At 39.5% G+C, this 72,089-nt stretch overlaps 1 protein-coding gene and 1 long non-coding RNA gene across 2 annotated transcripts; both read right to left on the reverse strand.

Moving 5' to 3' along the window:
• Positions 1-4,686: 4,686 nt before the first annotated feature.
• On the reverse strand, positions 4,687-10,730 carry LOC121393767. Its single transcript, XR_005961327.1, has 3 exons — positions 7,660-10,730; positions 5,773-5,808; positions 4,687-5,012 (listed from the first exon to the last, which is right to left on the reverse strand). It is a non-coding gene; the product is annotated as an uncharacterized LOC121393767 (long non-coding RNA).
• Positions 10,731-29,604: 18,874 nt separating this feature from the next.
• Positions 29,605-33,947, reverse strand: LOC121393765. Its single transcript, XM_041563192.1, has 2 exons — positions 33,742-33,947; positions 29,605-33,146 (listed from the first exon to the last, which is right to left on the reverse strand). Exon 2 carries the CDS (start codon positions 32,873-32,875, stop codon positions 32,030-32,032), a length of 846 nt encoding a protein of 281 aa, XP_041419126.1. The 5' UTR covers positions 32,876-33,146; positions 33,742-33,947; the 3' UTR covers positions 29,605-32,029.
• Positions 33,948-72,089: the final 38,142 nt, after the last annotated feature.

The raw sequence follows: 72,089 nt of genomic DNA on the forward strand, positions 1-72,089 counted from the left end.
TGGTGGCAAATACACAAATCTAGAAATTGGATTTGTTTGTTTACTTTAAAGAGAGAACTACTAAACAGCTAAAATGATTATGGAGTTAACTAGCCTGATGGGGAAAAGAAATGCCGTTTAGAGCGAATTATATAATAGTGTGTGTGTGGGGAGGTTATAAGCTACACTGATTCATAACTCTGAGCTAATGTAGCCATCTTTATCCACTTCGCAATCAAATCCATGCCTTGGATTGGACACACACACATAATGTATTAGCAGGTGAGCCAGTGCATCAAATGCAATGGGCAGTAACCTTAGTTTGTCTTACGTATGCATTTGCATCTGCTGACACACTTGCACTAACTAGTCTCAGATTATTGAGAAATGTCCCATATGCTCAAACCCACTCACTTTTGCCTCTTCATTGACAGGCACAGTGTTGGCCTGGGGGCATACACACTGAGCAGATTTTGGAGTGAAAACATGCATTTGTGCTGACACAGTGCCCTCTCAATGCAGAGACATTAGCAGTTGGGTTGAGGCCAAGAAATGTTACGTGTGACACTAGCCTGAGATGGACACACATCTGCATTTAGAAGAAAAAAACTGCATTATTTGGAGGAGACATTCATTTGATTCCTTAGACAAGAGCTGTCCAACTGGCAGCCCTCGACCCCCCCCCATTGTGTGGCCCCCACATGAAAGTCAGCCTGCTGCGTCTGCTTGCCTTGTGTAAGATTTAAAAGATATCAGTAAAGAGATTAATTGGCCTCTGCATTGTTTATACCTCAAATTCAGATAGTAAATTTCAAACTTGTAATCTAACCTGCATTGTTCACACCCGTGACACCTCTATTGTTCACACCTCTATCATTCTATGGTTGAAAATACCAGAAAACTCCAGAAAACGTAACAGAAAAATACAGTCCCAATAACAATGGTGCCTACACAGGAAGACAAGTTGTGACAATATTCAGCAAGAGCACTAATACAGAATACTTTAGGCAGCACACAAAGAGATCTGGGTCAAGTCCTAACACACAAATCCAGAATTAGGTATACTAAGTAAAACACACACATGTTTTTTGGCAGGCACACACATACACAAGACATTAGAAGATTACATATCAGGAGTTTTCACTGAAAATAAACTTTAATACTATTAATTTATTTCATGTGCAGAAACTGCTCATCTTCCCCTCAGTTTAAAGGAATTGTTCAGTATAGAAAAAAAGACTGGGTAAATAGATAGGCTGTGCAAAATAAAAAAATGTTTCTAATATAGTTAGTTAGCCAAAAATGTTATGTATAAAGGCTGGAGTGACTGGATATCTAACATAATAGCCCAACACTACTTCCTGCTTTTCAGCTCTCTTAGTTTCCACTAATTGGTTACCAGGCAGTAACCAATCAGAGACTTGAGGGGGGGGCAAATGGGTCATAACTGTTGCTTTTGAATCTGAGCTGAATGCTGAGGATCAATTGTAGACTCACTGAACATTTATGTCCCATGTGTCCCCCCTTATAGTCGCCAAGTAACTCAGAGTTAGAAAGCTTTGGCTATTATGTTAGAAATCCAGTCACTCCAGCCTTTATAGATTACATTTTTGCCTAACTAACTATATTAGAAACATTTTTTATTTTGCACAGCCTATTTATTTATTCAGTTTTTATTTTTATACTGAACTGTTCCTTTAAGTCATGGTATAGCTGCACAGGGTTTGGATAGGCTACAGAGTGAATCCTTCTAATTTATCCAATCGTGTACAACTACACAGTGATTGGATATACTGCTAGGCACTCTAGCCTATCCACTCCATGTTTTACTGTAGCGGGACTTAAACAGTGAGATGGAATCTATAAACAGCAGGTTTGAAACAGCTGCAGTTCAGGTTTGAATCACCAGGCCTGGATTTCCCTCTTCGGCGACCCTAGGCTGCATTGTCTTAGTGCCGGCTTAACGCAGGTCCCCTGTGTTCCTCAGAATGCATCTGGGCAGCATGCCGCCCATGGAAATTTTCCGCCCTAGACCTCGCCACAAATCTGGGCCTGGGGGAGGGCAAGTGCTCTCCCTTGCCCCTATTTGTGGATGCCCATAACAGTGGCTTTTTCAGTACAACTGAGTGCTAGCAAATTCACTACCATTTGTAAACCCTTAAAGGTAATACAGTCGGGGCGTGGTCTGACACGGAGCGTGATGGCTGCATAGCTCTGAGGCTCCATGAAAACTTTCCCAGGACAGCCTTAACCGACACTGCAAACGATGGGGAAACTACACAAATCTAAACCGGACAAAGAGAAGACCCTGGGGAAAAAGTCACAGCAGCCTACCAGAGACATAGCGCCGCTGTTCCTGCAGAAAAAGTCAAGCCGCATGGAATCCAAGATGGCGGCCGCACGAGCTGCGTGTGAGGAAGAAGCAGATTCCAACAGAGAACTGTCTGAGGCAGAAAGCGATCTGGAAGAGGAGGTAGATATCCACTCTTATATTGCTAAATTACCCTCAAAGGCTGACATTAAAGAAATGCTGCAGGAGGTTACCATGGCAATCAGGGAGGAAATACATGATATTAAAAAAGATATGTTGTCTATTGCTGCACGCACTGACTGCCTGGAAACTAATGCTTCCAAAAGCCTTGATAGACAGCAGACCATATACAAGCATGTGAAACAGCACGATGCAGTTATTCAGGACCTCCAACGTCAGTTGGAAGATCAGGAAAATAGGAGTAGACGCAGTAATATAAGGGTGAGAGGAATCCCTGAATCTGTCCAAAACGAAGAGATAAAGGACACACTACTCCACATTTTCAACTCTATCCTGAAAAGAGACCCTGACACTGCCATCAAAATCGACCGAGCTCATAGAGTTCTTAAACCTAAAGCGGCCCCTTTAAACGCACCAAGGGACATATTGTGCTGTGCATGATTTCCCTCTAAAAGAAGAGATTTTGAACAAGGCTAGAGAAGTTAACCAGTTATCATACGAAGAATATAATATCAAACTCTTCCAGGATTTATCGAGAACTACACTCCTTAAGAGGAAATTGCTAAGACCAATCACTGATAAGCTACGTGAACACAACATCCAGTACAGGTGGGGATATCCCTTTTCTCTGACTGCCACGAAGGATGGGACGACTGCAATACTCAGAGGACCTATGGACACTGCTAATTTTTTGGCAAAATTACACTTGCCAACAATGGAATTGCCAGGTTGGTTGCCTGATAGAAATACAATTCTCGAGCTCTCCTTCGACCTCCAAGGGGAATGGTCGCACACCCCCAACTCAAAGAGAACGCCTATGAAACCCAGGACACCCAGGGACAGGACAAGATCTCCGCTGAATTGACACCCACTTTGCTATCGACGTTGCAAGGATGATAATGTTCGACGGGAACTTTTGGTGATGTGACTTGGTAAGCCAGAGATGTTTTTGCATTCTTTTTCAGGTCGAGACTTTATTCGCTATTCATGGAACTGTAACCTGAGATACCTGGTATTGCCATTCATCCCGCTCGTAACCAGAAATAAGGAGAGATCTGCACTTCTTCCACATTAAGTTAAGTTGTCAATGTCATTGTGTGAAGAAATTTTGAAAGTTATGAAAAAACAAAAAAAAAACAAAAAAAAAATAAAAAACCCCAATAGTTATTACATTGTTTACAGTTGACGACTGCTATTGCATCATTATGTGATATTCTGCTGTCTGCTTATGTTATTGCTATTATTGTGTATTTAGATGTTATCATCCATTCCCATCGCTGCTACATAGCTGGCTGTCCTGGGGTCAGTTTGATGGATGTTACTTAAGTGATATCAAGGCCCCTGACAGCTCCTCTCAGCTCCGCTCAACCACTCGCCCCCAACATGGTGGTTGCTTACACCCGAGCCGCAGCCCTTCCACCACAGCCCAGGGACTTTCCCCTGATAAGTCTATTGCGGCATATATTTACCACCAACACTTCCTTTCACCCCTTTCATGATGTGAGACACTTTTTTTCCCCCTACTTTACCCCCAGGTTTCCTACTCTCCCTTGGCAGGTTTACAATGAGTGTAAGCTACTATATACTAATGGGCTTCATTTCCAGAGTAATGATCATGGCTAAAGAATCTAACATGGATGGCATCATCTTTTCATTAAATGTGAATGGTATTAACGAACCAGTTAAAAGATCACAGGTCTTTCACCAATGTAGAAAACAAAATGCTATGATAGTAATGTTACAGGAGACCCATTTTAAAGAAAACCATGCACCTAAGTTGGTACTACATCATTACCCTCATATTTATGCGAGTAATAATCCCGATAAAAAAACTCTAGGAGTGATGACTTTAATACATAAGGATCTACCATTTAAACAGATGGAGACAATTACGGACAAAGAAGGACGATATGTCATAGTCAAAGGGAAGTTAGTTGATCAAATATGTACGATTGCTAACGTTTATGTACCCAATTCAGGACAAATAACATATTTGAAGCATTTCTTAAAAGTTTTGGAAAACTTCAAAGAAGGTCTTGTCATCCTAGGAGGTGATCTTAATGTAACTCTGAACCCACTTGTAGACTCATCCTCTCAGAAAACGAGTGTATCGTATAAAGCATTAAAATAACTAAAAAGGATGTTATCTGATTTGCAATTGATTGACATTTGGAGAATACTGAACCCACCAAAAAAAGACTACACACACTTTTCTAAAGTTCACTTAGTTTATTCGAGAATTGATTACATCTTTATATCTCATCATTGGTTGAGATTGTTCACGAAGGCTGACATCGGTCCTCTCTTAGTATCAGACCATTCTCCGGTATTGGACAAATTCTCTATCCCTAAAACGTTACGATCAGAATTTACATGGCGCCTTAATGAATTCTTATTACATACTGAAAAGAGAAGGGAACAGATACAGTCCTGGATAGAAAACATAATCCAAACCAACGATACACCAGACATTTCTCCAGTAACACTGTGGGAAACCGTTAAGTGTGTCCTGCGTGGTAAATTAATGTCTATGGGTAGTAACCTAAAGAAAGAAAAAGAAATATTAGACCTTTTAAAAGATATAGCAATTTTGGAACAATCTCACAAAGAGACTATTGCCCATAAAACACTTCTGGTTTTAGAAAGCAAACGGTTACAACTTAGATCACTTTTAAATCATAGGGTACAGAAGAGTTATATGAGGTCCAAACAAAAATACTATGAACTTGGGGATAAATGTAATAAGTTCTTTGCAAGGGCCATTAAAAAGATTCAACCACAAACACAGATCATGTCAATTAAAGACAAAGATGGTACCATTCATTATGATACTAAGAGAATAGCTGCGGCATTTCAGAGATACTATCAATCACTATACAAACTGAACACATCACCCCCAAAACCCGAAACTATGTTCAAAATGGAACAATTTCTGGAGGAGGCAGGCATACATAAACTTTCACAAGAAAATAGAGATTTCTTGGACGCCCCTTTTGAAAAAGCAGAAATACAGGACTGCATAGATTCCTTACCAACAGGAAAAAGCCCGGGCCCTGACGGCTATATTGCTCTATTTTACAAGACATTTAAAGATGTCATTACCCCACAACTCTGCGATTATTTTAATAGTATTTCTGATAATACGGATTTTCACCCTCAAGCACAGGAGGCACACATAACTATAATTCCTAAACCAAATAAAGACCCACAATTATGCCCGAGCTACAGGCCAATTTCTTTGATCAATATTGATATGAAAATATATGCCAAGATTCTAAGCAACAGAATTAAGAGATACTTACCTGAATTTATTCATACAGACCAGGCCGGATTCACTCCTAAAAGGGAAGGAAAAGACAATATTTTTAAGATCATATCCCTGATGAAATATGCACAAAAAAAGTGGTCTGCCAACTATTCTGCTCACCACGGATGCTGAAAAGGCATTCAATAGGGTCTCCTGGGTCTTTCTTAAAAAAACACTGTATGCTTTTGGGTTTGGCCCAGCAATAATAAATAGAATTCTGGCACTATATCAGAACCCCACCGCTAGGATAAGAGTTAATGGTACTTTATCCCCCAAGGTTACAATTTGCAATGGAACAAGACAAGGGTGTCCCTTATCGCCTCTACTTTTTATTTTGGTTATGGAAATTTTACTTTCTCACATTAGACGTGACACTGATATCTCAGGAATAATAGCGACTGGTGTAGAATACAAATGTATTGCATTCGCGGATGACCTGCTCTTATGCTTAACAAAGCCTTATACTTCTCTTCCTAAGGTAATAGCTCTCATGAAGGAATTTGGAGTTTATTCTAATTTTAAGGTCAATTACACAAAATCAGAGATTCTAAATGTAAACTTACCTCTTTCTAGGGTTCAGGAATTAAAATCTAGCTTCCCATTTAAATGGGCGGAGCCCTCCATTAAATACTTAAGGATACATTTAAGGGCAGATATGGAACAACTTTATCAGGATAACTACTTGCCACTTCTGACCTCTTTGCAGAAATTGTTAGTGAATTGGGAGAAACTTAAACTATCTTGGTCGGGTAGACTGCAAGCCATTAAGATGACCTTTACGCCCAAACTTTTATATCTTATCCAAGCTCTTCCGATTACAGTCCCTCAGGCATTCTTTAAATCTGTCAAATCTATGATCTCCAGATTTATTTGGAATGGGAAAAACCCTAGGCTAAAACATACTCTCCTCATATCTCCGAAAGAGAAAGGTGGTCTCGGCCTGCCCGATTCATATCTTTACTATATTTACTATATTGGAGAGAGGGAATACGAAATAAAGACTGGCGGATTTTAGAACAAGGGACAGTGGGTTATCCATTAATCAACAACCTATGGACTGATTTGGAATTTGTCCCGAAGGAGATTTTACAGCATCCATTAATAGGTGCTACACTTAGAGAATGGCACAAAAATAAATTTACTTACAATTTAACTACAGTATGTATCCTTATATATTACAGCCATTGACCTTCAATCCCCCCACCAAGCATGGAAAAAGGGGCTTTCCAAAGATGGGGACATTGGGGCTCAAAGGTGACCAAAATAAGTGACTTAATTAAAAATGGGAAAATCATTGCTTTGGCAGAGATACAAAAGAGATGGGGATGCCATCCCAGGGATATTTGGAGCTATAATCAGTTACATGTATTTATTCGTTCAATTACGCTTAGAGATTGGAAGAGATCTGAAATTTCCTGGGAGACGTTGGCGTCCTCATCAATAGAGATTACCAAACCTCTTTCCAAAACATATAAATTACTAATTGAAGCAAAAGGCACGAGCCCGAACCATCAACGACTAGGGAGTTAAACTTTGTATTTTCAGATAAAATGTCGACTGACATTTTTAAACTAATATACAAAACGAATAAGGCTGCCAAAACGAGAGAAGCAATTTATAAGTTGGTTACTCGATGGCACTATACGCCTATGAAGTTACGAAAAATGTACCCTAATAGTTCGGGATTATGTTGGAGGTGTGATCTTGCTGAAGGGAATCATACTCATGTGTGGATAACTTGTTCTATTTTACAATCATTTTGGAAAGAGGTATTAGAGACAGTCAATGCCGTAACACAATCTAACTTCTCGCAAGATAGACCAGAATCCATTTTATTTAATATACATCACGATAATAAAAATCTAATAAAAGACCCACTTACCTTGCACCTCATGCAATCAGCTAAAGCTTTAATACCCCGAAAATGGAAATCAATCGAAGCTCCGTCAATAGGAGAATGGTTACTGAAAGTTGAGGAAGTGAGACAAATGGAAGAGATTACCCTTCTCACTCACAACCAAAGCAAGGCATATTGGGAGACATGGTAACCATGGATTTATTTTTGTCAAAACAACTAATAGTAAATTCATAAGGCTGATTAGGGTCTTCACCCTCATTCTGTCCAGTCTCGGAAATCTTAACTTCTTAGGTGGGAATACAGTAATAATGTGACCTTAACAGTGACTTGGCCTTATAATACTACACCTATATGAGGTCTAGATATATACTGTAGAAGACATTGCATGTATGAAAAGTTCGAGTACAGTAATAACTTGCTGTTTACCTGCTACATTGTTATTTGAATTCTTTGCTGTGTATATTTTTACGAATATTATGGAAACCTGAACTTGTTGCCCCCTTCTACCCCCCCCTTTTTTTCTTTCTGTTCCCCCCTTTCTTGAAATTTACCTAAATAAAGGATTGTTAAAAAAAAAAAAGGTAATACAGTCCAAGCCCAATGATTCAATATACCAGTCACAAAGGTACCATGAAAATCACTGGGAAACGTTTAATTCTTCAGTTATACAAAAGGATCTGTGTATTGTAAAACCACTGGTTAAAGCAGTATTGTATGTTAATTGAGGGTAATGTATCCCTTCTTAAGGGTAAGGGCACACCTGGCGATTCGGGGAGATTTAGTCGCCTGGCGGCGACTAATCTCCCCAAATGCCTTCCCTGTGTCTTGCGCCAGCTATAATGAAAAGTCACCTGTGGCATGGCACACGCGGCCCTTCGTATTGCCTCACGAGGAAACTTCAGGCGACTTCGGAATACGAATCTCCCCAAATCGCCAGGTGTGCCCTTACCCTAACAGGTAAGGTCGCAGATAGCCTGCAGGAGATCAGCAATCTAGTTTAATTGCAGGAAAATGTCTTCTTCTGCCTTTTTCTTTGATTAAGCTGGATCACCCAATGAAAAACTATTCCATTCTTTGGAAATAAAAATGAAAAGTGAATAAGCTTTTTTGCAAAGAAAACCTAAAGGGCTACACTCGCTTTCGGAATTTTTTTGCCTAAAATAGTACTGTTTCCCCCAACTGGAATGTTGGTTTATTAGCGTGCACCTCAAGTGGGGGAAACAATTTGGCAATGAAAAAAAGTTCTTGTGTCGAAAGCCTCTCCTTGCACTTAAACCTTTTGGCGTAAAATGCCAATGTTTCCCACCAGTCTGTTCATATGCATCGCACACAGTTACACCTATTGACGAAGTAGAGAGAACTCGGGTTGCCATCTATTGCCCCTTCACAGTCTGGGCAGGGGATGGGGCCTGTTTTGTATAGTGTATAGACTGTGAATGAGACTGGTAAAAATATGCTGAAGATTTGAAATGATACCAATGATATTTACATTATTGGCACTGCAGAATGTTTCTGCTGCTGAAAGTGAAGATATTTTATTTAAATGACAGACCTTAATTCTTTCTAATCCCTAGCCCCTTACTATATTCTGGACCCACCTACTCTCTATTTGTACTATCAAATCATGCATAGAGAATACATAGTAAGTTGGCATTTGCAATCAGCATGGATCTTTGAACCAGCTGTTGCCATGACATTTATTGCCACTGGAATCTAATTAAGTGTATTTGAAAATCCTACTAAAACAACATCACCACTTTCAGTATCTCTAAATTCCCTCCTACTTTTAAAGTATCCAAGCACTGAACAGATGAAAAACATTCAGCGCTATGAATGTGGGTTGTTTTTATGTTGTGGAAACTTGTTCAGCATGGATCCTATAGCTTGAACCTGGCTTCAGCAGATACATGCAGCATTTAAAAATATATCAAAATGTGAACCTGGCTTGAGGTCTGATTGACTGATCTTTAGCCCCAACCACCAGCTGTGGATATAGTCATACTGTAGTCAGTACTGTATCTCCATATTGGATTAAGAGAATTGGGAAAAGACTGCATGCTTTCAGTAGTGCAAGCTGTGAGAAATCTTCAGGAAGACTGCCTTTTTTTTCTTTATCGTGCCCACTATTTTTATCATCAGACTCAGTTTTACAACCACTGCTGCATCTGCTAGGCAAGTGGTGTCCAAAAGGTTAATCCATCAGAACACAGTGGGGCTCATTTATATGCACTGGGCAAATTTGCACCTGAGCAGTAACCCATGACAACCAGTCAAAGGTTTGCTTTCATTGCTCAACCTGCAGGTGGCTGAAAAAGGCCAGTCACTGATTGGTTGCTGCCCGGTTGCAAATTTGTCCAGTGTTTATAAATGAGCCCCATTCAACTCTGGCCAGTAGACCACAACAGCAGACAATTGTTAACGTACAGATTAGGGGCAAGGGAGAGCCCCATCATTCTGATTATAAAAGCAGCTTAAAGGTGGCCATATACGTAGAGATCCGCTCGTTTGGCGATGTCGCCAAACGAGCGGATCTCTCCCCGATATGTCCACATTGAAGTAGGATGGCCCCGTCGGATGGCCCCACGCACGGGGCAATAAACTGCTGATTCAGTCTGTGAATGGAAATTGCTACAATGCACTGGGTCCTGTCTAGTTTTTTTATATCGCTTGAAAGTGCAAGACAGCAGGAGGGCTCTGTATGACGATAGGGATGGCTATGTGAGAAAGTGTTTCAGTGTTTCTCACATTGTTATACTTTTGAGATATGCTTAAAAGTGAAATACTCCTCATATATAGCACTCGCTGTTCCAATTTAGTTAAGAGTTAATCTCTTCTTGTCCTGTGTCAGATTGTCTCCGTAATCAAAATTTAATAGCAGAAGAGCAAGACCAAAATACTTTGGTTGCAGATAAGGTAATATAAACAAATATATAACAGTAATGTTTTTGGCCCTAATTGATGTTATGGTAGAGACTTTTAGGGGCCGATTCACTAAGCTCGAGTGAAGGATTCGAATGAAAAAAATTCGAATTTCTAAGTATTTTTTGGGTACTTCGACCATCGAATTGGTTAAATTCGTTCGAATTCGAACGAAATCGAACGAATCGAACGAAAAATCGTTCGACTATTCGACCATTCGATAGTCAAAGTACTTTCCCTTTAAAAAAAACTTCGACCCCCTACTTCGGCAGATAAAACCTACCGAAGTCAATGTTAGCCTATGGGGAAGGTCCCCATAGGTTTGCTAACTTTTTTTTGATCGAAGGATTTTCCTTCGATCGTTGGATTAAAATCCTTCGAATCGTTCGATTCGAAGGATTTAATCGTTCGATCGAACGAAAAATCCTCCGATCGATCGATCGCAGGATTAGCGCTAAATCCTTCGACTTCGATATTCGAAGTCGAAGGATTTCAATTCGAGAGTCGAATTTCGAAGTATTTTTAACTTCGAAATTCAACCCTTAATGAATTTGCCCCTTAAAGTAGTTGAGGTTTGGATGTTGACTGTGATAAGCCTTTAAAGCACTGGAGAAAAAAGGGTGAGAACCCATGCTCTGTAACAGCCTCAATGTGTACATTAACTGAAGCAAGCATTTTATATTTTTTTATTAAACAAAAAAATGCAAAATAGTTTAAAAAAAATGTGGTGAATACGTGAACCCATTATAATTCACTGTGTTATTTTTGTCCTTAACTTACTTTTTGGCTCGAAGCTGCATCCTCTTTATACTGTAGCCTTGAAACCTTGAAAAAAAAAAAAAACAACAGGAATATTTATTCCACTTAATTAAAGAGAGTAAAAATACAAAAGAACAGTGATAAAAACTCGTGAATTGTTTCTGGATTAAATCGGAGGTACAAATCTGCCAATGGTTTCGGCTGAGGTCCATATAGATGATAATGAAGCCATCACACATTCTAAACTGGGAAGAATCGTTTGTTGATTCTTCAAGAGCAGCTGCTGCATGAATGAAGCTACTGCTGCTATACCCCATTCCTGATGACTGTAATAATAACTTTATTACTAATTAGTGCTGACAGTGAATGCAAACGGGAATTTTCAGAGCCAAGGAAAATTGTGATCGGCCTAAGGTCACAAGCAGTAGCCATGGGAAGCAAGACAAATTTCCTCTGCTTCCCTGACGGAGACAGCGCGGCTATTTATCTTGATCATTGCTTCTTCATGATCTTAAATAATGGTATTGAAAGGTAATATTTTCTTTTCCAAAATATATCAATTTCAGGTCAGGCTCTGATCCAACAATACATACATCAACTATCCAGCTCAAATCGCCTAGTGATTTCTTTCTGGAATAGCTAGAGTGAGACAGATAAGATCGGCGATTTGTGTGCCTTATGGGACTCTATGCTAAGTAGCTTATTATGGTTTTAGAAAATATTACATAATTTCTACGACTTTTCTTCCTGATTAAAATATAGGTGTCTCAGATATACTGTGTTTGAATGTTGCTTCAAAAATATGAGCATTTCACAACATTTTTGTGAAACTGACATTATATGACAACCAGGAGGCACTTTGCTTTTAACTCTCTAACTAAGACTACATTATCAGATCAAATATTACTTCTCCAGTATACATGAATAAATTCGTATGAACATGCAAAGAATAGTCTGAATGCTTGCAGGACTTCTCTTTGCTGTTTCTTATCCATTGCATTAGTAATTGTCAAATCTTTTTGCGGTAGTTTCTAGGGAACAGTATTCACAATAGCACAGCACAGTGACAAAAGAACTGTGTTCTATGGAAGTATAATATGGCCACCAACCAGTGGAGAATAGAGGAATAGTTCCTTGTGTACTTTAATGATCGGATTTAAAGACAGCTGGGAAATACTATTTTACTTAGAAATCATAAAATCACTGCCTATGTCTAACCATGAAATAATTTTTTTGTAAAGAAGTTCCTTGTACTGAATATCTATTTCAGTTCATAAAATGGCTCCTAAGGTAACTTTCTGTCTGTCACTACTTCAGTTTAGACCACTGACCCACCTTGTAATTTCTTTGGCATATATTTACATTTCTTATCAGTAAAGATCAAGATATATACAGACACACATTCAATAGCTTTAACACCATCTTGAAAGAGCAAAGTGAATATGCCGGTATAGAACTTATGAACATTTATGTTTAAGAATTTTATGACTGTAAATGAGAATACAGGTATGGAATCTGTTACCTGGAAACCAGTTATCCAGAAAGCTCTGAACTATGGAAAGGCTGACTGCCACAGTCTTCATTTTATCCAAATAATCAAATTTTTCAAAATTATTCACCTTTTCTCTGTGATAATAAAACAGTACCATGTACTTGATCCAAACTAAGATATAATTAATCCTTATTGGAAGCAAAATTAGCCTATTGGGTTTATTTAATGTTTCCATGTTTTCTAGCAGACTTAAATGTATGAAGATTCAAATGACAGAATGATCCGTTATGCAGGTTCCATACCTGTAATATAGCCAGAGAGAAAGAGTAATGAAGTTAAACACCAACTATCAAGTGGAGAACTGAGGTCAGAATCCTATCCTATAAGAAACTATAATTTATTCATTCAAATATTCATCTCTTTAGTAGATAATTTAGCTGCTCTCTTTTAGGGGTTTCCATAATTTCCTCAGTCTGTTTGATGCATGCCATATAAGTCATCATTAAATCTTTAAAGCAGGTACAGAGTAAAACCCCTACTTTCACCCTGATTATGGTGTGTGTGTATATATATATATATATATATAGTAAGAAGATTAAGATGCAGGAAGCTTAAATGTAATGGAGCCCTGTACTTGATGCCTGCTTTGACTTGAAATGACTTGGGATGTGCCTACAGGCACCACATGTTGCAGCAAATGAATTGCAAGCACATGAAGGTCTCTGTAAGTGTGCACCCATATCATATTTACAACAAATTGCTTACACAGCTACAACTTACACCCAGCTGCATGTATTTCTTCTTATGTTATTTTGTGTTCAGCCAGACTCAAGTTTAATCGTTGAGCATGTGATTACCTGGTAACCTTGAGCCTCCCATTGAGCTACCTCAAAAATCTAATATTATCTAGTAGTTGCATATAATCAATTTTCTGCACTGAAGTGTTACTTCTTAATTTGGATAGCCTGAGGGTAGCATAATGTTGGACCTTGATTAGGATTTCAGCTGATGGGGAGGTCCAAAACTCTAAAGACTATATCTACTTTGGTAAGGACAAAAGAAAAGTGCCTTTGGCCTAAAAACATGTTGGATGGAGAAACCAGGATCCCAGAAGCAAGGAATTTCCCTGGCAAAGTCTGGTTGGTAGGCCTGTATCTCCCCTCAGAGGTGAAAGGCAGTTAGCTAAGCTTGCACGGGCAGTTCTGACACCTGTTATGGCTTAGTTACACTGGCATACATGTTATCTGTTCGGGTAACAGCTGTGAACTCAGGTTAGTCTCATGAACTATCTCAATGCAGAGGGCACTGGTGAGAAGTATGGTGAGCACCTGAGAATAAGTATGGATGAGAGAGATGGGACTAGAAGAGAGTCTATTATAACTGTTAGCTGTTTATGCCAGTTACTCAATATTAAAGATGTTTCCCATGTAAATTTTGTACACTCTCATGATCCTATAATTTTGTGGTTTTGTGCATCAATAGATTCCCACGTATATTTGAAGCAATAAGCTTTTTATGTGAACTGTGAAGCTAATATATTGCATCTTCTTGACAGGGGTCACCTATGGATATGAACCAAATATGACCACATATTCACTGTAGAGCTACAGTGCATCATTTATTTGTACTTAGGGTCAGAGAGCTTGCACTTAGCAGTTTATGAAGCTGATCTCTTGTTTCTATCCCATTTGTCTATGGTATGGGATGAGCAACAGGTGAAGGATTTAGCAGTCCATCAAATTTAAATATATTTAAGGCATGTTAAATATTGCATTTTATATTTGTTTAGAGAAGAACAATTTACAATTTTACCAACACACTAAGCAGTAAGTGATGAATGCACCCAACATTCATCAATGTCTGGCATTCCCTCAGACAATGATGAATGTTGGTTGTGATTATGTGTAGCCAGCATTCATCAATGTTTAGATGTCTGCTATGCAGGAGTTAAATAGCCCAATATGGGAACAACAAAGCTGCCTATCAACATCCATGCTCTTGGAGGCCACACGTATGGGCAGTGGCAGAACCAGGACATCCAAGATCATGGTTCAACCTATCTGATGTTTTCTTACTTCACTCTTTTCACTGATATTCTTTGGCTTTCGTCTAAAAACTATGCTCTATACTCTTTTGCCTTCTTTTGTCTGTGTTTTTTTTATTAGTCCTAACTCTTACCTACTCTCCTCCCTTACTTTTCTCTCCTTTTGTTTATATTTATCCTCTTCAACTTTTTTTTAATACCTCGTATTTCTTCTTCCTTTTCTTTTTACATGTCACTTTCCCCAGTTTTCAAAATTGCAAAAAAAAATTTACCCTAAGGGTATTTATTATTAATATATTAATTTATAATTAATGTATTAATATATTTATTATGTGGTGTAAAAAACAGCAGGATAATTCTCCACACATCGCCAGGCTTTGCTGTGTAAAAAACAGCATACATTTTTTTATGCTTACACTGGACTTACACTGGAAGCAATGAAAAATAACGGCGGTGTTTTCATGGGGTAAAATAAAACACACCTTGATTTATTATGGGGTGTAAAAAAAACAGAGGAATAATTTGCCAGGCATTGCTGTGTAAAAAACATTGTAAAAATGGTGTAATTTTTTAGGCACTTTTTCTTTTACCAACTTACTTACACAGGTCTGAAGCCGTGTACAATAACGGTGGAAAATCTGGCTTTCACATGGTATAAAAATCCCACACCTTGATAAGTTTTATTTTACACAGCTTTTAACACTGAATTTAGTTTTACAGAACATAATAAATAGATCCCCTTGATACATTTGCCATTTACACAGTTTTTCAGCGATTTTCATTTTACACTGCATAATAAATGAGCCTCTAAATCTTTTCCCTTCTGCTCCCCTTCACCATACTTTTTGTTCAAGTATGTTAAGCTTTACCCCTCTCCATATCATAAGCAAAACCAACCTCTAATGCATAACAATACAGTAACACTAAGGAGGATTTAAAATAGGAAATCACTACAAGTATGGTGTGGCTTTTGTTGCACAGAAACTGTAATAAAAGTAATTGGGTAAGAAGGAGAATATTTACTAATTAGTGAATACATGGAAGCATTTCTTCCTGCAAATCACCTTCTTACTGAAACCCAAGTCAATTAGAAACGCACATACCCCTGAATGACCAAACACTAGTTTGTACAGTCTGTGATTTAATGATATTAGGTGTCTAATTCTAATTATGAACACTGTTCTATAGTGTTTCTGAATTCTGAATAATAATACTCTCTATACATTTCTAATGAATAAACAAGGCTGTATAATGATGCTGAGAATCTATAAACTGATAGGGTCCCTGCTATTTTTTATGATAAAACATATTATTTAATATCTTATTAATTAATAATTCTTAATAATATCCATGTTTTCTAGCAGACTTAAGGTATGAAGATTCAAATTACAGAAATATCCATTAATCGGAAAAACCCAGGTCCAGAGCATTCTGGATAACAGGTTCCATACCATGCTGTTCTGTATAACAAGGCTGGATTAAAAAATAAAAAACATAAATGTCTTCATTTTATTCATACTCTTCATATCATCATATATTGTCACATGGACCTCTATCTATCTATCTATCTATCTATCTATCTATCTATCTATCTATCTATCTATCTATCTATCATCTATCATCTATCTATCCTAAGCCCATATGGTGACTCTTTAGTTTTTTTTCAAGACTTTTTACACTTGAAAAAACCCTGTGTTAGGGTGAAACATATAGTGCTTAAATATGTTTAAGCAGCTTACTTCTATGTCTTGTTTTTCTCATCGCCCTAACTGACCTTTAGGGGCAGATTTACTAAATGGCTAAGTGGCAAATTTTACTGAACCTTACCTCTTTTGCCAGATTTGACCTTGCCACCTCCGACCAGGAGAAGTGCTTAAAAGAAGCTAGATCTTCCTCAATCTTCTGTCACTTACATCATATCCTGTGTGGCGAAAATGCAATAGAGTTCAAAAAACGCTTGCGACTTTTCCTTTTTTAAGCGGGATTGCCTGCAAAAGTCCTAACAAACTTTTTTTGGGGTAACCGGTTTTCTCCAGACACTTCCTAACATATGTAACATTCATTTTACAGCGGGCACATGTGTAGGGCATTATTTAAATTTTTTTGTCTTTATTAAGGTTCCCTGGACATTTGTAATAAAAAAAGTGGTAACTTAAAGCCACCAATATTTAACATTTAACTCACATTTAACTCTAAATAAAACAAACTTTATAACGTGCATGTGTTCTTTACGTATAGTAATATAATTGCAATTGAACACACCCCACTGATTAAATTGCCAACACAGATATCTGATACCATAGGCCCCTTGCACACAGCACCCCATATGTAATAAATGCACTAAGTTTGCACATGACTGGAGCAATAACCCATGGCAACCAATAAGATGCGTTTAAACAGGTGACCAGTAAATGCTACCTGTGATTGGCTGCTTTGGGCTGCTTTGGGTTACTGCTGTTGGGTAAATTTAGTGACTTTTATTAAATACATGTGTTTTGTCTACCTCCTGATAAAATTCAGTTTTATCAATAGAGGAGAAATTTCCTGTTTCTTGAGATTGGGAGGAAAAGCAAGCACAGGGAGAACAAACTCCTTGGCTGGAGTTAAACCCAAGGCCACAACTCTGCAAGGCAACACTGCTAACCACTGCACTAATGGACTGCCTTGAAGAAGACGGCTTGAGCAGAGGAATACATGCCTGTATAATACAGCTCTTCATGGTTCCAAATCTATGAAGCTCATCCAAAGAGGCCCAAAGCAGTGGTGGAAAATGCAGCTAGAATGCCAATGAGTTCTGCCTTGGTTAATCCTGAGATCCAAGCAAAGAAAATCAAACCATAAGTGACACCTGGGGAGAATGCTTATTTGTTGTCTATAGTGGACGAGTGTTTTCTATACATCGGTAACCTGCTTTAGAGTTTGTGATAGAAATTGGAGAATAACCAAAATCACCTATATGTATATCTGCCAATGTAGAGACAAGTACAATCTTGTGAAACAACCCTGTGCCAATATGTTTTACATAAAATTATACAAAATGTAATTAAATGGAAATATATTTATGAATATGGTATATCTGGCCTTTAAGGATGCTGAGACTTCAAGTAGTACAAAATGTGATTGTATTGTACCCTGCTCATGATTTTCCATCCCTAACCTAATTTACTGTACTGTGATTTCCTCAAGCCTGCTGGGGCCCTGATCCCTAGTTTTCCTTACATGTTTCCTAACCGACCTTGCTTGCTTGTTCCTTTCTCTGGGCACAACCTGTCTCTGAATGATGTTTCCTGCAGCGCTTTAGCTACTCAGCCAGTATACACTAACCTGTGATCATATATGCAGGCAGATATGTATCTGTATAGAAACACTTCTCTTTCTGGATCTGGGATAATAATCTCCACTTTTCCTGCTGAGAAGACAAATTCCTTGCAGATAAACGTGATATAACAAAGCCAGAAGGCACACAAACAATTACATAGACTAACTGAGCATTTCAAAAGCTCTGCAGCAGAAATCAATACAAACACATTATCTGGTAACTTTACATATATAAATATATAAAATATGGAATACAGGCAATAATACTCATATTGCACCTGTTCTGTGCCTGGCATTGCACACATTATCCAGGACATTTCACCTGCAAAAATACAAATAACCTATAGTATACAGTACATGGAAATGCACTCCAACAGTACCAACAAGTCAGTCTCAGGGCATGGATCCCCATAAATCCTTTGAGAAATACTTTTCCATCTGAATAGTTTCTATAGAAGGGCAGGCAAGCTTTGATCAGTGGGTAAATACAGGTCAGCAACCCACTGTACATTTGGTTCAGTCACTGAATGGTATCCCCCATCATATCAAAATGTCATTGGCTACCAGAGCAAATAAAAATCCATATGGAAAAAACTGAAATGCCATTCTCAGTGGCGTAAAGGGGGCACCAAGTCACCCATTTTATGCCATTGGCCATTCTACAAATTTTATATAGAAACTAGATACAGGATTACTGGAAAATGAACCAGCTGAAGAATAAGGCCCTCATGATCAAAGCTATATTACAAGTTATTGTTTGGTGCAAGTTTTCCCTTCTGCTATTAATAAAGAGCCATTTAGTTTTGGGTACAAATTCCCATAGCAGTCAATACTATTTTAGAAATGAAAAGGATAAAATGAAAATATTTTTCCAGTGTATCTCCTTCAAAGACCTTGGCTATTGATCATGCAATAGAGATGGCAGAGCATTTGTTAGCCCTGTCATTGATCTTGCATGGTAAATTACTGTACACATATTTCTGTAGCCTGCTCTGGTAATGAAAATATTACTTGGTATTCTTGCACATCCCCTATACCTTGTCTGGATCTTCACAGCAGGAATGATATTTAATAGAGGGTTTTCAGTGAAAATGCAAGAGACAAGCAGCAGGGCCTGTAACAAAGGGCTCATCACTGCTCTTCATCAAGCTGCCGCTTACACCTAAATTCTATGGTTTTTGAGCTCACTCAGTTCAGAGTGTATTGAACACATTTAACACAGTATATTATTGAGAGAGTTTATGGCATTATGTTCCTACCTCTCTATGCTAAGCATTAACATCAGGTCCTCTTGCTTTGATGCTTATGTTGGTAACCAACAGGGGTTATCTGAAGACATTCCCCAATTTCTTTATAAAGGGTTGCATTTGGTGCCAAGTACAATTTCAGTTTAAAAAGGGTTAATTAATTAGTTGAAAAAACACTTCATATTCACAATGGGGATTCTTAGCAAAAAAAAAAAAAAAAAAAAAGCCCAGAGGAACTGCAAATGTGTTAATTGGACACTTGTATGTTGAGGCTGCTTTTTATTAACCCTGCTATAGTTGGATTACATTTTCTGTCTGTGCTGGAATTAAGCATGCACATTCTTTGTGAAGAAGACATCCTCCTATAACGGTAACCCCTTTGCATAAAAAATGGATGGCAGATGGTATCCCTGCTGGACCAGTCTGTCAGAACAAATTGTCAGATTTTGAAATTGGTGGATAGTGTTAGGGGAAGTAATACTGTAGCTCCTGTAAAAGGCATCATAAATGGAAAACATTATTTAAACCAATAATGGGGGTGGGGTGGGTCATAGAGGAACAGCAAAGCAAATGTTTAAATGTATAGCACAAATACTGTTAAAAAAACACCCAAGAATAATATCTGTTCTAAATCTGAGAAAAGACAAAAAAGGAGTTAGAGATGTTTTTTATTTCCCATCAAATTCTATTTTTTACGGTTCTGCTTGTGGGCATAATATGGTTTCAGATGAATAGCCTCCCATTGATCTCACAGAATATTGCCAGTATATATCATATTTAGCAGAGATACATAACAATAATGAACACTCCATCGCTGGAGATATTTGAATAAAGATGGTTTAGTGCACTCATCGGAAGGGAAATGTCACATTATATCACACACTCTGCTGTGGGCAAATAATTTATTCCATATTAATAGGCTTTTTCCCCTTTGGTTAATGGAAATAGAGCGTTAGTGAAAGGATGGGAACGGAGCTAAGATTGGCATGGCTTTTTAATTCCCACTTAGTAGTTAGGTTACCATGTGTCAATCTGTGCCATGGTTGAAAGTATGATTCAGTCTGCTTTGTGGGTGTGTTTGTAATACTAATAATGTCTTTATTATTTACCACAGTTCTGTAGCTAAGATGTAATTTTTTAAGTACAGCTTTTTTGTCTCATTAGCACATACAATGACAGAGCACTCATATAAAACTGGCTTAGCTGATGATAAGTACCTACAATTTTTCCTGTTTTAGGATTTTGTGATAACTTTGATTACATGGTTAATTTATAGTGTTGCCCTAGGCTGCCTGGTACCTCTGAGATCTACGGGTTTGCTGGGGCTAAACAGGCCAAGACAGATAGTATTCAGGGTTCAAGTAATTGGGTATTTGGATCTGCAGAGATCTAATGTTGATGAGTAAACCAAAGAAATTCAGTGAAGCCTGTCCTAGCTGCATTGTCACTGGCATTGATTTGCACCAGTGACGGAGGTCAAGTTGAAGTAGATCTCTGCAGATTAGCCTGGATTCAGCAGTATTTTTATAATCCCTTTATACTTTTTGCCAACTTTATACACCTGAAGGGCACAACTAGCCATCAGTTTCATTACCTGAAACAGGCATATTTCCAGAAAAACGTAAAGGGGTTGTTCACCTTTAAACTGACTTTTACTATGATGTAGAGAGTGATATTCTGAGACATTTGGCAGTTTCTGCAGTCTGGTTGCTAGGGTCCAAATTACCCCAGCAACCATGCAGTGATTTGAATGAAACACTAGAATATGAATAGGAGAGGCCTGAACAGAAAGATGAGAAGCCACACTTGTCCACATAGTAAATGGCCTGCTGATGGCTAGAGTCATGGGAGAGTTCACATCCTAATCCTTCTTGATGTCTCTGCTGCATGTAGGGTTGCCACCAGGCCTCTATTCTAGTAAAATACCTGCCAAGGCTATGGCTACAAATTTACCGGGTACAGTATGTCTGTAACAACTAATCCTCTGCACCCAGCCTGCCTACGATCCACCTTCTGCCTGCCTCACATTCCCTCTTCCAACTCCACCAGTTCCTCCTTTAGCTTGCCAGACCCACTAAGTTTTCTGCAGTGTAGCCTCTGCAACTCATGGCCCCACCCCTATTGCAGCACAGATCCACCCCCGACATCATGGACCCACCCCTCAGAGCCACGCCCCTGGTCTGGCCAGTAAAGAATGTTAATAAAAAGGTGGCAAACCTAGCTGCATGAGAGACTGTAGGCCATAACATACTGTACATTCTGACACTTAGAAATATGATCCAACTCCATGGCATTAGTTAGCATTTCTACTCAACTCTACCATTAAACTGGATTATATTGCTCCAGCTACCACATGATTCCTCATCTCAGAAACATTTCAAAAATAAAACATCTGGTTCCAGTGAAATGGAGATAAAGCTATGTAAGAACGCTTAATTGAAGTGTTCAAACAGCCCTTGATTGTTTCTGCTAAAAATATATTCTATATTTTTAGAAGAAATATATATATATATATATATATATATATATATATATATATATATATATATATATATATATATTTTCTATACACTGATTGTATAGATTACATTTTTAGTTGCAGTATCAACAAGAATTTCCACTTCCTTTGTTAAAAGCAATACTGCATTTATAATAGTTGGACCTTGAGTCAAGGTATTAATTACAAAGGGAAAATAAGAATTTCTCTCTGTATCTCTTTGTAGATTAAGTATAGCAAGAGCTCTCTAGAATCAAAGGCTAGTTTCTAGATAAAAAGCCCCAAAGATAAAAGCCCCAAAGATTTCTTCAGATCAATTTAAATCTATTTCTGTTGAGCACATTTTGATTTTCATTAAGTTTCTTAATAGTAAGGAATGGTTGACACTTATATAGAGTGTATATGATGTTCATCTGGTTCAGGGCACAGATGGCGGCTGTCACCTTCCAATAGAACAGATGGAAGCATGCATTCCTGCAGTTGCAACATTTGTACCCTTTTTCTTTATTACATCTTGACCGGAGTCTTTAAATCTGGAAACTATGATCTGAAAATCCTGGGAAAAAAAGGATCAGATAAAACATAATCAGAAGAAGAGAAAAAGAAATGGAAAATGTATCGATAGAGCATGAAGGAAAAGACGGCTGTTGAAAATGGAGGGTACAGAAAGGAAGAGGTGAAGGATCTACAGCAAAAGGTTGAGAGGAAAGGAAATAAAAAGGCAAAACTCAAGAATGGAAAAGGAAAAGCATATTATGATGTAAAGCAAAAACGTAGAAAAGGAACAAATAAGAAGAGAAAATCCTGCAAAAAGGGGAGTGAAAGACATATACAATACTATATATAGTACTTGGTGTGCTAATACACAATACCTCTCATTGTATATAATGTGTCTGTGTATCATTAATCACCATTTCTCTCTATGTAATATGCTTGGCTAGAAGTATATTACTGCATAATGTACTGCCTCCCACTGTATATATACTGTGATTGGGTTTTATTACACAATGCCTATAACGTGGTTTTGGTGTCAGTATTCAGTGAGCAAATGTATATAATATTTTTGGGGTGCCAATACCCACTGGCTCTCACTGTATAATGTGCTTGAATGTCAGTGTTTGCTGTCTCTGATAATATATAGTACATAGTGTGCTGGAGATGACATTGACTTTGTGTGTGTTTGGCAGTAAATGCAGCCAGAACATGCTACATGCCATTAGTTGGTTCCAACACACATGGATACTGTATGTCATGTCCTTTTTTACTTCCTGCTTGCCATATGTGTGTACTCAAGCATTCAGCATTTCATTCTCAGCTTTTAAATAAAGCAAAAAAACAACAAATCCTGAGTACATTAAAAAGAAAGTAATTAAAACTTATTTAGGCTAATTTATATAGGACATGATGATCAATAGCTTCCATGACAGTCCATTTTTTCCATTGTAGCACTCAGTGTTAGCACTGTAGTAACTGGTGCAGAGTTTTTTCCAAGTCTTTTAAACCAAGTGATCTGTTTGTGTATTTTTTGACAATTTACTCACCCCAAGCAAAAATATCTGCTGCCTATAGATTTAGTGGATTAACAAGTTTACTTTTCTCACTGGTAAACCATTTCTATATCTAGGTCATACCCTTTTTGGTTCTGTTCTCTGACCCTTCTCTTAAATAAAAGCTGTTCTCTTTTATGACCACACATCTTTACATTCTGGCTCTAGACTCCAAACTGGTTAGCTTAAAGTAACTAGCCTATGCTTGTCTCTTTTAGCTTCTGTTCTGGTTATGACTTGGTTTACCTATCCAGTATTTAACCTAGTTTAACTACAAGCTATGTCCTTGTCCACATCAGTAAAATCGCCCATGTTCACATCAACTTATTTTGGGAAAAACACTCAGCATTACAGCTTGGCAAAAATTACACGAGCCTGCAGCAGCTCCCTTGATAAATGAGTGCCAATGACTTTAAAAAATGTTCTTTTTTTCTATTACATTACATCTTCTAAGGAAGTAGAAGATATGAATCTCTTTTTTTCTTTATTGACTCAAGAGCAAGATATAAAAGAATCAAATTACTGTTTAATGAATTGCTGAATACGCCCAGTCATTTGAGTAGGAGTTTCTTTCAGAGCAATGGCTTTAAGACATATTTCACACAGACGTTTTATTACAGTCTTGAGGCATGGCACTCTAATAGTCATTACACAATACATTTTAAAGATAAGATTTGTTCTTTTTGCCCACCAAAACCAACAAAAAGCACAGGGTTTAGTCTAGCAGTAGCAGAAAACATAAGCAAGATGCATAGATTAATATATCTGCTATGGCTCGATACAATAGTTTCTGTTTCTAGAAAATTAGACTACAGACTATAGAATACACATTGTGGAGGTTCTGTCCTTAAAGTTGTATCAGTGACTGGTGGACCAGTCAATCACAAATTGGACTGGTCCACCAGGAAGTGGGAAAAGTCCTAGTGGGACCTAGGCTTGTTGTTGTCAGCATGGTTTTCCTCATTTGCACTTATACCTAAGCCCCTAATATGCCAAAGAAAATATTGTAAGAAATATATTAGAATAAACCTAGGACTCGGGTGATGGGGCAGGGAAGAGACCACAGTTATTGCCCCAGATAAGCAGGTGAATCTAGGGAAGCAGCTAATTATATAGAGCTGAATTTCCCAAGAGAATTTGCTGTTTCAGTACATGAGCAAGAGCTAATGCATTAGATGGGAATAGCTACTGTACTATATGTCAGTCCAAACAACCATATACACTGGGTTTTAAACAGCACAGGGAAAGAAAGGTTTAGCCTGTTTAATGCACACTGTCTGACTGTGCTACCCTGAATGTCTGAGTATATCTACTGCATTACCCTGTGCTCAAACACAGCATTTATTAGTCCAAATCTGTAGTTTTTATCTATGTATAAAATATTTTCCATAGACACCAGTAAAATGGCGCCTTCTAATTTGGAAGGCAAGTATTATTGAAAAATATTACTGTGCTGGCTATGTAAAGTCAGTAAAGTTTGTACAATGAAACTCTCAGTCATGGGAATACTCAGCAAGAACACTTTTAAGGCTTGCTAATGATTTGTGGGCCCTTCATATCAGGTTCTCTGAGGGGCCCCTGGTGTCCCAGTCTGACACTGTACAGTCATGCGGAAACATTTAGTTCTCCATTGTCAAACTTCAGAGAATCTAAAAGCAAACTGAAGCTGACACAAATTTGGCATGGTACAAACATATTTCAAAATCTTTTACTGCAATTTTATATAAAGAACTAAATGAAAAAAACTGAATGTACAAATGTTTGGATATATTTCCAGATTTAGTTACATTAAAAACTTGTTAAATGAGGTTGAATGAAAAAGAAAGTTTCTTTCCAGTTAATTAATTGCTACTTTTTTCAAAGTTGTTTATGCCAACAAAGTTGATGACTGTTAAGTAAAAGAAATAACATTGTAAAATGCTCTGGCCTACTTTGTTTTTTAGCTTGTTTTTATTATTATTTGTTTACCACTGTGCCACCCCAGCTTGGAATGCCTAGCCTAATGTAGTCATAATAAACCTGTATAATGAAATAACTTCTTGGAACAAAGTGTTAAGGAACAAAGAAAAGCAGTCTGAAATGTTCCACTATGATCATATACGGTTCATTTAGGGGAAGGCAAGATGAAGTATTTGCTTTAGAAATTATTTGGTCTCCTTTGAAACCTATGTAAGCTGCCAACAGCTCTATCCATTTTCTTACTCTACCTTTCCAAATGGTGTATGGAAGCTCCTCTAGTATAAATTCTTGCTCTTCTTTCTGTTCCATTAAGGTTATATCCTCTATATATTTTTCAAGCTTCAAGCTGCAAGGTCTGTACAAGGAACCAAAGTGTTTTCACAAATAATTGCAACATAGAGAGGATATAATCTGATCTTGCTATTTAGGGACAAGATTATGTATAACCTGAAAATGGCACCTCGGTTTTTTTTCTTTAAGTCTGCTAAAAATCATTTAAACATTAAATAAACCCAAAAGGATGGTGTTGCTACCAATATGGATGGTTGTTTAGTTACCATCAAGTATGTTGTACAAGGCAACAGATTTATCATTACAGAGAAAAACGTACACATATTAAAAAATGATGGTTACAATTAAGGTGGCCATACACGATACAATTATGATCTTTCCTGGAAAAGATCTTCAGTACACATTTGTATAGCTGAATTTTCAACGAAGCAGGTCAGATTCGCCCATCACTAGGTGCTATTTGTACATAAATAGAGTGGGCTATAGCTCATAAACCAACCCACCATGAATACGGTATATGGGTATGCAATTTATTAGCCAGAATGTTTGGGACCTAAGGCGTGATCAGTCTCCCTCCCATAAACAAACATACAAGTCGCCATGTGTAAAATACACTGTACTACTTTGGAGCTCACAAGCCCGGAACACACTTTCATTTCTTGATGTTACATTATGTGCATGTTACTTTGTTATAACATTTACAATCAGAAGGAGGTCAGGGGGGGAGCACCCATAGTTTCTGCTGGGGAGAAAGTCTGGGTCGGCGGGGCCAATGTCAGACTGGAAATCCCGAGCTAAGGGCCCACCGCCAGATATGAGCCCACTACTCCAGCATACACCAACCCGATGATTACTGCCGCAGATGATTACCACCATATTCCCATGCTCCACCACACTGCGCTCCACCCGGGGCAGGGCCCACCAGGTTTTTCCCTGGTATCCCACCAGTCCAGATCGACCCTGTACTTCCATGGTTCCCTCAGTGTGTAGCTCTTAAAGGGGATCTATCTTGAAAATGAAAATTTAATATAAGCTGAAATAAGAAACTTTATAAATATAATCAATTAAAAATTCTGTATAATTAATGAAATAATCAAGTTACTCTTCACTTTCCCCCTCTGAGCAACCTGTCTCTCTTCATTCTGTCTTCACGCAGTAGGTGGAGTCAGTTTTTGATTGATAGTTAGGTCTTGTACATCCTTTGGGGGGGGGGTTTGCACGCTTAACCTAGGAGCTCACTCTAAAATTAACTGGCTCTGATGGAAATCCTGTTTCCCTTTGTGCAGGGTGTTTGCCAGAGTCTGTTATTTTGTTACCTTTTGTTTGTGCTGGAGTTGGTTATTTGAGTTATTCTGCTTAGAAAGGGTGCACCCCTAAAAGACGCATTACACCTGTCAATCAAAATCGGAACTATACCTCAGCATGAAGAGAGCATTAAGAGAGACACGTTGTAGAGAGTAAGATACTGAAGCGTAACTTGATTATTTCTTAATCGGTACATGATTTGTAATTGATTGTATTTAGATCGTGTCTTATTTCAGTGAGATGAAGCTTATATTACATTTTAATTTTTGCAATAGATCCCCTTTAAGCTACAAAGGAATTGACACTAAAACCATTATTGACACTGCATATATATGCAAGTGGCAGCATTGACATAAAAAAGTGGCAAGCTTTTATGCAGGTATACACTATTACTCTCAAACGGTGGAGAAAGTATGAGCATAGTAGAAATGACATATGACCTATATAAAAGCATTGGTCCTGTAACATGATGCCTTCATATGGTCATGGAAGCATAAGCAGATTAAATGACTTTGAATATAAATGACTTATATATTTTACAGTGGGGCATACATCATTCCTATTTGTGAGTCTGTCTATGTATGCAACTCGTTTTAACTCCCTGCTATTCTATAATATTTTGCATAATATTGCTATGAGCACATGATGGGTTAAAGATTACTTTCTAGTATACTGCTTCCACATGATGTATTTTATTCCATCTTCTAATTGTTCTGATTCTTTTTATTAATTGTCACTTGATTCTGACTGAATCTTATATAGGAACCTGATCTCCCACTAATTGGGTGCTCTTGACACAGTTTGCATGGAGGTGGGTAATGTGATGGGCGTCAGGAAAAGCAGAGCAGAGTGGGGGCTGGGATTGAGAACTGTGTGACAATCTCATCCTCACAGACAGTTATTTTATATTGCAGGTTTCTATTTTATGCTATCTAATAATGTAACCTTTTCCTAATAAGGAGCCTTGTCATGCATGAAAAATCTCAGAATAAAGACAACTGGGAGCAAAGTAAATCAGAAAAAAACAAGCTATATTATATGCAGTGTTCATATTTTCAGATAATTTTTACAGTTATTTTGATACACTTAAATATTCAGTTAGAATGGTGCATACATAGAATCTGTTTCAACAACACATATACAGACATGTGAAATCACAGCACAGTAAACAGTTTATGCATTTCACTGAATTCATCAACAGGAAGTCAAGAGGGGTTCTAAAGGTGGAAGAACAACAATGGATTTGAACTTCTGATTATATGGCTGTTGGGGGGTGGTGCTTTGTGGAAAGACTACACTTCCCATCCCTGAGAATTGCATCTCACCTTTTTTCAGGGATATATAAATGGCTCTTGACTTCTATGGCTAATGTATGATTCAATCCATTAATTTGTATTGTTGTCAGACAAGTAGTGAACACAGGGGTCTATACTTAATTCTGATTGAAGTGATGCCATTTTCAATTGAGGTGTACCTTCCAGTATAACAGAGGTAAGCATAGGCCAAGGATACCCCTATCCCCTGGGGCATCTCTCATCCCCCTCAAGAATGACACAGAGACTTAATTGGTGCAAAATATGTGTGGAAGTCACTTTCTTTATTTATTACTTTTTGCTAAAAAGGACTAGGTACCCCCTGACCCGCAGCTGCGGCTCCTATCACCAACCTGGGCATTGTGCCCACACCGTAATAGACAACCATAGGGAGCAGGGATCATGGGGCCAAGCGCCCTCTGTGACCAATCAGTCGCCCATCCTCCTGCTCCCAACCGTGTGCATAACTGGCGCTAACCCCAGCCCCTTGCATGACTCAGACAAGACCGTGCAGTCAAAGTCTGCTCCACACTAGTGACTCTCCAAAGGGTAGGCCTGCACTGTAACCGTCTTTTCTCCTGGAGCCGCACTGCCGCCACCCAATGGAAAAGGGGGGAGGGGTACCACCTGTCCTTTTCCATGGCCCACCTATACCTCCTGTGACTTCCACCACTCCTGAATAAATGACCCGATGTTCCCTAAAAACAGATCCAAACCCTCACTTGACAGATGAACTCCATCTTCCCTAAAGAACTGGTGTTGCTTACTTCTTATGTTGTCGTGCCTTATGATACCTTTCCCAAAGGAACACATGAATTTATGCATGGCCCGGTTCACTTTCTTTCTAGCTTTCTCCACGCCTTTGGGTGAAATTGCCCCCCTCCAATTGCTCCTCTGTATAATGTCTGACCAAGCTAACCCCCCGACCTTCCTGTTTTCCAGCATCTCCGACAAGTCGGCCCTCATGTTCTCTATGAGTGCTGGAGTCTTTTTTGACGTGAGATCGTTTCCCCCTGTATGAATTATAACTAAATGCACGAAATTAACTCGATGGAGCGCGTTATAGAACCTACCTTTTAGCTGCTCCCATCTCATACCTCTCCAACCCTGCCATGCCAACTTCATGTGTTCCTTTGGTAACCCCAGCTGTTGCCCTGCTGCATGCTTTTTGGCCCAAAAAATAAATGAGTGCCCTATGACCAATATGTTGACAGCAGATCCACACCTTTCTGCGAAGTAAATACATATGCAGGGTTAGCTTCCATTTCTCATTTTTTCCACGGGCCGTATATACTTCCTATATGCCTCTGATTTCCATCTCCCCCTCTTTTTTATCTTCTCTATACACTCCCCCCTCATTGCTGCCTCTGTTGCTGCACCTATTCTGAAAGAATGTGAACTAAATTTCTTTGGGTCCCAACCATTGACTATTACTGCCTTCTTCAGCACCTGGCTAAACTGGAAAGCAGAAAGGGGGGATGAGTCTTTGTGCAGTAGTAGCAGCTGCCCACCCCCGGGCCGGACTGTCCTATAATTCACCAGTGCCTTGACCGTACATGTTATTTTACCTGTGGCCTCTATACCTATCCACCTCCCTTTCCCTTCCTGATCAGTTTTAGATCTACTAACATAGACCAATGCTTTCCCCTCTTGTATAACTACGTGCTTGTCCATTAAACCTTTCCCTGCTGCCTTTTTTGATGGGGGGACCAATTCACTTAACCGCAACGCCCCCCCAAATGCTAATGTGAATGCTGCCCTGAACAGCATATATTCAAATTGATCAAAACAGACCTTTTTTAATGCCCTTATGACCAGAGTCAGCCTGCTTTCCACTATTGGTTCTCTCTCATCTACTCTAGGGCCCTCCGCTCTTGCCCATCCTTTTATAACTTTCCTAATTACTGGGCTGCGTACTATCTCAGGTCTACCTTCTGCTACTGAAAAATGGGAAATCGCCGCTAGCGTGGCGCTGGCGCCTGCTTTTGATTTTCCCTCCCTATACATTAACGCCAGAAATGACAACAAATCCTTAGTGCTGCCCTCCCTCTTACCGCTTTCGCAGAATAGTTGCCATCTTTTCCATGCCTTTTTGTATGCGGCAAGAGTTCTCTCGGATACAGATTTCCCGTACAGCTCTTCTAAGAGAGGTTCACCAACTGCCATAAATTATCAGGGCAATTATGAGGTGTTTTTGCTGCGTTGGGTGCCAATTTAAAGAAAAGATCCCATTTTTCCCTTGACAATGCGTCTGCCAATGTGTTCTCTACACCTGGGATGTGCTGCGCTCTAAATGAGATGTTAAACCTCATGCAAATTAAAACTAACTGTCTCAATAGATTGATTACTGGGGCTGAATCCGATGATAAATTATTAACTGCACACACCACCCCCATATTGTCTGATATGAACCGAATTGCTTTATCCCTAAAATCTCCTGCCCATAGCTCCAGTGCTACTACTATGGGGAATAACTCTAGCAAAGTCAAATTCTTAGTTAAACCCAACTCACGCCATGCTTGCGGCCACCTGCCAGTACACCACTTTCCTGCAAAGTAAGCTCCATAACCAATGCTACCTGACGCATCTGTTAACAATTCCAATTCTCTGTTATTCCTTGTCTCAGATAACCATAACCTTATTCCGTTAAATTCTGTCAAAAAACTATCCCAAACACCCAAATCTGCTCTTAACTCCTTAGTTATCCTTATTTTGTGGAATGGTTTTTTAACCCCTGTCGTAGCCTTTTCCAACCTTCTCTTAAATATCCGACCCATTGGAATTATTCTACATGCAAAGTTCAGCAGCCCCAAAGTCTGTTGCATTTCTCTCAACGTTACTTTTTTAGTCCCCATTAAATTATGTATTGCCTGCTTGCTTTTTTCTACTTTATCCCTTGGCAACCTGCACCTCCTGGCTTTTGTATCTATCTCAATTCCCAAAAAGGTCAACTTTGTAGTTGGCTGCACTGTCTTTTCGTCCGCTACTGGGACACCTAACTCTTTTAGCATCTGTAAAAATATTAACAAGGTTTCCTGGCATTTCCCTGTTTGTTTGGGCCCTATGATTAAAAAATCATCTAGGTAGTGGGCTATGGCCGCATTCCCCGACCTTTGGCATATAAGCCAATGCAAAAAATGTGCTAAACATCTCAAAATATGAACATGAAATTGCACATCCCATAGGTAAGCATAAATCCACAAAAAATGCTCCCTGAAAATAACACCCGGTCAACTTAAAACTCTCTGGGTGTAAAGGTAAAAGCCTAAATGCAGACTCTATGTCCACCTTTGCTAACAATGCCCTGTCCCCTTGTCCCTTTACGATTTCTAAAGCTTCGTCGAAAGACTGGTACTGCACCTTGCACTGTTCTTTATCTAGTGCATCATTCACTGATGCCCCTACTGGATATGAAAGGTGCTGTATCATCCTGAATTTACCCTGCTCTTTTTTGGGCACTACGCCTAGTGGAGATACCACCAGGCCCTCTATGGGGAGGACTTCAAATGGCCCTGCCATCCTACCTGCTTTTACTTCTTTTTCAATTTTTTGTTTTAAAACATCCTCATGCTGGCCAGCTGATTTTAAATTTTTATAGATTTTACTAGGGGGGGGTGTTTGCGCTACTGGAATCTTAAAACCATCCAAAAAACCCTTTGCTAAAAATACTGCTGCCTCTTTATCTGGGTAACCAAGTAATGACTCACTTAGCTTGCCCATCTGCACTGGCGTTGCCGCTCTTTTGCTGAGCGCCTCGAAAGGGCTGCCTGTTTGCTTGGGTCTCCCTTTTCCTGTTACATTCACTTACAATATGAGAAGATCCACATGCAGAGCATGCATGCCTAAATTTGCATGCATACCCTCTATTACATCTCCTCTCGTTGTATGCGAAACACACGTTCCTTGGTTTGACCGTATAGCTCCCTTTGTTCACATTATGGCTTGTACTACTCTCTTTAGACACCAATCTTGTCCATAAATCTATGTCCTTCTGCCCAAAAGATAACATTTTACTATTTACAATCTTTTTCCTGAAAGCCTGGTCATAATCATACCATGAAGTACCCTTGTAAAACAGATATGTGTCAATTATTGTATCAATGTACTTTATGATATTCAAACTCTGCTCCGGCTTTTTAACTAGGTATACGCTTGAAAAAACCAAAAAACCTTTCAACCAATCAAATATCGATTTTCCCCTTCTCCCTTTTTCCTCCTGTTTCACCCCTTCTTCCTTTTCTTGAACTGCTTCCCTAGTTAAACTATAAATATCCACAAATTTACCCTCTTCTATAGACTTTCTCGCTTTCTTAGGTAAATGTGCTGCAGTCTCTGTAAGTGCGCATGCATATGTATCCCCAGCCCCAGCTAGGACCATTACCGGAGTGGTTTCTTTTGAATTTTTCTCTATACCCCCACCTTTCTCTTTGCCTTTCAGATACTTCTTAAGTATGGCCACCATTTTACCCCCTTCTGACTCACTATCTGAATCCTCTGAATCAGAATCCAAATCAATTGGTATGTCATGTTGCACATTCAACTCACCCATAGGTGCCTCCTTTGCAGCGATTGCCACGATTGGTCTCTGTGTGCTTGTATCCTCTTTCTGCACCCTTGTATTTGCTGGATAGGCTTCTTTTTCCTTCCTTGTTGATGGGCCTGCCTCCTCCTCTTGTCTTTGCGTTCTTTCTCTCCTCCACTGCAACCAGCTCTCCTCTTCCTCCCTGTTTCTAAAATGGAGACTCGGCACCCGATAACCATCCCAATATGGAAACTCCTGTCCCACTGCCCATCCAGGTATCCTCTGGTTATACCATTGCCTATGTGCAGGAAAAAACTCATAATTATTGTCATAACCTCCATACTCAGTATTACAACCATCCCCCTCCCACATGGCATTAAAACCGTTTCCGTTCCACTGTTGGCAGCCTCTATGACCCCATCCCCTCTGGGGGTTCCGTTGCTCAAAAACAGGTCTGTTGTTTCCCCTAAATCTGAAACTCCCCCCTCCCCTGGTCGCTGGGGCTTGGAAATGTTCAGCTCCCCATGCATGGCCATGTTCTGATCCTCTGCGTCCCTCCTCCTCAGGGTTGGGGGCAGCTTCCCTCCCCCAATCCTCTTCCCCTGGAAGCTCCTCTATGCTTGCTCTGCCACCCTGGAGGGAACAGGGGTCGTTGGTGCTGGATCTGCCCCCTGAGGGTATCTGTGGGGCCCTATTGACTATGCCCCTCGTGCCCCCCCCCGTCCCCTTGGTGGTGGCTGGTGCCTTATTGCTTATGGGGTGTAATGCATTGGTGGCCGTGGGAGACTCGTTGGTGGCATAGGGGGGGGGCATTGGTGGCCGTGGGAAAAACATTGGTGGCAGTGGGGACCCCCTCCGAGCCCCCCACCCGCCTCCCCCTTGAACCTCCAAACCTCTTCCTTGGATGCTCCTTGTTGTGCTGCTCCCCGATCCTCTGTGCGCCTCCAAACTTCTTTCTTTTTCGCACCGCCGGTCCAGCGCTGTTCGTCGATCCGGAAGTGACGTCATCTTGATCCGGTTCTCGTTCTCGCGATGCTTCCTCCTCTTCGCTGACGACGCCGTCAAAAATTAGTCTGCTGCTCCTGGCTTGGTTTCCTCCTTAAGCATCTGTCCCTTCTCTGCCCCAGCCCCCTTTACCTCCCCCAGCCCGCCCCCTTTTTTCCAGCCACCAGGTATCTCTCCCTTTGTTCCCTTTGTATGTGTCCAGGGGGAGGGAAAGGGGGGGCTGGGGTGGCAAACAGCCCCAGCTGCGTGACAAAGTACCTAAAGCCCTGGGGGAAGGGGTCCCTTGCCTAAGTCCCACTCTCCCCTATACAGGTTTCGTTCCCTCATAGCAACAAAATATTGGCAAAAAGTAGCAGTGTTTTTGAGACACATATATTCCCTTTATATTTCAAGTATTTTAGCACAAAATGCTGGTGGGCCCTGCTCAGTGATTCTTGAGAATATGGGATTGATGCCAATTTTGGGCTTAAGTAAAAGCTATTACACAAAATAGGCTCAGGTTGTTTTCAAACACAGCCATTCCTCTGACATGTAGCACAATATTTCTCACAAATGGCACTCTTAGTGCTCTCTGATAATAGAACTGTTTAGAGGAACTATTCAAAGCAATATCAGTAAGCTATGTTTATTTTAATGGCAGATTTCAATGAAGGAAAGGAAGTACAAGAAGTAACAGTGAGCGAGACATGATGAAAAGGAGAGGAGTGTGTGTGGAGGGAACAGTTAGGTGTGCGAGAGATATTTTCACAGTATAGAGAGTCTCCAACAGCTTTTAATTACCACTAGAAGCCGTGTGGCAGGGTGAATTAATGCAGTGAAACATCACGGTGCCAAGGGGCCAGGTAACGAAATATGTCAGATTAGGAACCTGGTTTATATATATGCATTTGTAATATAACTCTCAGTTGTGAATCACTGGGCGGAATGTGATGAACATTTAAACTTTCATCAGCACTAAAGGGACCATATCACCAGCAAGGCATTGGGAATATATGCTGTACATCTACATCAGAAGGAGGAACAGGCATAACCTGTAAAACATATTAAGCCAAACTAAAGGCTTGACATGTACCTGAGAAAAGGAGTAAACAATAGCTTAGTGTCCTGATAGAACAGGGTTAGAAGTAGACATATCTCTTACATCAATAACACTGTAGTATTTTATCAATCAATCATTTTGTGGCCCTAGGTACTTTAAAGGAGAATTAAACCTTAAAGTTAAAAAAAACCCTACCCTACATAAAGCCCCTCCCTCCAGCCTTGTTACCCCGAGCAAATGCCCCTCACGTTTTACTTATCCCTCGGTGCAGATTCAGGCATCAGAGTTCACAGGGCCACGGGTTTAAGCAGTGTGGTTCCTGCTGACTATAATATGAAGCATTTTGTGGCAATTGTAGATTACATATCACCATGCAGATACTAAACACATAGGGGCACATTTACCTAGGGTCAAATATCGAGGGTTAATGAACCCTCGATATTCGACCGTCGAAGAAAAATCCTTCGACTTCGAATATCGAATTTGATGGATTTACCGCTATTCCTACGATGGAACGATCGAAGGAATAATCGTTCGAAATTCTTCTAATCGAACAATTCAAAGGATTTTAATCCATCGATTGAAGGATATTCCTTTGATCAGAAAATTGTTAGGAAGCCTATGGGGACCTTCCCCATAGGCTAACATTGGCCTCGGTAGGTTTTAGGTGGCGAACTATGGGGTCGAAGAACTTTTTTAAAGAGACAGTACTTCGACTATCGAATGGTTGAATGATTTTTAGTTCGAATCGTTCGATTCAAAGTCGAAGGTCGTAGTCGAAGGTCGAAGTAGCCCATTTGATGGTCGAAGTAGCCATATTCGACCATTCGAAATTCAAACTATTTTTCCTCTATTGAGTGTTTGATCAATATTGGATTCCGGGAAATCATTCAGATAAGTTGGAGTTGTGGCATATAGAAAAAGGAATAGACAAACCTTTGAGTTGTGAGTATATAAAAAGGAGAAAAGGGGAATAAAATTATGGTGCCTTATGGAAAGTGAACCCAAAGATGGCATGTCTTGTGTCCCTTACAGAAATACATGTATATCTTACAGAAAGAGGGAGACACATTCAATTATCGTACAGAAAGATGGAGACATATCTGTGTGCTTTACAGTAAGAGAAGCGGAGAGAGTTGTTACATGCAAACCCCAGGTCTCAAGCATTCCAGATAATAGGCCCCGTATCTGTACGTAACAGAAAGAGGAGCGATCACTAACAGGGTTTATTGCATAAAATGATGGGAACAGCTTTGTTACCTATAAAGGAACAGATATGGGCATGTACAGGAGCTCAGTTTTCTGTTTTTTTAACAGCACCACACAATTTTGCCATAAAGGTATGAAATTTATTATAGAGAAACCTGTTATCCAGAAAGCACCGTATTACAGATAGTCCATTGAGACCATTTTAAAATAACTCATGCATTTAAAATTGATTTCCTTTTTCTCTGTGATAATAAAACAGTGTACTTCATACCAACTAAGATATAATTAATCCTCACTGGAGGCAAAAGAAAACGATTGGATTTAATTAATGTTTGAAAGATTTTTTAGTAGACATGATAAATTATGGAAAACATCCCTTATCCAGAACACCCCAGGTACTTATAATACATAGAGCAGCAGAATGAAAGAGAGTTGTTACTTAAGGAGATGTAAAGGCAAAAAAACAAAATCCCATTTTTACTATGTAGGGTAGGGTTTTTTTTATATATATTAAGGGTTTGTTTCTCCTTTAAGCTCCTAGGAGATATAGTACGGTTAGCCAATAACCTGATCTGGGTAATTTCCATAACTGACCTAAAGTCAGGACTCCTGAGTCATTATACATTATACATTATTATTCTTTTTGTATGTAGTGCTGACATTAATCGTATCAGTCTTTGCCCAGTAGAGCTTACAATCTAATGTCCTTTACACACAATATGGTCAGTTTTTTCAGAAGACTATTCACCAGCTAGTATGATTTTGGAGTGTGGAGAAAACCCATGCAGCCACAGGCCTTTTCTAAAGTGCAGAAAGGATTAATGATAAACCTAACAGCGGATGCAGTATATTCATAATATTCTAAGTCCCCTCCCAATAGCACTACATGGTAGAGTACTGCACTGGGGGAATATAAAGAATAGCTGCAGTTGAGAAATAGGTGTGTGGAGTACAGATAGACAGCACTGTAATTTGAACATGCAGAGAGAAAGATACAGTTTGGCACAGTGTATTGCTGTGAATAATTTAGCACTGGTATTTTGTCAATTTTGCCTGTAGACTCTAATAGAAATTTGGGAGATAACAGCCACAAATAACATTTTTAAAAGTAATGGAAACCATCTTTCCGCTTTGACGAATTACCCAAGTGAGAAATAGCTGTGCCTCTTTCCCAGACAAAGGGATACAGAACCGATATCTTATTATGCTTTGTCATCGTTGAATGCAAGGGTAATAGCAAAGTTTAGTCCCTAGTCAGACATCCATCTACCCTCTGACTGATCCTCAATGACGTTTCCGGTCTCCATTGTCGTTGATCAATACCCAATGAATATTATAATAATGTCTGTTTCCAAAGCCTGAGATTATTCAATAATCTACTGTAGGGTAAAGTACGTGGTAGCACACATGATTAGTGTCCACACTGTCTGCCTCAAGGCAGTTCTGAATGATTACTCCCATTATTACTATCATTATTACTATATGTAGTCCCACAGTACTAAAAAGGGTTTGTTGTCTCTCCAAGGAATTATGGTATGGGTAATAAATACTCCAGTGTGGCATTACATATATTTATTGTTGACAGAACAATACACTATAAATCATTAAAAACCAAAAAACTAAAAAAAAAAATTTTGATTGATTACAATAAAGGAAATACCCTCTCAATATCTTGCTACCTTATTTATGTGTATGACCTTGCCCATTATTGTGGGTTTGCAGTTACCTTCTGGCATTTCAGTCTTTTAAGTCGGTAGGGGGTATTCTGGGTGACAAATAATTTCCTACTCCTTGCCAGTTCCTTGAGGACAAATCATCTCTTACTGGATGGGTAATTTATCCTGACAAAAAAGAGGCACGCAGATTGAAGCTCTAGGTTATAGATATGTCAAACAAAATAAAATGCTGGTAGGATAGGGCAGATAAAAAGAATAAATAGAGAATTTGACCCTGCTTCTCTCATTTCCTTCACAGGACATATTGATATAAAATCAATGGTCAGTTATTATTTTGTGCATAAATAAACTTCAAAGTTTACTACATTTTGCTGATTGATTTCACAGTATACAAGTAGAGTGCTCTAATTATATATATATAGTCTCTTCTACTCTCTCAGAGGAAAGCATTGCTGAGCAAGTGCAAATAGCTTTCCAAAGAGCTACTCTAGAATGTTATGAAAAAATATATTGTAAATTTTGTCGGAAATTTTGCAACTTGCTGTGAGCAGGTATATTATTCCTCACATTGTCAATGCAATTGCATTATATATACCATACATATTAACCATTTGTGAAAGATATTAGGGGTCATTTGCTATGACCCCCAGACACTAGTGCCAAAGCATGAAGGGATGCAAAGTGAACTCCTTAGTGGTCATTCAATAAAACACTTGTCTGGGGTCCAGTCCATGGCAGTGAAGGGGGGGGGGATTTATGTGCCTTCCCACACCCATTCCTCATGAATACAGTGCTGCCAGTATTGTATTTATGGGGCACTCACATAGGCCACAGATTCAAGTACTGCTTGATAGCCCTGAGGTCGGATGGTTGGATAGACTTATTTGGCATGGGACAACCCATCTCCTTCTTCCTTATGTCCTGGTATTTCAAGACATTTTACCCAACATTATAAATTGTGTTGCGTTTAAACATCTTTCACAATTCCTCATTCATGGTGCATAGGTAAAGGCTCAGACTGGCAGTCTGTAAATTATGGCAAATGCCAGAAGGGCTGCTGTAAGTTGCCATAGACATTCACTATTTAGTGGACTGGTGGGCCTCTATTTACTTGAAATGTCAGGGTCTATTTTAAATCCCAGTTCAGACCTGCATAGGTATAGCCATTGTTTTCCATTTTAAAATGTATATTCCTCAGTAGTAGTCTTTCAGTCACAGACTTCCCCTATCCCACAACCAGATTCTCAATGCTCAGAGCTGAGTGTATGAGTAGTACTTCCACCGACCTAACTTGTTGCTTCTTCTATCACTTCTTCTATCCATTTAGGTGAATGCTTTGTCTTTTTATGCTTGGCCTTGTATTTGTATCCCTTTCCTCTATAAAGTGTCATGGGAAACAATGGTGCTATATAAATACAGTGTAATAATAGTAACAATGCTTTCCTGTTTGCTCTGAATTCTGGTGTAAAAGGTTGTATCTACGTGAGGACTCTATTATGAACCATTATTAAATAGCAGAAGGAATGCTATATTACCTTGCAGCCAAAGTGCAAGTTTGGTGGTGCGCACTATTACACTGGAATTCTGGGAACAAAACGCTGCACCATTGAGGGTAATGTTTCCAGTGATTTCCCCCAAAATCATGGGAGCCCTAATCCATCTCTATCTGTTCCACTCGAGGCATTTTAGTTGGGAAAAATGAAGTAAAATAGAAAAGTCGCATGCAAACGCTTAGCTTACATTTACCATGATTTGCTTAAGAGAGTAAATACCAGCACATCACTAAAAGAAAAAAAATACGATCTGTTAGATAACAAGCAGAATCAAGTAACTGATGCTAAAAAATGAATGCCTCGAGCTATGTGTAGGTGTGAGTGTGAGGCTCAGCATAATAAACAGCAAACGGCCATATATTTTTTATATACTGTAGAATCTAGTAACTCTTTACTGTCAAGCAGTTCTTCACTATTGGTAGAAGTCACAATTATTTATGAACAGCTCATTGGAAAAAATTTTCACAGGGCAATATATACAGCTCATTGGAAATACATTATGAAACAAAGTGTCGTTCTAGAAACACTGAAAGGTATACTTAAACAGATTGAAAAATATTATTTTGTACAGAACATGGGGCACATTTAGATTTAATTAATACAAAAGGGGGGTTGTGGGAGCACCCGCATTGCTAAGTAAAAATATATAGAAGTATAAGGGAAAGTGCTACTGGCATATCCAAATGGGTCAGTGCACATTCCCTGGGCCCCTGTCTAAGTAATTTAGTAGATATGCAAATGCATGTGTTAACAAAGACAGGGGTTTTTAGTTTCAAAGTTATGATCATAAAGTTGAAAAGCCACCATACCACATCAAGGTAAACCCCATATGGCGGTCCCTAACTTGTTAACCTACCAGTCATAGTATTGAGGATCCTGTGTCTCTCTTTATAATAGCATTAGTATAGTAGGTTAACAAGTTAGGGACCACCATATGGGGTTTACCTTAACGTGGTATGGTGGCTTTTCAACTTTATGATCATAACTTTGTAACTAAAAACCCCTGTCTTTGTTAACACATGCATTTGCATATCTACTGAATTACTTAGGGGCCCAGGGAATGTGCACTGACCCATTTGGATATGCCAGCAGCACTTCCCTTATACTTCTATATATTTTTACTTAGCAATGCGGGTGCTCCCACAACCCCCCTTTTGTATTTGCTCTTACAGCCTGGAGCTTTGGCTAAGCTTCTTGTGGCTTGTAGCACCCCCCATACCCACCCCAATTAATTAATAGTGGCCCTATGCTTTTAACTGCACCATATTTATAAATTTTTTTAAAAATGGGCGTTGGTTTGGGCAATCACTCTCTCTTAAAATCTGCAATTCAGCAGCGGGGGAGGATTTAGCCCTCAGACAGAAACCAAGGTTCAGCAGACTTTTACTTTTTACTATACTAATGCTATTATGCAGAGAGACACAGGATCCTCAATACTATGACTGGTAGGTTAACAAGTTAGGGACCGCCATATGGGGTTTACCTTGACGTGGTAAAGTTTTCAACTTTATGATCATAACTTTGTAACTAAAAACCCCTGTCTTTGTTAACAAATGCATTTGCATATCTACTGAATTACTTAGACAGGGGCCCAGGGAATGTGCACTGACCCATTTGGTTATGTCAGTAGCACTTCCCTTATACTTATATATATTTTTACTTAGCAATGCGGGTGCGCCCACAACCCCCCTTTTGTATTTGCACATTTAGGTTTCTTGTCATCTGACACAGAGGACACAATGCCTCCCCCACCTTCAGTGAGCATAAAGGGGCAATTCAGCTGTGCAGAGAGCAGAATTTTGTTCTATACTTTTTATTTTTACTTTTTTTTTGTTCTATATTTTTACATTAGAAAATGTAATTCATCCCTTGAAGTTAACAGGAGCAGCTTTTTTGGACCCCTGGAGAAGTGTCGTCTGAGTCAAGGTTCTCAGCAGCTAAAATGTAAAAGTGCAGCAGTAAAGCTTGAGAAGGAAAAGCAATTCACATAATTTCTGAAAAAGCTTTATTCACTTTTAGTAGTTGCACGGGTAGTGCATTTTTGGCACTGATCAGTTTCCTTCAGGAACTTTCTAATTTCATGGCAAAGATTCTAGACAATCAGTTAGAGCACTTACCTTACACGATAAAGGGTAGGATCCATTATCCTTTATCTAAAAGTCTGCTTAACATTTACTATACTAATGATAATGGAACACAGGGCTGTTTCAGGCTCCTTGAGTGCCTCGCTGTAAGGCTTGTCAGGCTATATTTGCCTGATTCTTTAGTTTCATTTTAAGTTTTTGGCTAATAATTGATATTGGCAGAAGCATCCACTTAATATATGGTTGCTGATAAAAAAAAAGAATATTACGCAAAATTAATGCATTTACTTAATTGTTCGTAGGATTTTTCTTCCAAACAAATTCAATCCCTGACTAATATAGGGTCATAAGGGTGTTGAATCAGTGATGTAAATAGTGGATGTAGGGTCTGTTTCTATGGACTGCAGGGTATACTTGAAGCAGGACTTACAGGCAGATTGGGGTGGAACAATTGGTTATTACAAATGAAAATATTTATAATACTGTCTATGTGTCAACCATACGCACATAGTTATTGTGCAATTCTTCATTTATCACTGATTTGCTTTCTCTCTGTAACTCAGTACCTTGCACTCAATACCTGCATAGCTAGCATAATTGAATGTTGATGCCAAATTAATTTGATTTAAATTGAAAATGCCTGATATATATCTGGTATTTTCAAATTAGCCTTAAGACATTAGGGGCACATTTACTAAGGGTCGAATATCGAGGATTAATAAACCCTCGAATTCGACCCTCGAGGTAAAAACCTATGAATTCGAATATCGAATTCGTAGAATTTACCGCAAATCCTATGATCGAATGATCGAAGGAAAAATCCTTCGATCGAACGAGAAAATCCTTCGAAACGAATGATTCTAAGGATTTTAATCAATCGATCGAAGGATTTTCCTTCGATCAAAAAACCTTAGAAAAGTGATGGGGAAGGTCCCCATAGGCTAACATTGCAGCTCGGTAGGTTTAAACTGGCGAAGTAAGTACGTTTTTTTTAAAGAGACAGTACTTCGGCTATCGAATAGTCGAATGATTTTTAGTTCGAATCATTCGAATCGAAGTCGAAGACGTAGTCGAAGGTCGTAGTAGCCTATTTGATGGTCGAAGTACCCGAAAAAAAAACTTCAACGTTTTTTTACTTCGAATCCTTCACTCGAGCTTAGTAAATGTGCCCCCACAAGTCATTTATGGATCTCTGGGGAGCAAGTACTACAGCACTAAGGGTGGTGGCAGACGAGGAGCTTAGTCACCCAGCGACAAATCTTCTCTACAGGGGGCGACAAATCTTCCCAAATGCCTTCCCGCCGGCAAATATACGAATCGTCGGCAGGATGGCATATGGATTGCTTTTGGATTTCCAACGTCGCCTCGCAAGGAAACTTCGGGCGACTTCGGAAATCCGGAGCGATTTGTATGGCATTCCGCTGGTGATTCATATTCTTTCTGGCAGGAAGGCATTTCAGGGAGATTAGTCGCCCGCAGTAGAGAAGATTTGTCGCTGGGCAACTCTTGCCTCACGTCATGTGACCAGTTACACCAATCTGTTTGTAAACAAGTCATTTTGTCTCACTACTTCTCCCACTCAGTCTAGGCAGATGTAAAGATGTTTAGTGTACATTTGTGTTCTGGCCATAACTGTCTTCATGAAAGTGATATTAATGTGTGTGTGTTCCCCCAGTGGACATACATACGTTCAAGGGACAGAGAAGTGGAATATGAAATCTTTCAAATCAATACTAGGTGCAGCACTAGTTGTATAAAATAATGGAGTAAGAATACAAACAGATAATTACCACTGTAGCACACCCTTGAGTGCAGCTGCGTGAATTACAGTGTGTGACCAGGATTATTTCCGCATCTAGTGTGCCTCTAACCTCTCTAACCTCTGTACCCGAACAACTCCCTGCATCTCCAGGTACCTTTCATGCTACTCTTGGCAAAGTGGAATCCAGTCACAAGGATTTCTTTGCAATAAACTTGTTAATTAACAATATAACAGTCCAATGAATTAAATGAGCTGTCCCTCTTTTAAGGCAAAGTGTACAAAACTGACAAATCTCTCCCAGAGATGAAGCAAGCAATAGGTATTAATTAGCACTCTCTTGAGGCAGTTCCTCCCTGAGGGCAAAACACTGTGCATAGGGATCCTCAGCCTGCGGTCTTGTATTTTGGCACCCTACCTGGTCCTCAACTCACCAACTGAAATCCCTGCACTAGTGGTTTACACACCACAGGGTCCTAACCCCACTATTCCTCCCTGTTTGAGCGGAAGCTGCTCACGATCTTCCCCAAACCTGCCTCTTGCTCCTAGAGCAACTATAACAAAACTAACTATCACTAGCTAATCCTATCTAAACCTTTATCAAACTGTAGCCCTGAGCCTGTAACAACCTTCTAGAGGTGAGGTCCCAGAAAAAACCCTGAGCACATGAGGTTATACCCCTTTATACTTTTAAATGCTGCCATCTACAGGGCAAACTTTGAAATAAACCCAACCTAGGGATTTGAAATAATATGGGCCCAGGAAAAGGGACATAGCTGCTTGGGTTATTAAAGGGATACTGTCATCTGAAAACATGTTTTTTTTTTCAAAACGCATCAGTTAATAGTGTGTAGCCCCATGTCAGATTTCAAAATTGAATATAAAAAAATCTGTTTGCACTTTTGAGAAATGGATTTCAGTGCAGAATTCTGCTGGAGCAGCACTATTAACTGATTCATTTTGAAAAAAATTTTTTTCCCATGACAGTATCCCTTTAAAGTATCACCTGGACCACTTTAGGAAGCCAAATACAAGGGAGACTGCCTGAGTAGACCATACCTAAATCTCAGGGTCCCTACACCACTTTAACACTAATATACACTGTGTAAAACCAAATATATTTCTAGGGCTGTGTATCGTAAATTCTTATTGAGCCTGAGCTTGAATTATGGGGCATGCTGTCTACACACTGCAAGAAAACTGTGTTCTGTAGTGCATATTGTGCATAACCCCTGAGAGCTCTGCCTCTTGTCCTTAGTGTTTGACAAAAGCTCTACCTATTGTACATGACACAGAAGAAAGCTTTGCGTATTACACTTATCACTGGTGAGGGCCTTGTACATGACACATGCCCCCATATGTAATAAAAGCCATTAAGTTTGCCCAGGGGCAGTAACCCATAGCAACCAATAAGATGTTTGCTTTTAAACAGGTGACCAGTAAATGCTACCTGCTGATTGGTTGCTATGGGTTATTGCTCTGAGGCAAATTTAGTGTCCTTTATTCCATATGGGGAATGGTCTTAAGGTGGCCATACACTGAGAGATCCGCTCGTTTGGCGATCTCTCCCTGATATGCCCACCTTGAGGTGGGCAATATCGGGCTGATCCGATCGTGGGTCCTAGGGCCCAACGATCGGATCCTAACGCATGGGAAATTGGGGTCGGATCTCGGGACTGCATCAACGAACAGATGTGGCCGCGATCCAACGGGATTTGTCGTCCCATCCGATCGAGATCTGGCCGACTTTCGGCCAGATCTCGATTGGTGAAGCCCGTCGGGGGGGCCCCATATACGGGCCAATAAGCTGCCGACACGGTCTGTCGGCAGCTTTTATCGGCCCTCTATGGCCACCTTTAGTTCAACATACTGTACTTGATATTAGCTAGTTGACACACATCTGAATATTGCACTTTGTATTAGCTTCAGTAGTAAATACTGAAATAGACAAATATATATAGACACATAAATAGGCACATACTGTATCTACATATTGTACTTAGCAAATGGAACTAGCTCTGTGTATGAAACTTTGCATCTGTAGGAAACTTTGTTCATCTGTAGGATTCCTCTTCAATGCAAGTCTTGTTAGGCAATGGATCCCTCTGCTGGCCAGAAGGTGACTCTCCAACCAGCCTTGTGGAACAGTATCAAATTATGGAGTGAGAGGCTTGGAACGCAACTGGAAAACACACCTCTGAACATTGCACCCTTAATACAGTTAGAACCTACAGGTATTTTCCCTTATTGTTGTCAAGTGTTCAGTGAAGAGCACACAAAATATGACAAAATGGTGGCTCAAGGAAAACCAGATATTTACTCATATGTACTTGCCAGTTTTTTTTATAGAACAAGCTGTAATTTATGATTTGGTTACTTTTTGAGGATTTCACATTCATTATCTGTGTTTAATTTTACTGTCACATGCTTTACGAGTCCAGTTAGCCGGTACAGAAAGCCATACTGGCAAGATGTTGTGTACACCTACTGATAACACAAAGTGTGCATAAAGACATCTTATGCTGACGGATTCCCTAGGTGTGCCTCCCTCATTCTGGAAATTAAAATTGAAACAAGGTCACAGCAGACAAAAATAGTTTGTGCAATCAGCAGCTGGTTAGGGAAAATTTTAGGAAGAGAATGGTGCCCATGGAAAATCTGTAACCCATCCCAGATAGGTAGCGCCACATAGGGGACATTAGGCAAAAAGGTAGTTCATTTAGCAAAACCATACTTTCATCAAATGTATATATTTGACTCAGTAGCATGTGTCCCAATATAGCCTCAAATATATATTTAAGCATAAAAACATATAGTAGAAGAACTCACCAAAGTAGAATCGTGGCCCAGGTGCTCCTGCCCCAGGCCGTCAGTTCAGGGGAGCCTAACATGTATAAAGATCTATTACTAAGTACCTCTTTCGATTTTGTTGGTTGTTGGTGTTGCTCTCAAAATGTCTGAATGGCTGGCACTGTATAGTCATACAAGGAGGGCTATGTTGCCTATGACTGTGAGCTTCATGGAGCAAGTGGATAGGACTTACCAAAGAAATGTGCTTTGATGTTGCCGATAACCTTTAATCCTATAGCTGTACGGGACAACTACAAATCACATTTTTCTTCTCTACCACAGGGAGAAATGAAATTGAGATGTGCGCTAATATTCTACTTGTCAACATCTGGTTTTGTATTTGGAAAAGAAACAGCATTTAAATTAATGCATTATAATCTGGCTGCACAGCATGTTGAATGTAATTGTCCCACTAGACTGAGAAGTTGGGCAGCACTGACCTATAAATTCTGGGTAACCAAGATGCAGATCAGTTGCAAGCTTGAGGGAAAGAAAGAGCAAAAGTGGTGCAGACATACAAATAGGATTGTGCCACTAAACTCATGACATGGCATTTTAACTTTCTATGAGCCAACAGAGAGATCTAAATCTGTGTTCAATTTGTATTTACTGAGAAGCATATTTGTTCTTACACCATTAGCTTAACAGGCAGCCTGTAAAGCTGTGTTTTCCCCAACCCTGCTGACTAGACAAATCGCATACATAAAGGTTGGGATTATTCTACACCATATTTTGTGACTCTGCAGTCTATTAGGAACACATCTTTTTTTCAGCTATAATGGGCAGCAACCTAGCATGTGTTCCTAATAGACTACAGAGTCACAAAATTTGGCGAGTTGAAACAAAAAGTTCATTCCCAGTCTGTGGAGTGGGCACAGAGGAAATACTGCAAATCTGTCAGTAACACTTTAAAGAGACAGCTTACTTTATGCATAGAACTTTGATCTTTATTTGCACTTAAACAAATGAGCTACAGCACTGTTTATCTTGGATATATCAATTCCCATGGACTACTTCAAACTTCAGTTGAATGTCTAACAAAAAATGGACATACCTCTATGGATACAAGTGTGCTACTATGAAATCCAGTTCAGGAATAAATGTCATTTTAAGACCAAAGAATTTAATTATTTGTACAGCAGATCACTAAACAGTGTTTCAGCAGATGCTCCGCAAGCACTTAGTGAGCTTTTGTAGGCATCTAGTCACTTGTGGAGCTGCACTTGTTGGTATAGGGCAGGGGTCCCCAACTTTTTCACCCGTGAGCAACATCCAGATGTAAAAAGAGTTGGGGAGCAACACAAGCATGAAAAATGTTCCTGGGTGGTGCCAAATAAGGGATGTGATTGGCTATTGGTAGCCCCTATGTGGCCTGGCAGCTACTCGGAGACCCATCAGATGAAGTCCACATCAAGTCCCATACGGTTTGGTGGAACTGAGTGTCCAGGTTTTATTAACTTGTGCATGGCCAGCTTTAGGGGACTAGTTAGGTTGCTAATGGGATGAGAGCCACCAATGTGCAACCAATCAGATTTCAGTGTACTAGTTTAAAAAACATAATCTTATATCTTTGTTTTTATATCAGTCAGACTGAGTTGAGCATTTCCTTTAACCGTTGTGTCACTTTTGTATTTATGAATGCCTGTTGTTGCATGCAAAATGTGCAATTAATAGGACAGGCATCATTTCTCCACCATTAAACTTCATTGCTTTTATATTCTACTTTAACAGGCATTAACTTGTTTTCTGAAGATCAGGGCTCCCTAATTAACTTGTTTGTTCTTGCCAAAATTGGTATAATTAACTCCCTAATGCTGTAAAGAACATTATCAAAACCTTAAGATACTGTAGTTAAAAAAAGGGGTCAGTAACTTATTGAAGTAAATGACCATGTACTGTATATAATTGGTCATTATTCTGATTACATGAGGTGCATGAACAAAAACTATTATTCTGCAGATTGCATTTACTTAGCAAGGTCTTAGTACTAATTAAATAAATTATGTTTGAAATAGCAATAATCCCAGAAAGAAGGTAAATATAGTTTTTGGGGTGACCGTGTATTTGTAAGATTCTGTTAGTGACCCTGTGGAGCAGCCCTGTAGTTATTTATTGTATAGAGCATTGACTCTTTACTGAGATTGTAGTGTTGGAATTTTATCGCTTAAAATAAGTGGTTATATGTAAAATCTGTGCTGCTACAATACTAAATCTATCCATGCAGGGTGAGAATGAAGGTTCTAGGCATATTAAATGAAGATCTAACCCTTCCCCTGCCAGTATGTATGTATGCACCCAAATGAGGTATGCGGCTGTCTATGCTATTACCATGGTCAGATGGTGACTGCTAATGACTGGAGTAGCTGTGTAAGAAAGCTGTGTAAGAATGTAGGCAGAGCAGGGCCTGACCGGCCAGTAGTGATGTGCGGGTTGGGTGAAACCCGACATGCACCCGACCAGGACCCGCCCTGCCACAACCCGCGGCCGCCAGCATCCGACTTACAGGTTCCTTTTATAGACCCGCCGATGACGTCACAAAAGGGGTAAACCCGCGGGTCCCGCGATGGCCCACACATCACTACCGGCCAGGCGCCCTAGGCAACCTGCCCGGTCATGTAGTTTACTTGGCGTGGGCGCATGTGTGAATACGCGCGAGCGCCAATAGACTAGGATGAGAATGCACAAGCTAATAGACACAAGCACAATAGGACAGAGAGGGGACCGGTCTCGGAGGTGGAGTAAGTACGTGCCTGGCACCCCTCCAGCTTTGTGCCCTAGGCACGTGCCTACTCTGCCTACTTCTAGTTCCGAAAAACCAAAATTTCATGAGAAGCATAAATCTTAATGTATCATTTGGATAAGCTTACTGCTTTCCCAGTTGGGTCCGGGTGCACATGCCCCAGACCTTCAGAAAATTGTATATAAAATATGATACTTTATTTTACATCCATTGCTCCCCATCCCCTTGTATGATGTAAAATAAAGTATCATATTTTATATACAATTTTTGGCTCTTGGAATCTACTTTCGTTGGATGTTCCGGACTGGTGCCTGCCTAATGCGGTTTGTTGTGAAGTACTCCTAGTTCCGGCCCAAAATGTAGGTGCAGAATATCACTCTAAAGTGAATCTTTCTTCATATGTGACAGCTATTCTGATAATTTCCTCCTGTTATCAGCTCATTGGCCATTTCTCTTCACCGGTTTTATATTTTGAAGGCCAAGTGAGCTTCATTAGTTAAAGTGCAAAAGAACACTCTGCAATGACTCTAGGTCACCCGAACAAAACGCTCACAATTTATCAGTCAACCCGGCAAAAGACCCACAGAGACCCCCCAAAGGGTCTTCAGTGTAGGTGACAGACTGGAGTAAAAATGTGTAAATGTCATGGTGATTGTCTGTCACTACCCTTTCTGTTCTCCAAACTGCAGGTTCTCACTCCTAAAACTATATAACTCTTAGCAACTCCCCGATATCCATTTATTCCTCATTCCCACTGGGTTTACAGACATTTGTAACTGTCATTGTGATTGTCACTGTCTGACTGTCACTCTCTGTCTTCTGAACTGCTGGTTCTGACTCCTTAAACAATTTAACTTTAAGTTATTTTCCAATGTCCATTCATTCCTCATTCATACAAGGTTTGTAGACATGTGTAGCTTTTGTCTATCCCATCTGTTCTCTGTACTGCTGGTTCTTACTACTGAATATTATATAACCCAGGGGTAGGCAACCCGCGGCTCCTCATCCTGCTTGCTGCGGGTCAGTCTTGCGGTTTTGCCTGACAAATCACTCTGCAAAGTGGCAGCATCCTGCGTGGATCCTATAGTTCTGCACAATTTAGTATCAACTGCAAAAATAGAAACAGTACATCTAAATGTTGTTCATGGATGAAAAAGGTTGGGGACTACTGCATTAGAATAAGAGGTGAAAGTAGTAGTGTGCTGAGAACTCCAGCAATCTGCAGTAGTGAGGTCGAGTGCATCTGTATATGGTTTCCATCCACAGAGCAAGAGGCAGTTCTGTGTTATTTACTTAGGATACTGCAAATTTACTAATCGTGAAAATTCACCAGGCGAAAATTCGCTCAGACAACGCTAATTCACTAACATGCGAAGTTGCGTCCAAGGCGACGAAAGATCACAAAGTTTCGCTAGCGTTAATTCGGCAAGCAGAGCAAAGTTGTGCTAGTGTTGGCTAATTTGCATATGGTGGAAAGTTGAAGTTGAATGGACGTATATGTTGCAGCAAATACATTACACTACACCATCCCAGGGAAGCTTAATGAAATAAAATAGTTGTTATATTGCCCTATACATGAGCCCAGTGTATAGTTTATGTGCCACATGTTAGGAAATGTAGGGGGGAAGCTGGTTACCCCAAAAAAAATTTATGCTCTTTTGCAGCCTATCACCCTGAAAAAAGGAAAAGACGCCAGCGTTAGAAACATTTTCAACTAAAGTTTGAGGAAGTCCTATCTACTCTATTGCACTTCGCCTGGTCTGAGGTGGCGACGGCAAATCTGGTGCAAGAGGTAATGTGCAGTAAAATCTGCATCTTAGTGAATTTGCACAGTTAAGTCCCTTTGCCAGAGTGCAACTTGTCTCTTTCGCTAGCGAAGTTACGATTGTGCCTGTTAGTAAATCGGTGAAGTACAGAAATGACGTCACGTTGGTGAATTTTGGACAGCGTTAGTCACTTCGCCCTTTAGTAAATTTGCCCCTTTGCTTTATAAAGCAAGATAGGCAATGCTGCATTGTTTTCAAAAATAGTCACAGGGCCATTATGTGAAAGACCAAACACAGGAAATTCATCATGGAGTTCAGAGGTCACATGGCAGCCTTTTCATAAAATTCATTCAAGTCATTGCTGATCCTGTTTATAACTGCTTGGCCAAACTCGCATGAAAAAAGAGACTTATTATGAAATGTAATTTATATGGAACAGCAAAAATGCTTTTGCTCTGCAGACTGACATTGTTTGCTATTTGTTAATTTCTCATGCATCTTTTCAAAGGCTTTTTTTTACATGAAAAAATGTGGGTGCTCAAAGTAGCCATGATCCATTCACAATATTACTGAGAAAACCACGCGCACACTCAGGCCCTTCGTGAGGTAATGCTGGTGCCCAGGACCTGAGGGAGACGGCACTCCCAATGGATCAAGGAAAGAGAGAAAGGTCTGGCACACAGAGCAGTTTAAACCGGGGTGCAACCCCTGGTGTGTTTATTGCATCAACAACGTTTCGGAGGGCGTTCACAATATTAGCAACACTGCCCCATACTGCATTTAGTTCACCCATCTACATTTCTACCTAGGAAGCCTCTACCATGCCCCTCTATGATGTTAGACATTAATGCAGGCCTGGTGTATATTTCTTGGCATGAAATAAAGTGTATCTATCAAAATCCTTAAAGGGGACCTATCGTTAAATTAATAATTGGCATAATGAATGATTGCATCAAGATATTCAATTCTCTAAATATAATGTATTAAAAATTGTATAAGGTTTTTAAAATATTTCAGTTGTTATAGTGGTCCCACTGGAAGCTGCTTCTTTCCTACCTGGCCTCTGGCTGGCTCTGTATCAAGGTTGTCAGGTCTGATTTTCAAAACCAGCCAAAATCAGCTACAAAACCAGCCCAAAACTAGCTAAGAGTCACTTCAAAAATAGCCCAAAAAGAGCACAATATGTGCAGAGGAAAACTTTTTTTTAAAAAAAAATAAATATATGTGAAAAAATACTCCTTTTTCAAATTTTCACTGATTTGCAAATGTTGTCATAAAGTAAAATGGGACAGATTTGCCCGTCACTAGGGGCGTAACTACAGAGGGGGGCCCAGGAGTCCCTAATAGATATACAATTTCAATAAATATTGGTAAAACAGGTCAACCTCTAGACCAGTGACCCCCAACCAGTAGTTCGCAAGCAACATGTTGCTCCCAACCCCTTGGATGTTGCTCCCAGTGGCCTCAAAGCAGGTGTTTTTTTTTATTCCAGGCTTGGAGGCAAGTTTTAGTTGCATAAAAATCAGGTGTACTACCAAAACCAAGCCCCTTGTAGGCTGCCAATCCATTAGGGGCTACCAATAGCCAATTATAGTCCATATTTGGCACCCCCAGGAATTTGTGCATGCTTACGTTGCTCTCCCAACTTTTTTTTAAAATTAAATTTGGCTTACGGGTAAAAAAAGGTTGGAGACCCTTGCTCTAGACATTTTAGTGGCCACAAGATTTTTGCCCCAAAATTGTCTGAAATTGAGAAAAGTCACCAGAAAATGCTTAAGAGGGATGAGAGACTGGGGTACAGAGCCCAACATCTATTAACTCCTGATTTCTACACAACTCAGTCCCATTGCATGCTGGGTATTGTAGTCTTACATTAAACTTGGCAGTCTGCAAAAATAAAAACGACATTACCCAACATGCATTGGGAGACACAGGCTTGGCACATTAGGGAAACAAATTTTAGCTGGTTTCCAAAGAACAAACTAGCCAAATGCCCAAAAAGGAGCCCACGTCCATGCCTTGGCTAGTTTGTACTTTCAAACCCCGCCTGGGCTTTAAATTAGTAGACCAATTTGGCTGGAAACCCACCAACCTGGCAACCCGGCTCTGCGTCAAATTCATTTGACTGACAGGTCTGCCCTCACTCTGATTGGCTGTGACTGCTCTCAGTCCTGAGGGGAAGCCACTAAGTTACTGATTTAGCCTTTCATTTTGTCTTTCTAGGTGGAGAGGGAGCGAGAGCAGGAGTCGTGTGTGTCGGTTCAGGGAACAGAGAAGGAAGCTTTTTGCTGTTACTTCACTGTAGATACTGGCTATGGAGAAACTGAGGGTCACAAAAGGAGAGAGCAGGAGATTTCTAAATGCAGAAAACAGATAATAAAGCCACTGAAAAGTTTACAACTGCTAATGATAACTGAGCAAAAATATAATATATAAAATCACTATCAAAACATACTTCATATAAGTGCCTTAAAGCTATTTTTGGGTGCAGAGAGTTATAGTTCTGTAGTAATAGACCAAAAGATGCTAAAAACAAAATTGTCCAAAGTCTCTGAAACTTCCCCTTTAATTTGACCCAAAAAACTTGTTCTCCTCGAGCGTAATAATCAACCAAACACTAGGGATGTAGCGAACTGCCGATTTGGTGTTCGCGAACGCCGTTCGCGAACACCGGCAAAAAATGCGAACGTTCGCGAACAGTTCGCGAACTTCGAACACCCGCTAAAATCGTTCGATTCGAACGATCGAAGGATTTTAATCGTTCGATCGAAGGTTTTTCATTCGAATCGAACGATCGAAGCCATTCGATCGAATGCTTTTCATTCGATCGAATGCTTACAATCGTTCGAACGAATGGAAATCGTTCGATTTTTAGCGGTCGAAGGAATTCGAATGGTCGAATGGTCCAACGATCGAACGCGAACTCAAAATGCGAACGTTCCCAAACGTTCGCGAACATTCGGCGGACGCGAACGGTCGAAGTTCGCGCGAGCTAGTTCGCGGGCGAACAGTTCGCTACATCCCTACCAAACACCAACAGACTGGGGGTCAGCGCTAAAAAGCTAGTGAAAATAAGAATATAGCAAATAGAGAGCTTATGGTGTAGTATTTTTTAGAATATTGTAGTTCGACATCTTCACCTAATTATGCACTATCCATTGGCACAATTTGATTTTCGTGATAGTTCCCCTTTAAGGCTACCAAAAAGCTTAAACACTATTGTAACCCAATAGGACTGTTTTGACATCAACATGGATTTGTGCTAGCTTAGTTAACTTTTTTTTTTAATTACAAAGTACATGGTCTTAAAGTGATAAAAGAGCAAATTAGTCAAGAATGAAGAATTTCCTCTACTGCGGTAAATGGCATTGCCATATCTCTGAACTTTCTGGAATGTGTATTTCCAGAGAATAGATCCCATACCTGTAAATGGAGGTTGCAGACTTATCTGGCCAAGTGCTGCAGAATATACAATGTTGCCAGATCTCTTGTACAACTCCTGTATAATATATCTGGAAACAGACTAAGCTTTGAAGGTTATCATCATCAGAAAATATTGCTGCTGTTGTGGGTCAAGATAATGGAAGGCCTGACAGAGGCATAGACTAACTAACATAGTCAGCGGATCCCCCCAATAAATACTGTATAAGGATTGGCATTATGTCAGAAATGCATTGCATGCCTTCCATAACCGGAGCCTTGCATCAGTGGGTAACTAATAACTGAAATTCTATGCAAATTAAATGACTGTGGATCTTATGGAAATGTAGTTACATTTTTCTCCCACTTAACACTGTACAATGTGCTGGCACTATAAAAATTAAAGATGATATGCATAAAATATTGACTAAAATGTGATGTTTAAGAGCCGCAAACAAAGCAATATCCACAAAACACAGTTGTCTGAAAGAACTGAAAGAACTTCATAGAGAAGGGAGTAGAGAACAAAGCAAGGTAGAGATATAACCTCAGGCATTTGTAAAGCATTCTTTCCATAGACAGATAAGAACCCCAAATGTTTGGGGAAGATACAACTTGCTGGCGTTCATTTATCAGCTATTATGTTCAAGCTAGGGAGGATTCCAGTGGATGATGTCAAGTTGCACACTTGATATGCAGTGCAGAATACAGAGCAAGGTGCAACTGTTGGAACTCTATTGTAGGAGTGATAATACTGTAGTTATTCATCTGGGTGCATCATTTGGCCAAGGTGCTAACTGCCAAAGAATTATGTTTTGAGGTGCAGTGAGTCAGTTCACTATGAAACTATTGCCATGGTCTATCTCAGGCCCGGACTGATAATCTGTCCGTTCGGGCATTTGCCCGAACGGCCGCTCTATCCTGTGATGAAATGGGCCGGGCGCTGCACTTATCTGATTTTAAAATTTAGGAGCAAGGAGCGCACAGTTCACATAGTTTTGAGTGCGCACGCTGAAGTTATTTTCAGAGGGAGGGGGAGAGAGAGCGAGTGAGGGAGTGAGGAGAAGTCAGCAGTGACGGCACTCCCCCCGGAACTTCGTGGGCTGGCTGGACAGTGCGTGTGCTGAATAAAGTTATTGGAGATGTCACGGCTCTCATCACAGCCACGTGACTCCTCTCCTTTGGAGAGAGAGATTGCCTGCCCCTGCGCTCTGCATCTTAAATCTGTCAGGTCAGTATGTGAGGTCCTGGGAAAAGCTACTGCACAGTAGGCATATAGGGGAGGTTAAAGCTATAGACATGGGAAGGAAGCTGATAAGAGGGGTCACTGAAACTGTTTACTGCTAAGAATGTTTGTGCTGCTCAGGTACCAGACACAATCTGGACTTGGGGGGGGGGGGTTAGGGAGTTCTAGTTTAGCAAGTGCTTTGTTTTTTAGTTTAACTTTACTATGTATTACAATTACTGCCTGCTTTAAGAACATTGTGTTACCCTAGGGTAAATTGTATCTGTAATGGAAATCTGTTGTTTTTGAAGTACAACACCCCAAAATCCTGACCAGGGCCGGAACTAGGGGTAGGCAGAAGAGGCACGTGCCTAGGGCGCAAAGGCAGAGGGGCGCCAGGCACTTACCTCTTTTGATGCCGTCCCTTAGTTCAGACCCATCTGTGGCTGCAGTTCCTGCTCAATGACGATTGTGCGCTCTTCCGCAGTCACTCGTTCTCTTCTGCGCATGTGCGAACAATTGGAAGCGCCGTAGTCGGCCAGGTTGCCTTGGGCACTGATCCTGACGTCCCGTCCCCATTATAAGTTCACTTCTTGCTATTTGTTTTATGGGGCCCTTTTGCCTCAGTGTTGGATGTTTAAAGCAGAAAGGTGAGTTCCACCTGTGCCAGCTACTTGATGAACTGAGTCATTCCTAGGGCAATAGCAGTAGAGCCAGTTATTAGGGCCTTATTGGGCCCAAATGTACAGCAGTTACACCCCTGGTGATGGTTAAATCTGTCCCATTTAGCTTCGTGGAAAAATATGCAAAATTTGAAAAGGCATATTTTCAAATATATTCATTTATTTTTTAGACTTTTTTTTTTTTACTGCACAGGTATTGTAGTTCATTTCTGTGTATTTCCTTTATTTTTAGAAATCAAAAGTGTTATCTATTTCATGTGCGGCCCCAGAAAAAAAATTCTTCTTCGAATGTGGCCCAGGGAAGCCAAAAGGTTGGACACCCCTGCAGTAAATTATAATTCATAATGTACCCCCTAATTTATAAAGATATGTATGCTTTTATATTGTCACATAACTTCTCTGTGACTTATAATATCTTTATAAATTACAGTAGGGGGTACATTATCCACTATATAATATATATATATGTATATTTATGAAATATGCGTGTGTGTAAGTAAAAGACCAGCACGCATTTATGTGTGGGCTGCTTTGATTTTTTTGCCAGGGCTGCTTTTTACTCCCAGTCCGGCCCTGGTCTATCTGATATTCTCAACTTCTTTGAGTGTTACCGACCCAAGCATGTGGTATATATAGAATTATTGATTCACTACATGAAAGTTTGAACAGCATTGCCCTGATGATCCAATACAGATGTGAATCGCCTCCAAGCCCATAGAGTTGGCCAGACCTATACTCTTCCCAGATGGGAAACCATCCAGAACAGCTTACTGATAATGCTAAAATACTGTGGGATATTACTAGAATTGTAGTAACGATGTGAGTGCACTCGCTGGCCTTCCTATGAACAATTGCCTGGTGCACAGCCCTCTAGGGAGACAGCACTCCCCGAAATTCACTGTAGAGAACCAAAAGGAGGAACCGGCACACAGGAGCATATGCAATAGGGGTTAAACCCATGGTGACGAAGGGGCCAGCTCCCGAAACGTTGTGCTTCACTGTGACGTCAATAAGCACGTAAGGGGTTAACCCCTATTGCATATGCTCCTGTGTGCCGGTTCCTCCTTTTGGTTCTCTACATATTACTAGAATTGCCATTACATTCTCATGGGTTAATGATTACCATATCTCCAATGTGCCCAAATCCCACTCCACTTCCAGCTAGCTAGACCCTTTTAACAAAATTTCAAGCCCCCCCATCCAGAACAAAGACATTATCAGAATCGACTGCCCCCCAATGGCAGTCCTGCTTCTAACTGTCCCTTTCATAAAGTGAACATGTAATGTTTTTCTTTTTAAAATAAATAATTCCTTTATAAAAATGCCCTCTCTCTTGCCTGCCATAAAAACCAGCCCTGGGGGTGTTTCCCTTGGAACCAATGCTGTGGGTTTCTGCACATCCTCATGTGAAACATTAACTTGAAAAGCAGTGTCACAATAGCACTACTTCTAATGGGGGAAACAAAATACATTTCTCAATCAGAAGATCGGGTAAAACATCAGAAATGTGTGGTCAGGATTATCAGAAATGTGTGGTCAGAAGGGGATTGTAAATTATAAAGGGAACCATAAAGGATTTTATTATCTCTACCAAACAGTCAAGATACCTAGCAGTCATCCTCCTAAGCGAAATGCTATATAACACACCCTCTCCAAGAAATTATTCTTATTGCTTGTTCTTCATCATTTCCAAGCCCTTTTTAAACTGCAGAATATTTTGGTGCTGGAATTCAGTTTTCACAATGCCTCTTCAAAATCATGCTGGTTTGTCTTTATCTAGCTCAGCAGAACCTATCAGAGCCCTCAATGCATATCAGATGAGGGAGAAAGGACTCAGACAATTGTTTTCCAGCAGGGCCGGGAACTAGGGGTAGGCTGAAGAAGCACATGCCTAGGGTGCAGCGATGTGGGGTGCTGGGCAAGTGTCTGTTCAAAGGTGCTCTGCCTACTCCTAGTCCAAATTCACTCCCCTCTTGCCTCTCTCCTCTTGTCATTCCTCTTGTCACTCTCCCCTTCCCCATCCCCTTTATTGCCTTCCCCCTCTCTCCCCTTCATTGCCCTCCCCTTTATTCCCCCCCTCCCTCTGCACACATAGGGCATTTCAGCATGTAAAATAATATGTGAAACACTAAATTGTAATTTTAAATTTTAACTTTTGTAAAATGTACTGACAAATTTATTTTTATTGAGATAATTGGCAAGAACTATAGGTAGCCCTGGAAGAGTAAGATAATAGCCTGGGAGATAATTTCCTCTTTATGAGGTCACCATACACTAAGCCCCACTATTGGCTCATGTATGGGGACCACTAAAAATCGCTGAGATATAATTTTCCTGTTGACACTGTAGGCCTCCTGTATGATCTGAACATTCTTTGTACAAATTCTTTGGAAAAACATTCTTTGGACGGATGAAACCAAGCTGAACCTCTACCAGAATGATGGTAAGAAAAAAGTATAGAGAAGGCAGGGAACAGCTCATGATCCAAAGCATACCACATCATCTATAAAAGATGGCGGAGGCAGTGTGATGGCTTGGGCGTGCATGGCTGCCAGTGGCAATGGGACACTAGTGTTTATCCATGATGTGACACAGGACAGAAGCAGTCAAATTAATTCTGACACTGTCTGCTCAAATCCAGCTAAATGCAGTCAAATTGATTGGGAGGCGTTTCATAATACAGATGGACAATGACCCAAAACATACAGCCAAAGCAACCCAGGAATTTATTAAAGCAAAGAAGTGGAATATTCTTGAATGGTCAAGTCAGTCATCTGATCTAAACCCAATTGAACATGCATTTCACTTGTTGAAGACTAAACATCATACAGAAAGGCCCACAAACAAACAGCAACTGAAAGCCACTGCAGTAAAGGCCTAACAAAGCATTAAAAAGGAGGGAACCCAGAATCTGGTGATGTCCATGCGTTCAAGACATCAGGCTGTCATTGCCAGCACAGGGTTTTCAACCAAGTATTAGAAATGAACATTTTATTTTCAGTTTTTTAATTTGTACAATTGCTTTTGAGCCCCTGAAATGAAGTGATTGTTTTTAAAAAAGGCCTTAGTTCCTCACATTTTTATGCAATCATTTTGTTCAACCCACTGAATTAAATCTGAAAGTCTGCATAAAAAAAAAACATAGAAAAAAATGTTTTTCTATATGAGCATGTAGCAGATTTGAAACAATGTATTTTTTTAAAAAAAAATTGTGACATTTGTTAAACATTGTATTGCACTTGATATTGATACATTTTGTACTGAATGTCGTTACTTTTATTGCACTGGACACTTTATACTTGTGGTTGTTTACTAATTACTGTTGAACACAGTTTTTTATTAATATAAATACAAGTAGCGCAAGAATGGACTGAAATATATTTTTATTCGTTTTTATATATTTTTACAAAACGAACACTGTAATTTTTTGTCACATTTTCAAAAAAAAATTTTCAAGGATTTTTTCCAAGAATTTTTTTGTAGTTTGGACTAATTTTTCTATTGGCCTATATTTATGCATTTGTACTTATTGTCATTAATTGAATGTAACACCTTTCACTAATTAGCTTAATTGCTATGCTTTTAAATTCCCTTGTGCATTAATATCCGGTATGCTTGAGAAAGGGGTCACGCCCCGAAACGTTGCATCCGCAATAAACGAGCAAGGTTATACCTGCTAGTAGTACCCATGTTGTGCCGGTGTGTTCTGTGTCCACATTGCTTCTGAGGTTGCCCAATAAGTCAACCATGATACACACCTGGGCTTTGTTCACACAGATATGAAATAAGCTAATAAAATCACCATAGCAAAGGGGATAAAGGCAAGTCTAGCAATAATTAAATGTATGGACCTATGTAATTTCTCTTATTCTTTAAGGAACAGGAGTGATATTTGAGTATAAAGGAGCACAAGGAACCCAAAGGGGTAGAGGGAGCAGAGCCCACAACTTTCTGTAATCAATACATTGTGAACAGGAAACTACCGTTAGCCACTGTAATAAAGGGTTGGTTCACCTACTGTATAAGTTAACTAGTATTCTATAGAATATTCAATTCTAAGAAACTTTTCAATTTGTCCTCATTATTTTTTTTTATATAGTTTTTTAATTATTTGCCTTCTTCTTCTGAATCTTGTCAGCCCTCAAATGGGGGTCACTGACCCCATATAAAAATAAATGCTCTGTAAGGCTACAGATTCACGGTTATTGCTACTTTTTATTACTCATCTTTCTATTCAGGACCTCTCCTATTCATATTCCAGTCTCTTATTCAAATCAATGCATGGTTGCTAGGGTAATTTGGACCCTAGCAACCAGATTGCTGAAATTGTAAACAAGAGAGCTGTTGAAAAGCTGTTAAAAAAGCTAAATAACTCAGAAACCACAAATATTAAAAAATGAAAACCTATTGCATCATCTACATAATACTGAAAGTTCATTTATTTGTGAATAACCCCTTTAAAAAAACACAGTAAAGACCAATGGAATAGAATGAAGTAAAGGCAAAGGGTGTCATGTAAAGCTTCCAAGATGCAGAAAATGTCCAGAAATTAACATATAGATAAAAAGGGAATCATGAAAAAGTAGATCATATTCATAAAATACAATTACGGCTAATAGCTTAGGTTAGTCAGAAAGGTGGCGGTTTGTTATACAAATACAACACTTTATTAACAGTGGAATTTGTTCTTTCCTTGATCACTGCAAATAGTGGCAATCCAGTTTTTTAATCAGGTTCATGGTTTTTACCCTAAACCCAATTATTAAAAAATGTAGCTTCTATTACTAGAGGGCAGGACATTTCCTGTGAACGCTTGGATGTAGCTGCTTCTCCCAGATTCTTCTCTGCTTATACGATCACATCAGGGCCATTAATAAATGGATAGGGCATTTGCCCACGGCCAGGGCTGCCATTAGAAATCACGGGGCCCCGTACAACAAAATTTTTGGGGCCCCCTGGGCCCCGCCCACACTGACGACCAAGCTCCGCCCCATATCCCGCCCACATCGCAGTTAAAAGACCACACAGACATCAGCGCTAAAAAAGTAACCCCCCCCCACACAAGTTGTAAAAAGCTATTGATGGTCAGGGCCCCCTTATAAAAAAAATTGGGGCCCCAAAAAAAAAAAATTTAAATTTTTTTTAAAAAAAAACATTGGTGGCAGGGGCCCCCTGTTAAAAAAAACTTGGGGCCCCAACAAAAAAAAATGTAAAAAAAACTAAAAAATAAACAAACATTGGTGGCAGGGGCCCCCTTCTAAGTTAAAAACAAATTGGGGCCCCAAAAAAAAATTTGAAAAAAAATTAATTTTTTTTTGAAAAAAAAAAAAAACATTGGCGGCAGGGGCCCCCTTATAAGTTAAAAACAAATTGGGGCCCCAAAAAAAAATTTGAAAAAAAATTAATTTTTTTTTGAAAAAAAAAAAACATTGGCGGCAGGGGCCCCCTTATAAGTTAAAAACAAATTGGGGCCCCAAAAAAAAATTTGGAGAAAAAAAAATTTTTTTGAAAAAAAAAAAAATGGTGGCAGGGGCCCCCTTACAAGTTAAAAACAAATTGGGGCCCCAAAAAAAATTTAAAAAAAAAAAAATTTTTTTTTGAAAAAAAAAAAAACTGGTGGCAGGGGCCCCCTTACAAGTTAAAAAAATTTGGGGCCACCAAAAAGAAAATTAATTTTTTTTTTAAAAAAAAAAACCCCAAAAAAAACAATGGTGGCAAGGGGCCCCTTACGAGTTAAAAAAAAAATTGGGGCCCCAAAAACAAAAGTTTTGAAAAAAAGATTGGTGGCAGGGGCCTATAGAATATTAAAATAATACATTGGTGGCCAGGGGATTAAAAAAAAAAAAAAACACAAACTGGTGTTCAGTAGAATTGAACTCATGGCTTCAGTACTTCAACTTCGCCTCCTTTCGTGACTTCGGGTCTTTTCACCGCTTCAGGACTTCGGCTTCGGCTGTTTTCGTGACTTCGGGTCTTTGCGCTGCTTCAGGACTTCGGCTTCGGCTGTTTTCGTGACTTCGGGTCTTTTCGGCGCTTCGTGACTTCGGGACTTCGGCTTTTTCCGTGACTTCGGGTCTTTTCGTCGCATCGGCTTCGGCTTTTCGGCACTTCCGCATTCGGCACTGAAGAGGCAAGACGTACGGCTCGGGCGCTCGTAAGGGGGGCCCGGATCTTCAAAAAAATGCAGCGCTGCCGGGCCCCCCTTCATGCCCGGGCCCGGTACGCTTGTCCCCCCTGTCCCCCCCTGATGGCGGCCCTGCCCACGGCCTATCAGGACAGAAGGCCTACAGTGAGAGCTTTGGCTGCCATAAGTTTTGATTGAAGCATCCAGTGTTGGACTGAGACACCAGGGGTCTACCCTAAAACCTTAGACCAGAGACCCACTCTCAGTACTGTTATTCTTCCTCTCCTCATTCAACCTCTATTCTCCTAGTCTCTTTTATTTACATACTATAATCTATTATTCCATCTATATATATAATAATATATATATATATACACCCTAGGCACTGATGCTACTGCACCTCCATTTTGTGGAAGTTCCACATATGTGACATCACTGTTGTAACGCATGACGGGACACCTCGCAGGAATTGCTGGCTGGCCTACTCACCTTCCCAGTTCCACCACTAGATTTATGCAGGTAATCTCTGGTGGCATGATGTCATGTGATGTCATCACTTGGTCTCCAAAAATAACAGGCCTGTCCCCAAAGGTCACAATGTCACATTGTCATTGTTCCATGTCCTGATGTCATTCTACACCTTTGTCTGGAATATGCAATAGTTAAAGGTGAATATGTTGATGAAATAAAGCTGTTTTTAATCCTCATCGCTGTCTGGAAGTCAGCGGAGTACGGGTTCATTTTGGAAGATTAACTATTAAAGGTGCCCTTAATCCCAGTCCTACCATTAGAATTCTTGGGACCCTGTACAATTATTTGCCTGGGGTCCACCCATGAACACAAGCATGTAATCAGGCCTGGAATAAGATTCAAATTAGGAGCTGGCATTTCAGGTACACAGAGACCCAAACAGGCCACACAGCAGCCCAAACAGCCTCCCACCAGCCCAATATACAGTGACTGTCTATGGCAACATACAGCAGCCCCTCTGGCATTTGCCAGAACCCACAGATTGCCAGTCTGGGCCTGCATGTAATACTAACAACTGTTTAGCCATTCTCCTTCTCTAAAAGTCAGCTAGCAATTATATAGATTTTGCTAGGACAAAAGGTTGAATTTGATGGACACTGCTGTGATTCAAATTTACCAATAATTTCTCTGAAAAGCAGGAATGTAACTGTAAAGGGAACAGACATTGCAACTGCTGCTCAGTAAATAGATCCCAATCTGAGCCATTTATGTTACTCTGTTATAAGTAATTTATATAAACAATATAGTAATATAGGTATGGGATTTGTTATCTAGAATGTTCGGGACCTGGGCTTGTCTGAATAAGGAATCTTTAGTATCTTTATCCCTTGTCTACTAGAAAATCATGTAAACATTAAATAAACCCAATAGGCTAGTTTTGATTTCTATAAGTATTATTTATATCTTAGTTTGGATCAACTACAAGCTACTGTTTTATTATTACAAAGAAAAGGAAAATCAATTTTACAAATTTGGATTATTTCATTATAATGGAGTCTATGGGAGATGGCCTTTCAGTAATTCTGAGCTTTCTAGATAACAGGGCTGCGGATAACGGATCCCATACCTGTAATAACAACATAATGTGCTAATAAGATACTTCACTGGGCCAGTACAATGGAATGTATCTTACATTTAAATCATTTGGGGTCAGAAGAGCTTTCACTAAATTTAATCCTTAATCATCAGCCCTTGTCATGCTTCTCTGCATTGTCATTGCTTTATATGCAAAAGATTTACTGTTTTCAGATGTCACATAAGTTTACACATAAGTTACCCGTCATGCTCCTGTTTGAGTTAAAATTTGGCAAGCCCCTGGCAATAGTCCTGTTTGTACCCCCTGATAGTGGCCCTGCCTAATCTTATCCTATATCCTTAAACCAATGGAAGAATACGTCCCTCCTACAGGGCACAGGTTGCCCCTACGTCACTTCCTGTCAAAGAGAAAAATATTAACTATCACTAAATAAATATATATATATATATATATATATATATATATATATATATATATATATATATATATAACAAACAAGGGAAAGTTGTGCTCACCACTATTTTTTAAAACCATTAGGCGGGGGTGCAATGAGGGTGTGACCACAAAATACATATAGTCAAATACAAGATTCCTCTGCACTCAACCCATTATCATATATTTAAGACAGAGACATTTTGTGCATACTGCTACTAAAAAATGCCTTACCCTTTAAACAACACAGGGATTGTTTGTCCATATATTGCAATATATTTAAGCTGGCCAACTACGTCAAAGTCATCCCATATCTGGCCAGTCCTACGCTTAATTTTCATCTGATTCATTAAGAATTCAATTGCTTAATTATACATTTTACAAAGGGACTAAGTTTTACCTGCAACTTACTAGCTGCTTTCAAAGTAAAACTCCCAAACTTGGCTGCCCTTTTATTAGACACCAGTGGGATCACCTGACTATAGCTGGGAGGGGTGGGAGCTACAACATGGAGCTGGTCACTGCTCCTGTATAACTAAGGAGCAGAGGACCTCTTGTAGTTAACTATATGTATTTTGTGGTCACACCCTCATTGCACCCACGCGTAATGGTTTTAAAAAATAGTGGTGAGCACAACTTTCCCTTGTTTGTTATAGTTATACAGGAGCAGTGACCAGCTCCATGTTGTAGCTCCCACCCCTCCCAGCTATAGTCAGGTGATCCCACTGGTGTCTAATAAAAGGCCAGCCAATTTTTGATAGTTTTACTTTGAAAGCAGCTAGTAAGTTGCAGGTAAAACTTAGTCCCTTTGTAAAATGTATAATTAAGCAATTGAATTCTTAATGAATCAGATGAAAATTAAGCGTAGGACTGGCCAGATATGGGATGACTTTGACGTAGTTGGCCAGCTTAAATATATTGCAATATATGGACAAACAATCCCTATGTTGTTTAAAGGGTAAGGCATTTTTTAGTAGCAGTATGCACAAAATGTCTCTGTCTTAAATATATTGATAATGGGTTGAGTGCAGAGGACCTCTTGTAGTTGACTATATATATATATATATATATATATATATATATATATATATATATATATATATATACAGAACCACAGTGTGCCGTGCTTTACAAGGTTTAAAAACAAACAGGGGGATTTCAGTTCATACAGTAGTTTCGATGAGATACCTGTTCAAATGAGCTTACAATGTATATCAATCTATACTCACACTCTTAACCCCCCTAATTGGTACAAGATGGCTTCAACCAGAAACCACTGCAGGTACAGGTATAACTGTGTCTGCAGTAACTGTTCAGCTGTGCCCCTGCGTTGCTGCAATGGTATCTTCCAGCATGAGCCCAATGTGATGATGTCATGCATGTGCCCAACTGTCTTTTGATGGGACTGCTTGTGAGAGAGGAGTGTTGGTGAGAGACTCGCAAGTTTTTTGGCTATCAAAGCGGATACAGAGCGTGGAATTTTGGAGAGATATTTGTACCTGAGCCCTCTAGGAGTGGAAGAGAAGGAGACAGAGGTGCATTAAAGTCAAATAAGAAGAAAGGATCGTCGCCAAGAGAAGATGGAGAAGAGACAGCGAGGTAAAGGGACATCCCTCTGGGAAAAGCAGTTAAACTGTCGCTGTTGTGTTGCCACAATTTGCTTTTTGGGGATTTTTATATTTATTATTTGTTGTTTTGCTGAGATATGGATTCGTTTGGCTGATATTTTGTACATGGAGCCAAATGATATTATCTTGCAAGGATCTCCCTCATCTTTTAGGCACAAATATATCCATGTTACTGACAATGTTACAGTATGCAGCAAATAATGATTTTTCATTGAATACTCTCTTATCTTTAAGAAATGGAGATTTTTAATGGAAGATCATTTTTTAAGTAGGACAAATATTTATTGTATTTACCATAAGCTTGTCTATGTAATTGTGATACATTCTGTATATTGTGTTCAAGACAGAGATTGGGGTTTTATTTCTTCGTGTATTTTAATATAGAGATTATTTATGAACATAGATGGTACATTGCTCAAGTGCAGTTGCCAAAATAACCTCTCAGCAATTTGGTTTGACCAGTCTGCTATAAGAAGAAAGCATTAATAGGGTGTCTGCAATAAAAAGGGGCCTTTGCTGTATTTTTAGCTTTCTTGTGATAAGTCTGGGTAGTGGACTCAAACCCAAATTTACTGAATTTGGTCTCTCTGGGGTAGTGTGCTTAAAGGAATTGTTCAGTATAAAAATAAAAACTGGCTAAATAGATTGGCAGTACAAAATAAAAAATGTATCTAACAGTTAATTAGCCAAAAATGTAATGTATAAAGGATGGAGTGACTGGATGTCCAATAATAGCTACAACACTACTTCCTGCTTTGCAGCTCTATGGAAATAATTTGTAAATCTTTTCCATGTCATTGAAAAAGATAATATTCAGTTCACAGTATGACCCCCAAATTAGAGTATATTCTGAAAAAAATCCTGCTATTGGAGAATTAGCCTCATTTCCATGCATAGTAAACTTGCACCCATGGAATTGGTCACTGCAGATTCTACACTGTGCTTTGTGCCAGATTAAAAACATCAAGCCTTTTTCATTATCTTCCAGTCTGTTTTTAATACCACTGCCTGGTTTATTTTATAATTGGGCCATAGTAACCAGATAAGATAACTTGAGAGATGCAGAACAACAGGTTAACTCAACAGCAACAAAGAATAGACCAGGGATCCACAACCTATTAAACCTGATGTAAAAGGAGTTGAGGAGCAATGGTAGCATGAGAAATGTTATTGGGGTGGGGTGTTGTGATTGGTTATTTGGTAGCCCCTATGTGGACTGTCAACCTACAGTATATGAGGCTATGTTTGGCAACACATGTGGTTTTTATGCAACAAAAACGTGCCTCCAAGTCAGTAATTCAAAAATATGCACTTGGAGTTGGAGAGCGACATATTGCTCACAAGCCACTGGTTGGAGATCACTGGAATAGACAAACTGCAAACTGATTCACAATCACACTGCCTATGTCATACTATGCGTGAACTTGAACTTAAAAAGGGTATAATTGTATAATAAATATAAGGAACATTTTTAATATCAGATAATATAAGTATAAGTGCCAGTCTATAAAATATAAATTATTTAAACATATATATATGCTGTATATAAAAAAAGTTCATGAGTCCCTTGCTTTTAAAGATACTTCTGCCATTTACAGTGCAATTCAATTGATGCTGTGTTTGCACATGGACAGTGAATATAACTTTTCATTGCAAACAGGATTTATGGGGTGATGATTATGAAGGACAGTCACTCATACATGCACTTTTATTTCCCACAGGAGCTAGAATAAGCCCACTGGATGTCCACAACTACGACTTCCATTCCATTCTTGGGCAAGGAGGATTCGGCAAAGTGAGTGACTGATTTCTGAATACAAATACTTTATTATTTTAATATACTGGGAATGATATGCTCTGTGCTTTTATAGAGATATTTTTCAACTAAATTGTGCAGAACTATAGGTTCCATGCAGGATGCTGCCACTTTGCAGAGTGATATTGTCTAAATTGGGAGCCTGGGCAGCAAACTGGAAAATGAGGTTCAATGTTGATAAATGCAAGGTTATGCAAAAATAATATAAATGCAAGTTATACACTAAATGGCAGTGTGTTGGGAGTTTCCTTAATATGAGAAGGATCTTGGGTTTTTTTTTTTTAGATAACAAGTTGTCTAATTCTGGGCAGTGTCATTCTGTGGCCACTAAAGCAAATAAAGTTCTGTCTTGCATAAAAAAGGGCATTAACTCAAGGGATAAAAACATAATTATGCCTCTGTATATGTCCCTGGTGAGGCCTCATCTGGAGTATGCAGTGCAGTTTTGGACTCCAGTCCTTAAGAGGGATATAAATGAGCTGGGGAGAGTGTAGAGACGTGCAACTAAACTGGTTGGAGGGATGGAAGACTTAAATTATGAGGGGAGACTGTCAAGGTTGGGGTTGTTTTCTCTGGAAAAAAGGAGCTTGCGAGGGGACATGATTACACTTTACAAGTACATTAGAGGACATTATAGACAAATAGCAGGGGGCCTTTTTATCCATAAAGAGGATCACCGTACCAGAGGCCACCCCTTTAGACTAGAAGAAAAGAACTTTCATTTGAAGCAATGTAGGGGGTTCTTCACAGTCAGGTCAGTGAGGTTGTGGAATGCACTGCCGGGTGATGTTGTGATGGCTGATTCAGTTAATGACTATAAGAGGGACTTGGATGATTTCTTGGACAGACAGAATATCAAAGGCGATTGTGATACTAAAATCTATAGTTAGTATAGATATGGGTATATATAATTTATGTGAAAGTATGGAGGGGTGTGTGTATGGATGCTGGGTTTTCATTTGGAAGGGTTGAACTTGAAGGACTTTGTATTTTTTCAACCCGATTTAACTATTTAAATATTTATGTGACATAATTACATTTTATTTTCTGTAATTTTATCTTGAATTTTTTTATCTAAAGGATTTTAAATATTATTTGTGTTAATATATTTCTACTTTTCCCAGAGTTCCATTATTTGTACTGAAGTCCAGTCAGTGCTCTAATCCATCTACCTAATAAGTGTATCAGTATGACTGATTAGTAGTGTCCCTATAAGAAAACCTTTAATACTAATTCTTCTATGGCTTTCTCAGGTTATGTTGGCTACATTTGCCAACCGGAAACTGGCTGTGAAGGTCATCAAGAAGAGTCCTGAATGCAATTACAACAGCATCCGGATAGAGGCCAGTGTGCTCATGATGCCTCATCTGAATCCATTCCTTTGCCAAGGCTATTCTACTTTTGAAACTCAGGTACACAACTGGGACATTATTGGCATTTATTTTCTTTTGTGCCTTTGTTTTCAGTGTTTTAATCTCTTTCAATTTGTCTGTATAACCAGCGTCATGTTTTCATGGTGATGGACTACCTCAGTGGAGGAAGCCTTGCAAGTCACCTGGATTACTACGGGAGCCTGGAGCCAGAGACAGTGCTGTAAGTCATATGGGGGATTTTAGGAAAAGGCAGTCGGCATACATAGAATAAAAATAATGCTGTAAAGTGAATATGTTAGGAATTTTGTGTTATTTTTTTTTAACATTTTATTTTTGTTTAAAAGTTTCCATTCAGCAGAGATCGTGTGCGGCCTGGAGTTCCTGCACAGCTGCGGCATTGTTCATCGGTCAGTATAGCTCTGCCTCTCAGATCATCTACAGTTATCTGTATTTTGATCAATTTTACATTGCTTCCATCCTTTAATTTGATTCTGTTTCAAGATCCACTTGAGCTTTCTTATCTGCCTCTAGAAACACCTTCCTTTCCTATATTACAGAGATCTGAAACCTGCCAACATCTTGCTGGACCAAGATGACCATGTCAAAATATCAGACTTTGGCCTGGCAGTTCCAAACATGTTTGGCAACAGAACCATCGGTGGCCGAGCAGGGACAATGGGATACATGGCACCAGAGGTGAGCAGTGCAGTTTCACTACATTTATAACTTTAATTCAGTAACAAAAATGAGTGCATAATAATATGTCCAAAGCAACAATTTAAATCCAGTTCATCAAATGTACAAACATAGTGGTATCAGTAGTATTGTCATTTCTAATTAATATTTTAGCAGTTGTCTAAATGTCTAAAAATGTATATTGGGATTTATTCAGGGGATACCTCCATTTATATCTGTGCATATGTCTGTATGTAATTTTTCTCTTGCTAGTGATAGACTTCATTCATGTTGCTAACAATCCAGTGTTGTATCCTTTTATCTCTTTTTATGCCTCAAGAACACTTGCCATGGCAAAATATTTGGGAAAATTAATATTTAGTCCTAATTGTCACAATATTAGTACAGAGATTCAAATTTATTCCTACTTGAAATCTTCTGCCTTTCCCCCCATATGTGAATTATTTCTGTAAATGAGTGTAAGAAAAATCATACGATCAGTTCTTGTAATATAGTAGGAAGGTCAGAATGCTAAAGGGGGAGTTCATTCAGAGCTTTTTTGAAGTTTGTTATTTTTTGTTTTCCAGGTTCTGCAAAGAAAGAGATACAATGCTGCAGTAGATTGGTGGGCCGTTGGAATTATAATCTGTCAAATGGCCTCTGGAGACTCCCCTTTTTATGAAGGCAACGACAGGGAGAAAATCATAAACTCTACAATCAATGATGAGCCCAGGATTCCTCGTTGGCTGAATGAAGATCTGAAGGACCTTCTGAAAAAGGTGAGTGTGAACAGTGGGATATTTCATTCTTCTGTTTATACTGTGAATGTTTGAGTTTTTAAAGAAGGATGCAAACACTGCTATATTTTGGAACAGCCTAATGTTCCCTTTTCTTCAGGTTCTGTAAAGGAATAACACAAATTTGATACATTTTTCTCCATGTTTTGATTTGGAATAGAATGTGCAGTGTTCCCAATGCATTTGGGCTGTAAATAAAATAGTAGTTAATTAATACTTCATACTCTCTATTGCTAGCAAATGGTCTCTGTTATACAACATTGCATTAGAATCCAGTGCACCCAAAGACATACTACTGTATTTATGTCATCTTGTGTTTCTGTTTTTTATTCCTTCAGCTCCTAGAGAAGGATCCCAATCAACGTCTTGGGGATGGGAATATTAAACACCACCCATTCTTCTCTTCTATCAACTGGGTGGAGCTGGAAAATAAAAACCTACCACCCCATTTTCATCTAAGAGCAGTAAGTACACTGAATGCTAATTAAATAGAAATATAGCCCTGGATTAATATAATTACATACTCACATGTTAGCATTTTCCATATCATCCTGGCTAAAAAGTTGTTTCTCTCTTTTTTCCTGCAGCCTCCAATGGAGCATTCCATGCCAACTGAGGAAAATCCTCTGTCCTTCCTGTTGTAGGACCTTATCCCATGTATATAGTTATTGAGCATTATTTATTAACATTTTCCTTCCTACAGGTACAGGTGGGTAAAGTTATTAGTTACAGTTAATAGTTTGAAGTGAATGGTGTGTGAATGTGTGAGTGAATGTGAGATATAAAAGGCCAAGGGTGTAACAAGAGGGCAAGGGGGTCTAATATTGAATCTGCTTTGCCTTCATACACATGTCTGTTGAACCCACACCCTGATATTAATGCTTATAGTCCAATCATCTATGCCAGGAAGGGTTTTTTTCCCCCCAGTACATGGGGGTTTTTTTACCTTCCTGCAGATGAACTAGAAGTTTATTAGGAACGTATTGAGCAAAGGGTAAACTTCACAGACATGAGTAAGCCTCACTATTTTCTTATGATCTTATTTATTGACTGTTGCCATAATATTATTAGACCCCCTGAGGAATGTTACACCCGGAGTGAATGGACAGTAACAGGGTTGAAGCCTTGACGTGGCGTTACTGCTCACATGTGTAATCATGTGCTAATTCAACCAATTATGAGACAGTGAGTATGATATGGTTGTATTGTCAGAACTGCAGGGGGGGCCTACACAGGGGGGGGGGGGGTGGGAGGGATTTTTGCATGTAGGGGTTGACTTCTCCTTTAACAGAGGAATAACAGAGAAATGCAGGATGAAGGAGATGAACTGGAAACAGGGTGAGCTGGGAAACTGGAAACAGGAGCACCTTGAACACGAATGAATGAAGATTAAAGGTGCTGGAATATGAGAACTGCATTAGAATTAGAGTTCATGGAAAATCTGACTAGAACCCTAATAAAAGGGTCATAAGAAAAATAAAGTCTTTACTACGGTCAGATTGTAATTATTTTAAAACAAGTTAGATCTACTACCATGTTCTTCAGCACAGACACAGGCCAGAAACAACCATCACAGCTAAATGGGGGCATTAGAAATACAAAGGCCAAGGGACATTTCACTAACAATGTGGCCAACTGAGCGATGGGGCTATATTCCATTTAACACCATTACAAAAATGAGATCCAATTCTCAGTTGTACCATTAGGTGTTCCACAAAAATGATTACTTGTACAAATGAGACTTTTTTTTATAGGTGGCCATTATAAGAATTGTCACCCATGGCATAAACATGTTTGAAATGTTTTCATCTGGTGGTAGA

Source organism: Xenopus laevis, chromosome 1L (genome assembly GCF_017654675.1).
Source record: "Xenopus laevis strain J_2021 chromosome 1L, Xenopus_laevis_v10.1, whole genome shotgun sequence".
NCBI lineage: Eukaryota > Metazoa > Chordata > Amphibia > Anura > Pipidae > Xenopus > Xenopus laevis.

Bases quoted from the DNA above. Each gene is read 5' to 3' on its own strand.
- LOC121393765 (XM_041563192.1), bottom strand. From the start codon at position 32,875: ATGGGTGAGTTGAATGTGCAACATGACATACCAATTGATTTGGATTCT.